The sequence below is a fragment of the Oryx dammah genome, unplaced genomic scaffold, assembly GCF_014754425.2.
Source record: "Oryx dammah isolate SB20612 unplaced genomic scaffold, SCBI_Odam_1.1 HiC_scaffold_29, whole genome shotgun sequence".
NCBI classification, from domain to species: Eukaryota; Metazoa; Chordata; class Mammalia; order Artiodactyla; family Bovidae; genus Oryx; species Oryx dammah.
Window position 1 is genome coordinate 6,367,666 of NW_024070213.1, and position 61,421 is coordinate 6,429,086.

Here is a 61,421-nt window from a genome sequence, read left to right on the forward strand (position 1 = left end):
CCCTTTCCGTGCCTCTGCTGCTGTTCCCTACACCTCTAGGTACTCCAGCGAGGCAGACACCTCTATGCTCTGCTGGATTGGTTAACAAATTAGGGGCTGCTGAGCAAACTCATAAGAGGAAGGCAGATAGATTTGGTACCATGTCTGGTACACGGTGCAATCTCAAAAACCATAGAATGATCTCTGTTCATTTCTAAGGCAAACCATTCAATATCACAGTAATCCAAGCCTATGCCCAAACTAGTAACGCTGAATAAGCTGAAGGTGAACAGTTCTATGAAGACCTACAAGACCTTTTAGAACTAACACCCAAAAAAGATGTCCTTTTCATTATAGGGGACTGGAATGCAAAAATAGGAAGTCAAGAAACACCTGGAGTAACAGGCAAATTTGCCCTTGGAATGCGGAAAGAAGCAGGGCAAAGACTAATAGAGTTTTGCCAAGAGAAGGCACTGGTCATAGGAAACACCCTCTTCCAACAACACAAGAGAAGACTCTAATATGAACATCACCAGATGGTCAACACTGAAATCAGATTGATTATATCCTTTGCAGCCAAAGATGGAGAAGCTCCATACAGTCAGCAAAAACAAGACTGGGAGCTGACTGTGGCTCAGATCATGAACTCCTTATTGCCAAATTCAGACTCAAATTGAAGAAAGTAGGGAAAACCACTAGACCATTCAGGTATGACCTAAATCAAATCCCTTATGATTATACAGTGGAAGTGAGAAATAGATTTAAGGGACTAGATCTGATAGATAGAGTGCCTGATGAACTATGGAGGGAGGTTGGTGACATTGTACAGGAGACAGGGATCAAGACCATCCCCATGGAAAAGAAATGCAAAAAAGCAAAATGGCTGTCTGGGGAGGGCTTACAAATAGCTGTGAAAAGAAGAGAAGTGAAAAGCAAAGGAGAAAAGGAAAGATATAAGCATCTGAATGCAGAGTTCCAAAGAATAGCAAGGAGAGATAAGAAAGCCTTCCTCAGTGATCAATGCAAAGAAATAGAGGAAAACAACAGAATAGGAAGGACTAGAGATCTCTTCAAGAAAATTAGAGATACCAAGGAAACATTTCATGCAAAGAAGGCTCGATAAAGGACAGAAATGGTATGGACCTAACAGAAGCAGAAGATATTAAGAAGAGGTGGCAAGAATACACAGAAGAGCTGTACAAAAAAGATCTTCATGACCCAGATAATCATGATCGTGTGATCACTCACCTAGAGCCAGACATCCTGGAATGTGAAGTCAAGTGGGCCTTAGAAGTCATCACTACGAACAAAGCTAGTGGAGGTGATGGAATTCCAGTTGAGCTATTTCAAATCCTGAAAGATGATGCTGTGAAAGTGCTGCACTCAATACGCCAGCAAATTTGGAAAACTGAGCAGTGGCCACAGGACTGGAAAAGGTCAGTTTTCATTGCAATCCCAAAGAAAAACAATGTCAAAGAATGCTCAAACTACCACACAATTGCACTCATCTCCCACACTAGTAAAGTAATGCTCAAAATTCTCCAAGCCAGGCTTCAGCAATACATGAACTGTGAACTTCCAGATGTTCAAGCTGGCTTTCGAAAAGGCAGAGGAACCAGAGATCAAATTGCCAACATCCGGTGGATCATGGAAAAAGCAAGAGAGTTCCAGAAAAACATCTATTTCTGCTTTATTGACTATGCCAAAGCCTTTGACTGTGTGGATCACAATAAACTGTGGAAAATTCTGAAAGAGATAGGAATACCAGACCACCTAACCTGCCTCTTGAGAAACCTGTATGCAAGTCAGGAAGCAACAGTGAGAACTGGACATGGAACAACAGACTGGTTCCAAATCGGAAAAGGACTACGTCAAAGCTATATATTGTCACCCTGCTTATTTAACTTCTATGCAGAGTACATCATGAGAAACGCTGGACTGGAAGAAACACAAGCTGGAATCAAGATTGCCGGGAGAAATATTAATAACCTCAGATATGCAGATGATACCACCCTTATGGCAGAAAGTGAAGAGGAGCTAAAAAGCCTCTTGATGAAAGTGAAAGAGAGTGAAAAAGTTGGCTTAAAGCTCAACATTCAGAAAACGAAGATCATGGCATCAGGTCCCATCACTTCATGGGAAATAGATGGCTGACTTTCTTTTTCTGAGCTCCAAAATCACTGCAGATGGTGACTGCAGCCATGAAATTAAAAGACGCTTACTCCTTGGAAGGAAAGTTATGACCAACCTAGATAGCATACTCAAAAGCAGAGACATTACTTTGCCAACAAAGGTCCATCTAGACAAGGCTATGGTTTTTCCAGTGGTCATGTATGGATATGAAGAAAGCTGAGCGCCAAAGAATTGATGCTTTTGAATTGTGGTGTTGGAGAAGACTCTTGAGAGTCCCTTGGACTGCAAGGAGGTCCAACCAGTCCATCCTAAAGGAGATCAGTTCTGGCTGTTCTTTGAAAGGACCTATGCTAAAGCTGAAACTCCAGTACTTTGGCCACCTCATGCGAAGAGTTGACTCATTGGAAAAGACCCTGATGCTGGGAGGGATTAGGGGCAGAGGAGAGGGAATGACAGAGGATGAGATTGCTGGATGGCATCACCGACTCGATGGACGTGAGTTTGAGTGAACTCCAGGAGATGGTGATGGACAGGGAGGCTTGGCATGCTGCAATTCATGGGGTTGCAAGCAGTTGGACACGACTGAGTGACTGAACTGAACTGAACTGAACTGGTACACTCACCTCAACACGTCCAGCAATTTCTTTGAGGTTCAATTTCTTTATCTGTAAAACAAGATGATAATCCTTCCTACATAGCCTGGCAGCAAGGTTGAGATCTTATGTTGAAGAACGACATCTACCTTCTTACAAATTTCAGCCAAAATGACAGAAAACAGATGTTTTTAGAGGCGTAAATTCTCAAGGACAGAAGGAAAAATAGTAAAGAGATGGTGATAACACTTTGGAAGCTGAATGGCAGATAGATGAGAGGAACTCATTGAACAGACCCAGAGAAGATGAACCCTAAGCGGATGTTGCCGGGTCCAGAAGCTGTAGAATCCAGAGAGGTTGACACCTCAGAAAAAACTTAGGGGGACGGTGGTTGGAGGTCCACTTGACAAGGAGTTGTGAGGATTTCTCTCTCTAGCTCTGATAGAGAAGTTTACAGAGCATCGATGATCCTACCAAGATCTGTGATCTGGAAAAGCTGGATGTAATGCCCAGTCAAACAAATGAAACCACAAAAGCAATGTGTTTGAAGGCATTAAAAGCTCTGGAAGAAATCGAGTTTAAGAGGGACTTCCCTGGCAGTCCAGGGGTTAAGACTTTGTCTTCCAGTGCAGGGGGCTCAGGTTCAGTCCCTGGCCAGGGAGCGAAGATCCTGCATGCTCTTAGGTGCAGGGGAACTGCCTTCGAGAGAAGCTTTGCCCTCTGACCGTCTGCTTATTTGGGAGTCTGGCAAGAAGCCCGGAACTGGGACAGCTGGAACAGACGGCCTCGGCAGAAGGCTACAGAGAAGACAGCAAAGCTTCTCATCATCTTGTGAGGCTGGTGAGAAAAACTTAGAGCCACAAGGGCTAGGATCTCAGAGAGAAGGGAAGGATAGAGAACTGAGCCCAACATCCCCTATCTCCCCCAGATATTTGCAGAATTCTGCATATAAAATACGAGGTGCAGAACCTCTGATAAGCAGAGTAGAGGTTGGGTAGGCAGGGGAAAGGAGACTGATACTGGGGGGAAGGAAGGAAGAGAGCTAAATCCTCAGCTTCCAAAAGTTATCTGTAACTTAAAAAATTAAGAAATGGCAGTATACATTTATAATTTTAAGTTATGAGGGATGTATCAGTTAGAAAGACCTTTGCCTTTAAAAAACAATATCAACAAAATCATAAACGCTAATTTCAAAGGCTTAAACTGTTTCTCTTCCTTTCTCTGCTTCATATAACAAGAATTATGGAAGTATGCAGCTGCTAGGATTAGTTTAGAGGCTCGATGCTGTGACAGCCAACGTTGAAATTCTCCTTGCCCTTTATGCTTGATACCTCAAGTTACAAAATGACAGGTGCAGCTCCAACCACCACATCCATATTCCAGCAGGAAGAAAAGAAAGAGGCAACATCTATATCAGGAAAGAAACCATCTTTTCAGGAATGGCATGGAAGAATTCTCCCTGTGTCTGCTGGCCACTTGCCCACCTTAGCTGGAGTACTGTGAAAGAAAAGAGAGTTAGAAATGGGAATTGGGTGAGCCGGCTGCAGTATTTACCACAGAGCCACAGAGATAAATATCAAAGGAAACAGTTGAAAATGTCTGCTTCTGGGGAGCAACTACAGAAGACTGGTGTTTCAAATTATAAGTCTTATAGGACTAATTTCCTTTAAGCTATGTATACATGTAACTTATGTATGTAACATGTAACATGTAACTTAAAAATGAAAATTAAATTTCACAAAAGAAAGGGCACACACGCACACACAAAAAAGAAAGAGTAAATTGTGTCCCAGGAAAAACTGATGCAGAATTCTCATCTTACTAAAGTTCAGTTCAGTTCAGTCACTCAGTCATGTCTGACTCTTTTCAACCCCATGAATCGCAGCACACCAGGCCTCCCTGTCCATCACCAACTCCTGGAGTCTACTCAAACTTATGTCCATCAAGTCAGTGATGCCATCCAGCCATATCATCCTCTGCGGTCCCCTTCTCCTCCTGCCCCCAATCCCTCCCAGCATCAGAGTCTTTTCCAATGAGTCAACTCTTCACATGAGGTGGCCAAAGTACTGGAGTTTCAGCTTTAGCATCAGTCCTTCCAATGAACATTCAGGGTTGATTTCCTTTAGGGTGGACTGGTTTGATCTCCTTGCAGTCCAAGGGACTCTTGAGAGTCTTCTCCAACACCACAGTTCAAAAGCATCAATTCTTTGGTGCTCAGCTTTCTTCACAGTCCAACTCTCACATCCATACATGACCGCTGGAAAAACCATAGCCTTGATTAGACGGACCTTTGTCGGTAAAGTAATGTCTCTGCTTTTCAATATGCTATCTAGGTTGGTTACTGAACTTTAATAAAAGAATTCTTTGAACGTCCTGGCAAAAGGCTACTGTCACCCATAAGGATGACCTCAGAATTCTCCATAGCAACATCTGGTGCTGGACTGAGCTGACACTGTCCTCCAGGAAAGAAAGCAGGATCCAAGAATATTCTAGCCAGCCCGAGTGATTCAAAGTGTAAAGGCCATGGACACATATTCTGAAGCATGCTAGAATGCAAGGAGTATGGTTTCCACGGTCTCTTCTTGTGTGTGTGTGTATGTGTTTATTGAAGTATGGTTGATTTACAATGTTGGGCCAGTCTCTGCCATACAGCAAATTGACTCAGTTATACACATATATAGATGCTTCTTAAATATTTTTTCCATTATGATATACCCCAGGAGATTGGATATAGTTCCCTGGACTGTATAGCAGGACCTTGTTGTTTATCCATTCTAAATGTAATAGTCTGCATCCACCAACCCCAAACTCCAGGTCCACCCCTCTCCCTCCCCACTTCCCCTTGGCAACCACACAGCTGATCTCTATGTTGTTGTTGTTATTCTGTCACTAAGTTGTGTCTGACTCTTTGCGACCCCATGGACTGCAGCATGCGAGGCTCCTCTGCCCTCCACTGCCTCCTGGAGTGTGCTTAAATTCAAGCCCGCGGAGTCGGTGATGCTATCTTACCTTCTGCCTGATCCCTATGAGTGTGGGTCTGTTTCTGTTCTGTGGGCACGTTCATTTGGGCCACGTTTTAGATTCTACCTACAGATGATGTCGTACGGTATTTGTCTTTCTCTTTCTGGCTTAGTTCACTCAGTGTGGTCATCTCTAGCGGCATCGCTGTTTGTCCAAATGGCATTATTTCATCCTGGTTTTGTTTTGATGACTAGCGTTCCACTGCATGTACGTGGCACGTCTTTATCCGCTCACCCATTGGTGGACATTTAGGCCGCTCACGTGTCTTGGCTGTTGTGGATCGTCCTGCTGTCAACCTAGCGGTGTGTGTATCTTTTGGGATTAGAGCTTTAATTCTGTATAAAGTATACGTGTCCCAGTATATGCCCAGGGGTGGGGTCGCTGGATCATATGACAATTCCATTTTTAGTTTTCTGCGGAACCTCCATAATATTTTCCATAGTGGCTGCAGCAACTCATATTCCCACCAAGAGTACAGGAGCGTTTCCTCTTTTCCACACCCTCTCCAGCATTTGTTATATGTAGACTTTTCAGTGATGGCCATTCGTTTTCATTTTTAACTTTTTATTCTGTATTGGGACATAGTTGATTAACAATGTTGTGATAGTTCTAGGTGAACAGCAAAGGGACTCAGCCATACAATGATGGCCGTTCTGACCAGTGTGAGCTGGTACCTCACTGTAGTTGTCATTTGCATTTCTCTAATAATTAGTGACATTGAGCATCTTTTCATGTGTGTCTTCTTTGGAGAAATGTCTATTAAAGTTTTCTACCCACTTTTCGATTGAGTTGGTTGGTTTCTTTTGTTGTTATTATTCAGTTGTATGAGTGGACTGTGTATTTTGAAGATTAAGCCCTTGTTAGTCACATCATTGGGAGAGGGCAACGGCACCCCACTCCAGTACGCTTGCCTGGAAAATCCCATGGACAGAGGAGCTTGGTGGGCTGCAGTCCGTGGGGTCGCTAGGAGTCGGACACAACTGAGCAACTTCACTTTCACTTTTCACTTTTCACTTTCATGCATTGGAGGAGGAAATGGCAACCCACTCCAGTGTTCTTGCCTGGAGAATCCCAGGGACGGGGGAGCCTGGTGGGCTGCCGTCTCTGGGGTCGCACAGAGTCGGACGCGACTGAAGCGACTTAGCAGCAGTCACATCATTGGAAAAGACCCTGATGCTGGGAGGGATTGGGGGCAGGAGGAGAAGGGGACGACAGATGATGAGATAGCTGGATGGCATCACCGACTCGATGGACGTGAGTCTGAGTGAACTCTGGGAGTTGGTGATGGACAGGGAGGCCTGGCGTGCTGCAATTCATGGAGTCACAAAGAGTCGGACACAACTGAGTGACTGAACGGAACTGAACTGAGTCACATCACTGGCAAATGTTTTCTCCTATTTCTTTCCTTTTCTTTTTTTTTTTTTATGGTTTTCTTTGCTGATCAAAAGCTTGTAAGTTTACTTAGATCCTATTTGTTTATTTTTTGTTTTATTTCCATTGCCTTGAGGGACAGTAAAACGCATCCCTCAAAGGTCCTTTCAGAAACGTTTAAACAATACTTGAGGGAAGCAAGGCCTTCTCTGATGACCCAGCAGTAGAGAATCCTCCTGCAATGCAGGAGATGCAGGTTCGATCCCTGGGTTGGGGAGGTCCCCTGGAGAGGGAAATGGCAACCCACTCTGCTATTCTTGCCTGGAGAATCCTATGGATAGAGGAGTCTGACGGGCTGCAGTCCCTGAGGTCGCTTAAGAGTTGGACATGACTAAGCAGATGATGGATGGATGGATGGATGAGGTAAAAAAGGAAATAAAAATTCAAGCTGCAGAACATTTAGGAAAAAAACAATAAAATCATATGTCAGAACCTCTCGGATATGGGATGAAGCAGTGCTCTACACATATCAAAGGACAGGACTTGTTTATGTTAACAAACTAGAAAGAGTGAAAGAAAAGAAATCAAAGCACAAAGAAGTTGTAGAACATGCCTAAGATCACAGCCAGTACAGAGCAGAGGTAGGATCTGAACTCAGTCTGGCTTAATATGCACAAATATTGTAATTACAGCTCAGTTTGTAAGAGCCACTCTCTCAGGGTTAAAAAAAAAAAAAGGAAAAAAATTAAAAGGGTGTCCAGCATAATTTAAATAACCGTAACACAACCATGCCAGGAGACAGGCACACAGGAGAGAGTGTGCCTCCTGTGTGCCTCACCAGTCTCTAGCACTGTGAACATGAATTAGCTTGTCTCCCGGGCACTTAGAAAATATTGGCTACTTCCCATCATGGGGACCATTGAGAAAGTAGCCCTCCACCTCACATTCACGTCCTCAGATCTCAAATCTCTCAGTGAACCTGGCTGGGAACCTGGTTGTTCATTGTGCCATAGAAAAGCCTCCAAGATATATTGTTAAAGGGAAAAGGCAAAATGCAGAACAGTGCATCTGTGTGTGTGTGTGTGTGTGTGCATGTGTGTGTGTGTGCGTGCGCGCGAGCTAAGAAGAGCTGCCACTGGAGAGGGAAATGGGGAATAGGGGCAGGAAGGAGACTCACTTTTTCTCTCCACTTCTTTTGCATTTTATACCATATGCAAGTATGACCCACCCCAATAAATCATCACATATATATTTTTGGCTTTTTAAAAAAAAATAGGATTTTTAAAGGAACAGACTTTATTTCTCAGAGCAGTTGTGAGTTTTCCAAGAATTTAGCTGTCGTTAGATGGTGTTTTTCAAGATGAATCAGTTCCTGGGAATTCCGCGGTGGCCCAGTGGTTAGAACTATATACTTTCATTGCTAAACGTCTGGTAGGAGAACTAAAAAAATCTCACAGAGCAGCCAAAAAAAGGAAAGAGGACATTCCTATGTATGCTGGTGGGTGTTGGATTTTGCCAAATGCTTCTCTAAAGCATTTAGATGTGATTGCATCTGATGTGATTGCATGATTCTTTTTAGCTTGTTGATATGATTATACTTCCCTGATGGCTTGAACAGCAAAGAATCTGCCTGCCAAGGCAGGAGACACGAGAGACACGGATTCAATCCCTGGGCCAGGAAGATCCCCTGGAGAAGGAAATGGCAACCCACTCCAGTAGTCTTGCTTGGGAAGTCCTAGGCACAAAGGAGCCTGGTGGGCCACAATGCACGGGGTCACAAAGAACCAGACGTGAGTTAGCACGTGATAGTTTATAATAATTGATTTTTGAATGCAACCAGTCTTGCTTACCTGAAATAAATCTCACTTGATCATGGTGAATATACATTTTTCAAATTCTTTTCCATTATAGGTTATTGTAAGATGTTGAATATAGTTCTCTGTGCTATCCAGTAAATCCTTGTTGTTTATTTATTATATATATAGTGATGTGTAGCTGTTTATCCCAAACTCCTAACTTATCTTTCCATAGTAGCTGTATCAATTTACATTCCTAGCAACAGAGTAGGAGGGTTCACTTTTCTCCACACCCGCTCTAGCATTTATTATTTGTAGACTTTTTGATGACGGCTATTCTGACTGGCATGAAGTGATACTGATAGGAATAGAATAGGATAGTTATACAGATAGTTGTAGCAGTCCCAGCAGAGGACTATAGATAGAGAAGGAAACCTAGGAAACTTTTGGGGAACCACTGTAAGTTAATGATGGCTCAAGAAAGCTATTGGAACACTGTTCAGTGAAGTAGGCTTGCTCAATGATAAAACCATAAGCAAAACCACAAGATATGCCTGAAGCCATTAGATGGAAGAAAACTGTCACCACCCTTCTACTAATACGATCATCCTAGTTTGACCTCACAGGGTCAGCCCTTCCCTGCCTAATATGAAGCGGAAGCGAGTGATGTGTGTCTACACCTGCGTTCACTTGAAAGTGAGACTGGAAAGAATTGGCGCCATTTCTTTTCCAAATGATTGGTAGAATCCACCAGCGATACACTCTGGGCCCAGTGCTTCCTGTTTGGGAAGGCTAGGAAGGAGAACCTTTCTATAAGCTTTTATTTAAATCTCTATGGTTGTTTTCATTTTTGGTAGGCCAGAGTCCCTGGGCTCTGAACTTCAGAAGAGTTTCATAGTCTGTTTTTCTTCCCTTTTGTAAGACCAGAAGGTTAGAGTGAGTGGAATTGACTAATTTCCCTCTCCTGGGTGGGATAAGGCTCTGGCTCCCCACCAAAGGCTGCCTTTGTTACTGAAGGGGCTCAGGACATCCCCCCCCCCACCTCACCACCGAACTTGCCACACGGACATGCTATTTTGACTTCAAAGCACTTGAGAAACAGCATTTGAATGAAGGGCACATTCTGACTTTTCTTTCTGAAAACAGGAGGCAAAATTTCCAAGTGAAAGATGTCCTCTCTGTTCCAGGAAGAGAACGTATTCCCATCACCAGAGGCAGAGAGTTAAGAGAAATCTGTGCAAACTGACCCTATTATCAGTACAATATCTCTCATCTCCCTATAGTAATTTTGCTGGGCTTTGTTGCTCAGTCGTGTCCGGCTCTTTGTGACCCCAAGGACCATAGCCCGCCAGGCTCCTCTGTCCATGGGGACTCTTCAGGCAAGAATTACTGGGTTACTTGTCCACAGTTGCTGCTCTTTCTTTAACTGAGTACGTAGAGCACTTGGATCTCATCACTTCTCTGGGCCTTTTTGCCGTGAGGGCTCCAACTCGTCTGCTTTGCCGCTGTTACTCTGTTTTATGCCAGTTCGGCTGGCAACCTTAAGAGGGTAGATGGGCCATTCTTACTTTCCCTACAGTACAGACGGAATGTATTTCAACATGGCTCATGTATTTCAGAATGTGTTTCAAAATGGTTGGTTTCCTCTCTCCCTGCCCAAAGCACCGTGTGAGTTCCTTTGAGTCTTTAACTCCTAGGCTCGGCTATGCCAAGCTGCCTGCAGCGTCCGGCTCCAGCTGCGGGATTCTGCTCAGGTACAGCTGGGATCCTCTGCACCCGCCTCTCCCTCCGATTTTCTGGCCACTGCTTTGCCCTGACGGATCTGAGAAAAGCTACTGATTTTCAGCTTGTTCAGATATTTTTTTCTTGTTGTGAGAATGGGAATGATGACTTCGAAGTTCTTTACATGCTTGACCCCAAAACTGGAAGTTCTCATTATTTCTAACAGGAAAAAAAAACACACACACACACGTTACCACTCTGATGGCAAACATTTGGCAACTCTCCTGACGGACCTTGAACCTAATGCCCCTCAGGGCTCTGCCAAAGTGTCCATCACTCTAAGCCAGTGACCTCCGACAGCCCAGACCCATGCTTGGGGCTCTAGCACCAAGATCCCTCTGCCTTCGCTCCCCACCTGGATGGCACCAGTGCCTCAAAGACACCTCACACACGCGTTAACTTGAATTCACCACCTTTCTCCCCCAGACTAATTCACAGCTCGGGTTTCCTGTCTCAAGTGGCCGGCACAAATCTCAGCTTCCTCTTGGATGCTCGTCTCTCCCCATCCCCACAGTACCTGCGAGCCACTGGGTTTCATGGAGTTTGCAGCGGCTGGCTCGCCCGCAGCCGCCCCCAGGCGGCTCTCTTAGAGTCCTCAGCACCCCTTCAGTGGGTCGTCTCGGACATCTCCTCATCGACCCCTCTCAGACATCCTCTACTGCCACTCACCGCTCCCTTCGGAGAGGGGAGATTTTCAGGGGAGATCTTCCCCCCAAAACGTTCACTGGGTGCCTCTCCTGCCTGCGCACAGCCAGTGGCCTCCAAGTATATGCGGGATAAACTCTGCTTCTCCCGGCTGGCAACACAAGGTCAGGTGACCCTTGCACCTGCTCGGTCCTCCCACCAGAATCCCTTCTGCACTCCCAGCATTCTTCTCCTCTGAAACCACTTACTTCCTTTCTAGGATAGACCAAGGGTTCTTGCTCACTTTTGAGTGAGCTGTAAGCAGCAGGCAGGTCGAATGTTCCAGGTGAATGTAAATTTGCCCACCCCTCCCCCCACTCATTCTGCCAGGGTCAGCCCAGAAGTCGTCTCCTCCAGGAGGCTGTCTCCATCTCCCAGACCTGGGTGAGCTGCAGCTGCGTGTTAACCACTTGCTCTGTAGGGAGTCCTGATTTGCAGCGTTTGCCAATTTCCCTGGTGTAAATATTCCCAGCTTAGCCGATTTCATGCTACCTATGTGATATCACTGAACTTGAGCTGGGAAGAGATGCTGACATCCGTCAGCTCAAGCTCGTACCAGGTGGATGAGCCTCTTGGGGGCTCACATCACTCCTTGTATAACCCTCCATCAAAGTAGGGCTCGCGGGCTTCCCCAGCGGCTCAGTGGTAAAGACTCCTGCCATGCAGGAGACACTGGTTCCATCCCTGGGTTGGGAAGGTCCCCTGGAGGAAGGTATGACATCCCACTCATTTTCTTGCCTGGAGAATCCCATGGATAGCGGACCCTCGCGGGTTACAGTTCACAGGGTCGCAAAGAGTCGGACACGACTGAGCAAATGAACATACATGCATGCTAAGTCGCTCAGTCGTGTCCGACTCTTTGCAACCCTGTGAACTGTAACCTGCGAGGGTCCTCTGTCCATGGGATTCTCCAGGCAGGAATACACACACACACACACACACACACACGTGAAGTATGGCTCACAAGAAAATGCTCAAAAACAGAAACTCTGGTGGTCCAACAGAAGGATAGGTCGAAAGGCTTAGCTCTAATCCCCACTCAATGCCTTCCTGCCTGTGTGACCAGAGGTAAGTAACCAAGCCTCTCTGAGCCTCAGATTTGTTGTCTATAAAATGGACAACATAACATGCTCTTCCTAAACTTGTATAGAAATTAAATGAATGTAAACACTGTAAAATCCTAAGAAGTTAGAGGGTCAGTCAAGGAGTAGGGAGGGACATTCATGGGGTGACGACCAGCAGGAGAGCAGAGAAGCAGGGTGTACTATCTTAGTTGGAGCCGACCTGGGAACCCTGGGTGGGAAGGCAGCGGGGAAGCCCAGGAGGGTGGTGTTTGGAGGGCAGTATAAAGGGGCTGGGATTCTTCTTCAGCCCTGGGAGCTTTGGGAAGCTCAGAAGAAAAATTAAATCAGCTGTCTTAGAAGCAGGAGATCATTTGGCAGCTGCTGGTGGGCGAGGGGCACAGGGCTGGTCAGGCCAAGGCCCTTTCAGAGGTTGGAGTGGATGCCATGAGAGGGAAAGGGGTTGAGGGCCGCAGTGTTTCTTCTTCTCCGGAAATGGGGTAAAAGCCTCGCGCATCTTAGTTATCAAGCTCAGGAGGCAAGAGGCTCACTAAGCATCATGGGAAATTCCCCTATCCAGCCAGGAATAGGAGAAGAACCCTGTCCTAGGGAAGATGATTTGATGAAAGAACCCAGATGACTGCATTTTCCCTGGAGACCTTAACTGGGTCAGAAGAACTCTTCCCCCTGGGCCTCCATGGCCCTCTGCCCAAACTCTTTGGCAAGACTCAAAACCCCTGTGTAACCCAGGACCTTGTTAGTCAAAGAATAGGTCTGGAATCACTAGCAGCAGCAGCAGTACCTGGGAGCCTCTTAGAAATGCACAGTCACAGGCCCCAACTCAGACCAGTAGCACCAAAATTTGCATTTTAACCAGTCCCCGGAAACTGGTGTGCTCCGTGAAGCTTGAGAAGGGCTGACATAGGCTCCAAAATGGCAGGACCTGGTCCACCTTGTGTTTCTAGGACGTTAAACACTGTGAGGGCTCAGAGAGTACCGAGGGATGGACTGACATCTGTCTGAGGGCTGTTGTAGGGGGACAGAAAGGAGAAGGCGTGTTTGAAAGAGTGAGAAGGTGAGTTCAGCAAGACTGGGTGGTTGATTGGTTAAGGGAGTGGGAGAGACGAGGGCCCAAGAGGGTTGATGCTGCCGTTTCACAAGGTTGACCAAGTGGTTGCTCTGAGTACCTACAACTCCTCTGTGGTCTGAACAAAGTTTCAGCTTTGGAAGGAGGCCAGGGTGAGATGGAGGTCAGGCCACAGCTGTAGGAGACACTTGGGCAATGTGCAAGGCAAAGGGAGAAGGGGCTAGAAAAGGGCCCAGGGGCTCCGGTGTGTGGCAGGGGTAGGTTGAGAAAGAAAAGTCCACCAGAAGATGACCAGTCCAAGAGGCAGGATGCCAAGGGCATGGATAATTCATGGTCAGCTGTCCAATGCCACCAGGAGAATCAGAGAGGCAGCCTATAAAGCACCCACTGCATTTACTGATGCAGTTGTTGCTATCAAGACGTCTCACTACCCGGATCTAGGCAGACCTGAAAGCTCTTCTATCTCACAAATAAAATTTAAAAATCCAACTTTTCTTGAGTGTCAAATGTGATTACAAACTTGAGTAAGTAACCCTCTGTCGATTTAAAGTGCAATTACACCTTTTTTTATGGCGGCATCCAAGAACACTGTTATAACAATTATACTTAAAACTCCTGTAAAATGTCACGACCACGAGCATCATTTCCATCCTGGCTTTTATTTCTTCTTAGGGATTTTGCCATACTTGTGGTTTCTCTCCAGGGCTTTGCTAATGAAATCTGGATACCCTCTCATGTTTGTGATAATCTTCCAAAACTAACTGAGGTCACTGTATCCAGATATTTGACCTTGGTCTTTGGCTAGGACACTAGGGCTTGACTGCCTTTCCTGGAGAGTGTGCGTATGTGTGTGTGTGTGTGTGTTCAGTCGCCAAGTCATGTCCGACTCTTTGCAACCCCACAGACTGCAATATGCCAGCCCTCCCTGTCCCTCACCATCTCCTGGAGTTTGCCCAAGTTCATGTCCATTGAGTTGGTGATGTCATCCAATCATCTCATCCTCTGTCGTCCTCTTCTCCTTCTGCCTTCAATCTTTCCCAGGATCAGGGTCTTCTCTAATGAGTTGGCTGTTTGCAATAGGTGGCCAAAGTATTGGAGCTTCAGCTTCAGCATCAGCCCTTCCAATGAGTACTGAGGGTTGATTTCCTTTAGGATTGGCTGGTTTGATCTCCTTACTGTCCAAGGGACTCTCGAGAGTCTTCTCTAGAATTCAAAAGCGTCAATTCTTCTCCTCGGAGTGACACTTGGCTAATTAATCATTGTGGATATTTTCTGTGAACCCTTCTCTCCCAGGACAACTGAGACTGACCCCATGTTGTGAACCTAAAGGACCTCACCTGCCTGAGGTTCTGTGCGGTCACCATGAGTTACCCCTGTTTCTGTGGTACAGTTCCTGCCTCCCCCACTCCTTCAAGATAATTATAATTACCTTGTAATTGCACAAACAAAGCAAACATGTCTCTCCAATTAGTTAACACTAATAAAAGAAAGAAGATACACAAAGTAACACATCCCAACTTAATAAGCTCCATAAAAATCCAAACAAGTCATACAGCAGTCATTTTTCTTATACTACAACCCCCTTTGAAGGTGTTACGGTCATGTTTCACTTTAAAGTGTCATTATAGCCATGGCTTTTCACGGAGTGAATTTATTCAAATTAACTATAATTGTTTCCATTAACAACTTTGATGCCTGTATTGCTACGGGTTGACTAGCGTTGGGGGAGACTTCTAATTGTTCCCTCATCTTAGCCTTGCTTCCCTAATATTTCTGAGAGTGGCCTTCCTTCCTGCCACAACAGGGCATTCTGGATCATTAATATATACATATATATATATGTATACATTTATTTATTTGGGCTTCACTTGTGGCTCAGCTGGTAAAGAATCCTCCTGCAATGCACAAGACCTAGGTTCAATCAATGGGTTGGGAAGATTCCCTGGAGAAGGAAAAGGCTACCCACTCCAGAATTATGGCCTAGAGAATTCCATGGATTGTATAGTCCATGGGGTCGCAAAGGGTCAAACATGACTGAGTGACTTTCACTTCCATATATTTATTTATGTTCCAAGGAATCCATTTTCCTTTGGTGGAGAAGGTCTTAGAAACCAAAGTCTCAGCACTAGGGTGCCCCCTGAGACTTGGGGGTGGCAGACCAGAGGCTACTGTGGCTTTTGGGTCACTCTTGTCAGAAACAAGGCTGGAAATATTTTTTAATTTTGAGATCTTATTTGACAGTCAATTCTTTCAGCTTGTTTTGTGAACGAAAGTTAAGGATACTGTTGTTGATCCTGTCTTGATGGGAATGGGCCACAAGCAGGAGCCTCCATCCTCAGTAGGAGTTCAGTTCAGTTCATTTCAGTCACTCAGTCGTGTCCGACTCTTTGCAACCCCATGAATCACAGCACGTCAGGCCTCCCTGTCCATCACCAACTCCTGGAGTCTACTCAAACTTATGTCCATCGAGTCGGTGATGCCATCCAGCCATATCATCCTCTGCGGTCCCCTTCTCCTCCTGCCCCCAATCCCTCCCAGCATCAGAGTCTTTTCCAATGAGTCAACTCTTCACATGAGGTGGCCAAAGTGCTGAGTTTCAGCTTCAGCATCAGTCCTTCCAAAGAACACCCAGGACTGATCTCCTTTAGAATGGACTGGTTGGATCTCCTTGCAGTCCAAGGGACTCTCAAGAGTCTTTTCCTACACCACAGTTCAAAAGCATCAATTCTTTGGCGCTCAGCTTTCTTCACAGTCCAACTCTCACATCCATACAAGACCACTGGAAAAACCATAGCTTTGACTAGACGGACCTTAGTCGGCAAAGTAATGTCTCTGCTTTTGAATATGCTATCTAGGTTGGTCATAACTTTCCTTCCAAGGAGTAAAGGTCTTTTAATTTCATGGCTGCAATCACCATCTGCAGTGGTTTTGGAGCCCAAAAAATAAAATCTGACACTGTTTCCCCATCTATTTGCCATGAAGTGATGGGACCAGATGCCATGATCTTTGTTTTCTGAATGTTGAGCTTCAAGTCAACTTTTTCACTCTCCTCTTTCACTTTCATCAAGAGGCTTTTTAGCTCCTCTTCACTTTCTGCCATAAGGGTGGTATCATCTGCATATCTGAGGTTATTGATATTTCTCCCAGCAATCTTGATTCCAGCTTGATCTTCTTCCAGCCCAGCGTTTCTCATGATGTACTCTACATAGAAGTTAAATAAGCAGGGTGACAATATACAGCCTTGATGTACTCGTTTTCCTATTTGGAACCAGTCTGTTGTTCCATGTCCAGTTCTAACTGTTGCTTCCTGACCTGCATACAGGTTTCTCAAGAGGCAGGTCAGGTGGTCTGGTATTCCTATCTCTTTCAGAATTTTCCACAGATTATTGTGATCCAGACAGTCAAAGGCTTTGGCATAGTCAATAAAGCAGAAATAGATGTTTTTCTGGAACTCTCTTGCTTTTTCCATGATTCAGCAGATGTTGGCAATTTGATCTCTGGTTCCTCTGCCTTTTCGAAAACCAGCTTGAACATCAGGGAGTTCACAGTTCACATATTGCTGAAGCCTGGCTTGGAGAATTTTGAGCATTACTTTACTAGCGTGGGAGATGAGTGCAATTGTGTGGTAGTTTGAGCATTCTTTGGCATTGCCTTTCTTTGGGATTGCAATGAAAACTGACCTTTTCCAGTCCTGTGGCCACTGCTCAGTTTTCCAAATTTGCTGGCGTATTGAGTGCAGCACTTTCACAGCATTATCTTTCAGGATTTGAAATAGCTCAACTGGAACTCCATCACCTCCACTAGCTTTGTTCGTAGTGATGCTTTCTAAGGCCCACTTGACTTCACATTCCAAGATGTCTGGCTCTAGGTGAGTGATCGCACGATCATGATTATCTGGGTCGTGAAGATCTTTTTTGTACAGTTCTTCTGTGTATTCTTGCCACCTCTTCTTAATATCTTCTGCTTCTGTTAGGTCCATACCATTTCTGTCCTTTATCGAGCTCATCTTTGCATGAAATGTTCCCTTGGTATATCTAATTTTCTTGAAGAGATTTCTAGTCTTTCCCATTCTGTTGTTTTCCTCTATTTCTTTGCATTGATGATAACTGAGGAAGGCTTTCTTATCTCTTCTTGCTCTTCTTTGGAATTCTGCATTCAGATGCTTATATCTTTCCTTTTCTCCTTTGCTTTTCGCTTCTCTTCTTTTCACAGCTATTTGTAAGGCCTCCTCAGAGAGCCATTTTGCTTTTTTGCATTTCTTTTCCATGGGGATGGTCTTGATCCCTGTCTCCTGCACAATGTCACGAACTTCATTCCATAGTTCATCAGGCAATCTGTCTATCAGATCTAGGCCCTTAAATCTATTTCTTACTTCCACTGTATAATCACAGTCCCTTAAATCTATTTCTCACTTCCACTGTACAATCATAAGGGATTTGATTTAGGTCATACCTGAATGGTCTAGTGGTTTTCCCTACTTTCTTCAATTTAAGTCTGAATTTGGCAATAAGGAGCTCATGATCTGAGCCACAGTCAGCTCCCGGTCTTGTTTTTGCTGACTGTATGGAGCTTCTCCATCTTTGGCTGCAAAGGATATAATCAATCTGATTTCGGTGTTGACCATCTGGCGATGTCCATATGTAGAGTCTTCTCTTGTGTTGTTGGAAGAGGGTGTTTCCTATGACCAGTGCGTTCTCTTGGCAAAACTCTATTAGCCTTTGCCCTGCTTCATTCCGTATTCCAAGGCCAAGTTTGCCTGTTACCCTAGGTGTTTCTTGACTTCCTACTTTTGCATTCCAGTCCCCTATAATGAAAAGGACATCTTTTTTGGGTGTTAGTTCTAAAAGGTCTTGTAGGTCTTCATAGAACCGTTCAACTTCAGCTTCTTCAGTGTTACTGGTTGGGGCATAGGCTTGGATTACCATGATATTGAATGGTTTGCCTTGGAAACAAACAGAGATCATTCTGTCGTTTTTTGAGATTGCATCCAAGTACTGCATTTTTTTTGGGGGGGGGGGAGGAGGGCTTCCCTGGTAAAGGGTAAAGCATCTGCCTGCAATGCAGGAGACCTGGATTCGATCCCTGGGTCAGGAAGATCCCCTGGAGAAGGAAATGGCAACCTACACCAGTACTCTTGCCTGGAAAATCCCATAGACAGAGAAGCGTGGTAGACTACAGTCCATGGGATCGCAAAGAGTTGGACCCAACTGAGCGACTTCACTTTCTTTCACTTTCACTGCATTTTGGACTCTTTTGTTGACCATGATGGCTACTCCATTTCTTCTAAGGGATTCCTGCCCACAGTAGTAGATATAATGGTCATCTGAGTTAAATTAACCCATTCCAGTCCATTTTAGTTCACTGATTCCTAAATGTCGATGTTCACTCTTGCCATCTCCTGTTTGACCACTTCCAAAAATTTGCCTTGATTCATGGACCTAACATTCCAGGTTCCTATGCAATATTGCTCTTTACAGCATCGGACCTTGCTTCTATCACCAGTCACATCCACAACTGGGTGTTGTTTTTGTTTTGGCTCCATCCCTTCATTCTTTCTGGAGTCATTTCTCTGCTGATCTCCAGTAGCATAGTGGGCACTTACTGACTTGGGGGGTTCATCTTTCAGTACCCTATCATTTTGCCTTCTCATACGGTTCATGGGACTCTCAAGGCAAGAATACTGAAGTGGTTTGCCATTCCCTTCTCCAGTGAACCACATTCTGTCAGGAGGAGAGGAAGCAGAAAACAGGCTAGGGAGACTGGGAAGAGCAGGATCAGAAACAGCACGTGGAGGTGACTCTTGGGACAAACCTGGTTGGAGGCGGGAGAGAACTGGAGGTAACGGGGTAAGGGGCGGGGGCAGGCTTGGCTTTTTGTTTTCTTGTCCTTTTTATTAGAATGGGAGAGGCTCCGGGTGGAGCGGAAAGTGCTGCAGTGAGCGCTGTATCAATTAGGATCCTTCTGTGTTCAAGTGGAAAATAATCCAGCCCATCTGGTTAAACCAATCTGTATAAAGGGGAAGCCGAGGGCCAATCAGATCAAGCCCTGAAGGACGCAGAGGCTCCAGGGATGTTCCCCAGCCTGTGTCTAGGCTCCCTGGGGGTGGGCTCTGTTCTGAGACGGGCCCTCCCTTCTTGTGGTGGCCAGGCAGCAACACAGCTCTGGTCTCCCCACTCCTCCTCCAGAAGAAAGAGAGTACACCACACACCCACCCTTCTCTCCCAGACTTCAACAAAAGTCCCGGGGGGCCAGGCTGTGCTTCTCAGGCAGCACTTTATAGATGGGTAAACTGTGGCCAGACCCCTCAAACTCCCGCAATAGCTGCCCCAGCAGCCAGGCCAGATCAAATGAGAGGAGGCTTGGCCTCAGAGGCCCCCGAGGACTTGGGATCTGGCAAACTCAAATCCCAGTCTCTGCCCACCTTAATATGCCCTGTGAGCTTGGGCTGGCTTCCACCTCAGCCTCAGCATTCTCCTCTATAAGATGGGGGGGTGATGATGGCATGATCTCAGAGGGTTGTTGTTCAATTAGCCAAGCTGTGAGGCAGTAGATTCCCTGGGGACATCTGAGCACAGCACTGGAGATGGCTTCCAGGAGAAAGCCATTGCCCTCTCGATTCTGGATTTTTTTTTCAGTTCTCTGCTAAGGTCCAGGTCCAGAGTTGGTCTCTGCTGGGTGCTGGCCTGCCTTCACTGCCTTTCTACACCTTGTGAATCTCACTCTTTCATAGGAAGAGGGCAGGAAGTGGTTCAGCCCTTAGACAGGCGATGGAACCCCCAGAGCCTTAGAACATTTTCACTTTCATGTTTAAGCTAGTGATAGTGGTGCTCCTGTTTTTTTTTTTTTTGCCAGAGTAACACAAAGTTTCCTTTTAAAATACGTTTATTAGAATCAAATAGCCAACATAAGGGGCTTTCCAGGTGGCGGCAGAGGTAAAGAACTCGCCTGCCAACGCAGGAGACATAAGAGACGCAGCAGGTTCTATCCTTGGTTCAGGAAGATCCCCTGGAGGAGGGCATGGCCACCCATTCCGGTATTCTTGCCTGGAGAAGCCCAAGGACAGAGGAGCCTGGCGGCTATAGTCCATGGGGTCGCAAAGAGTCGGACACAACTGAAGCGACTCAGCGCGCACACAGCCAACATAAAGGGAATGCATTGTAACATCAGCAGCAGTGAAGGAGTATGGGCTGATCCATTCCGCAGACGTTTGCTGAGTTGCCCACTTACTGTTCCAGACACCGGTTCAGGGGGAAATCACAGCAGGGAACAAGTATAATAAGTCAGCAGGAGCCCCGTGCCCTGGGAACTCACATTCTAGGGCAGGAGGTTGGCAATAAAGCGAGTGCCCGAGTGCCCGAGAGAAACAAGAAGCAAGTCACATGCGGTGATGCTGATAAGCGTGGGGGTGGGGGAGTCAAGGAAGGAAGGCGGTGGGGAGTGCAAGACAGGCGTGTCTGGAGGCCATGCAAGTCTCACAGAGGAGCTGAGCCTTGAACCTGGAGAGAAGTAGCTGCAAGGGAGGTGGCAATAGCAAAGGCCCTGGATGGGGAGAGAGCCAGCAGGGAGGCCAGGGTGACTAACCCGGCCCATGGAGAAGAAGGGGATGTGGCTAGAGGACAGGGGTGAGGTTTTCCTTCGGATTCAGCGAGGAGCCTGAGGTGGACTGAGTCCGCTGGAGTGGGTGGGGCAGAGGAGAGATGTGAGCTGGAACTCCTTCTGCCACCATCCCTCTGGCCGCTGTTTGACCAGGGGGCTGGGGGAGGCAGGGATAGGAGTGAGAAGAGGCCCCTGCACTCGGCTTGGGGAGGGGCAGGTGGCTTGGACAAGAGGGAGGGGTGAGAATGTCAGCTTCCGGGCGTGTTCTCAAGGCGGAGCCCATGGGATTCGCTGTTGGAGTGGATGTGGGGTGTGCGGCGGTGAGCAGAGCGAGGAAGCCAGGGGTTTTTGGCGGGTTTTGTTGTTCAGTTGCTCAGTCGTGTCCGATTCTTCGCCACCCCACGGACCCGTGCATCCCCATCCTTCACCATCTCCTGGAGCCAGAGAACCTAGAAAATGGGCTTCCCAGGCGGCTCAGGGGTAAAGAATCCTCCTGTCAGTGCTGGAGACGTGGGTTCAATCCCTGGGTTGGGAAGACACTCTGGAGAGGGAAATGGCAACCCACTCCAGTATTCCTGGCTGGAGAATCCCATAGACAGAGGAGCCTGGTGGGCTCCAGTCCACTGGGTCACCCAAGAGTTGGACAGAACTTAGCGATTAGACAACCACCACCTAGAAAATGGAGCTCTCATTAACTGAGAGGAAGATGCAGGATGGCAACTCTGGGGTAGGGAGACAGGGACGTTGGATGGAGCGAGATAAGGGAGGTCTCCAGCACACAGATCTGTGAGCTTTGGAAGAGGGCCAGGCTGCCGGGTGTCCTCAGCAGATAGAAGCCGCGGGTTGGGGTGACATTTAGAAGCTGGGGGCTGCTACAGAGGAGAATGGGGGTCACCGAGGAGGAGGAGGAAGAGAACCAGGCAAATATGGTATTAGGGCAGCCAAGAGAAGAGGGTGCATCGTGTCCTACTCTTTGCGACCCCACGGACTGTAGCATATCGGGCTCCTCTGTCCATGGGATTCTCCAGGCAAGAATACTGGAGTGGGTTGCCATTTCCTTCTCCAGGGGAACTTCCCCACCCAGGGATCGAACCTGGGTCTCCTGCATTGGAGGCAGACGCTTTAACCTCTGAGCCACCAGAAAGCCCGAGAGAGTTGGCAGCAGGGTCAAATCCTGCTGGAGGGACCAGGAGGACAAAACGGAGACTTAGCACTGTATCCAGTGACAGTACATCACCGGAGGCCCAGCATGACGCTTCTGGGGGATCCGTGGAAAGAGGGACAAGGGCCCGATTAGATGGGTTTCTAAGGAGAATGGACGGAGGGAGACTGAAGATAGCCTGGAGAAACAGCTCTTGGAGGACTTTCGCGTAAAGGGAAGGGGAAATGAGACAGCAGTAGCTGGAGCGGGCAGAGGGATCATAAGAGAGTTTGTGGTGGTTTTTATCTACCCTCCCTCTGGTTCGGGTCTTGGGACAGGAGAAGTAACCGTGTGCGAACAGATGGGGATGACTGGGGCGAGGCGAAAGAGGACAGAGTCACGTGATCAGCATCGGCTTGAAGGGTGGACCTTGCGGACAAGTGGACAGGGCTTCCCCCGGCCCTCCTGAGTGAGAGGACGGGTGAGGAGGAAGTGAGCACACCACGGCACGTGCGCAGTGGACCAGAGGCTGGGAGGGAAAAGGACAGAGCAGGAAAGTTGTGCAGCGCCGGGTGGGTGCAGGCAAAACGCTTAGCACCGGTCACACGGCGATGGAGGAAGGAGGTACGGAGGCAACAGTCAGGCCCGAGTTCAAATGCCGCTACTGCCCTTGCCCAGCTGCTTGACGTGGAAGTCACTTACGGCTCTGAGCCTCGTTTGGCTCATCTGTTAAATGGGGGGAAAGGGGTCGTAGAGCCACAGACTACGCGGCAGGGAGGCACGGGGAGCGAGGCGTACCTGTGGGCCCGCGGGCTGATGGGGCTCCAGCCCCGGGCGCTGGAAGCGGTGTGGACTCACAGGACCCCCTCGGGGCGGGGCGGGGCGGGGCGGCGCTGACCCCGCCCCGGGCCGAGGAGCGGCGCTCCGCCCGCCGGCCTCCGGGCCCTGCCTGCCCGCGCGCCCGCGGGGCCGCGTTGTCCGCCGGCCGGAGTCTCAGGAGCCAGAGGTACGAGTGGCCGGGCTCCGCGGCACAGACCGAGGGGCGCCCCGGGCCCGGGCGGGGAGGCGCGCTCCGAGAGGAGGAAGGGGTGGGGGCTGCGGAGGGCTCGGCCGCCGCCCGCCGGGACCACCTGTTCGGGAGGGTCGCTCGCGTGCGCACCGACTGTGCGCGCCGGTTCCCCGACCGCCGCCTCCGCCCCAGAGGCACCCAAAGTTGAGCGCGGCGGCTGGGCTGGGAGCCCAGCTCGAGAAAGGAGGGCGCGCCCCGCCCGGGAGCCCTCCGGGCAGCGCCGCCCGGGCGGGGGTCCCCGCGGCAGGAGCAGAGCGGCCGTGGGGGCGAGAAGCCCGGGTCCGAGGGCCGGCTCCCCCGGCCCGCGCTGCGCCCTTGGGCGAGCCGCGCCGCTCTGCCTGGGAGCGCGTAGAAGTCCCGGAGGCCTCGCCGCCCGCTGCGATCGCCCCTGGCCCCGAGGGGCGCCGCTGGGGAGAGGGGTCGGGGGGAGCGGCCGGCTGCGGGGGGAGACTGCTGGGGGATGGGAGGCGTCCCCCTGGGCCTTTGAGGATGCTGAGGCTTTGGACGGCGAAGGGGGGGAAAGGCTCTCTCCAGGTGGAGGGACCGCCCGGGTCGGAACTGGGAAGTGGGGAGAGCAGGGTCTAAGCGCTCCGTCCCGGGGATCCGGATCCGCAGACCACCCCCTCTTTCCGGCGTGCTTCTCTCCTCCAGATGGGAAACGTCGAGTCCCAGCGGGAGCTGCGGTGCGCTGGCAGAGGCTCTTTCCGGGGATGTCCAGTCTCAGTCCACGCCCCTTGGCGCTAGCCGAGTCCCCGGCCTCAGTTTCCGCTTCTGACACGTGCCGGAAGGAGGTTCCCACCTCCCGGCCAGACGCAGCCGAGCCCCCAGCTCTGAGAGGGTTAGGACCTCCCCTGACCTCGCGGCCCTCTCTCTGGAGGACACCCTTTTGGTCTCCGCCAAATATGGAGTGAGCGGCGGCTCCGTGGTGGCCCTTTGGGGGTCTCTGGACTCCTTCGTGCCCTCCTCCCTCAAATCACCCGGGGCACCTGGTGTGCTACCCGTCTGGCAGCCCCTCCAGCCCCACCCCAGCTGCCCAAGGACTCCTCCTTTGTTACCACCTCCCCAAGATGGGGGAATCACCCTGCCCAGAGGGACAAAGCAGGGCCCAGGCTGGCCGCAACGATCCCCTCCTGCTCGCATCCCTGTTCCCACAGCCAAAGAGCCTGGCAGCCAAATCAGGCCCAAATGAAAAATAAGAAAGGAGAGTCAAGATGGAACCTTCTCAGTTGCTCCTTTTCCTTCCAAGCCTGTTTCCAGTGCCCCTCGTGCCTGTCCCTGCTTGGCCGCTGTGGCTGCTCCATATTAGAGCGCAAACACCGAAGTGGAACTTCTTTACCATTTTGTTTTGCTTCCTTGTACCTGTTGAAGCCTTAGAGCTGCCTAGGCTGGTGGACTCGCTCTGCTGTGTGCGAGGGCTGGCAGCATCTTTCAGAGTGACTTGTGCTGAGTCGCTCAGCCGGGTCCCGACTCGTTGCGACCCCCATGGACTGTAGCCCTCCAGGCTTCTCTGTCCATGGGGATTCTCCAGACAAGAATACTGGAGTGGGTAGCCTGTCCCTTCTCCAGGGGAACTTCCTGACCCAGGAACTGAACCAGGGTCTCCTGCATTGCAGGCTGATTCTTTATCAGCTGAGCTGCCTTGGGAAGGTGACTTACTTGGAACTTAAGGAAGTTGTGACACACCGCAGCATCAAGTTGGCCCCCGTCAGCCCCTTCCACAGGGCCATGGAGGTCCAGCTCTTCAGGGACCCAGGGCAGCAGAGAATGCTGTTCCCCGTGGGTCTGAGTTGGTACCAGGGCAGGGTGAGACAAAGTGGCTGCCGGGGGCATTTGTAACCAGATGGGAAGAGGAGTGGATGAGAAAAGGGAAGCTTAATCTGTGAAAACAGCTCTTCCCTGCCCCACCCTCACCCCCACCGGCTGCTGCACCTCCTGGTGGGGACAGTTCCACCTTCAATCTGGCCACCCAAGCTGTGCTCATTACTACGCTCCTAGTGCGCTCTTACCTCCTGTTGACTGCCCTGCCCTGCATTCTGTTGCCTTCCTCCTTCTCTCCAGATTGGAAGCTCCTGGAGGGAGGAAACTTGCAAGCTTGACATAGTAGGTGTTTACTGCCTTTTGCTTGAATGAATGAACTGAAAGTGGGGGAAATTTCATATTCACATCACTTGAAGATGTTCTGTGCTTAGTCACTCAGTCATGTCTGACTCTGTGACCCCATGGACCGTATATACGCCAGACTCCTCTGTCCATGAGGATTCTCCAGACAAGAATACTGGAGTGGGTTGCCATGCCCTCCTCCAGGAGATCCTCCAACCCAGAGATGGAACGACCATCTGAGCCACCAGTTATCACTTGGAGATAACTATTGCTAAAATTTGCCAGACTTTTTAAAAAACACATTGGTACATATTTGAATGGGCTTCTCTGGTGGCTCAGTGATAAGGAATCCACCTGCAGGAGACTCAGGCTCCATCCCTGGGTTGGGAAGATCCCCTGGAGAAGGAAGTGGAAACCCACTCCAGTACTCTTGCCTGGGAAATCTCACAGACAGGGGAGCCTGGTGGGCTACAGTCTATGGGGTCCTAAAGAATCAGACATGACTGAGCAACTAAACAACAACAATATATTTGGATACCTTGTTTATACAAACGTTGCAAATTCCTTGTCTTTCTCTAATTCTTTTTTCATATTTTTCAATGCTTAGACATTGTGACCTCATATTTAGTTAATGAGTTTCATTTGACATTTAGGTTTTGTTGGGTGTTTTTTTTAATATTTGGCTCTTTTAGATTGTGTTACATTGAGTTCATAGATAAATTTATGCATTGCCGGATATTTTTTTCTGGAGAGGGAATTACCTGGTAGTCAGGGTAGCATCAACTGGCTCTCCAGAGGAACTGTGCCGTTGTGTACTTCCTTAGGCTGTGAACGTGCATTTCCTGTTATTTCCTGGAAACGTGTGAACATCTAGTATCTTTAAGTAAAAGTAAGTAAGTAATAAAGTCACTCAGTCGTGTCCGACTCTTTGTGACCCCGTGGACTGCAGCCCACCAGGCTCCTCAGTCCATGGGATTCTCTAGGCAAGAATACTGGAGTGGGTTGCCATTTCCTTCTCCAGGGGATCTTCCCGACCCAGGGATCGAACCCGGGTCTCCCGCATTGGAGGCAGACGCTTTAACCTCTGAGCCACCAGGGAAGATTCTTATTCACTAGTTTGAGTTCATCAGTGAGACGCTTGCCCCTTGTCTGGTCTCTTGGTGGCAAAGATATTCTCCCAGGTTATGACTAGGCTCTTACTATTTTTGCTGCTGATGGTGTGTGCATTTGAGCAACACATTTAAAATTTTTATTTTACTGTATCTGTGCTTTTGGATAAGGGAGACTTGGCTGCATTTATAAGCTGATGGGAAAGAGCCAGGCGAGGGAGTGGCTGAAGTCCCTGAAGAGGGAGGGGCAGGTCGGTAGATGAAGTCCCAGAGGATGCTGGAGGCGGGAGAGGGCTGGAACTGGTCCAGAGAGGGGCCTTCTGAGCTGGTGAGAACAGGAGGTGTGAGGGAGGGGATGGGAGGGCATCTTATGAATCAGCTTTGATCTCCCCAGAAAAGAAAGTAAAAAAAGCATCATCGGCAGGTTCTGGACCTGAGGCCCCCAGCACCCTATGCTGTTTGCCAACCTCATTTCCCTTGAGTCCTCCTTGTTTCCCTGGGAGGTGGGAGGTAGAAGGTGTTATCACGCCTATCGACAGACTCCAGAGGGAGGTGAAGTACCTTGAAGAGTTCCGCCTGCCCTTGAGCGTCCTCTCCGACCTCCATCTCTAGTAGCTAGCAAGAAACAGTACCCATCTTCTGTGTCTAGAGCTTGGTGAGTGAGCATCCCTTCCTCTCCTGCCTGTCTCTGTTTGTCTTCCCTCTGGACAGACCCCAGTGGGGCCAGGAGCTTCCAGTTCTGCAGAGCTGGCCACAGGGACTAGGAGGGCCCCTTCCATTCAGGGCAGTGCCCCAAACACTCCTCTCACCTAGCAGGAACCAAGTGCTGCGGGGGCAGCAGGGCCTTCTAGATGTCACACCTGTGCAAAGTCTGAGTTGCTGGGTAGACGTGAAAGTGAAAGTAAAACAGAAAAGTAGTCCTTACATTCCATGAACAGCTTGATTTGAAAGTGCAGACACCACTGTCCCAGATACAGATATGGAGCCCAGAGACACCCCCACCCTACCCTGGGTGTCTGTAGTCATCGATTGCTTTTTTCCAGAAGCTTCCAAGGCAATCTCCTGATTTGAGGACGGGCTTCTGGCTGAGACAGTAAAGAATCCGCCTTCAGTGCAGGAGACCTGGGTTCGATCCCTGTGTCCAGAAGATCCCCCGGAAAAGGGAACAGCAACCCACTCCAGTATCCTTGCCTGGAGAATTCCATGGCCAGAGGAGCCTGGTGGGCTACAGTCTATGAGGTCGCAAAGAGTCGGACATGACTAACACTTTCACTTTTCTTTCCATTGATCAAGCCCCTACCTGATTTCAGGGCTTTTGTTAACCTGATCTTTTTTGTTAAACCCCCTCAGCCCTCTTGAGCTGTCAGTCCCATCTTACAGATGAGGAACTGAGAGTCAGCCACCTGCTCTTGACCACAGCAAGATCTGAGCCCCTAGCCACAGTGTAGTCCCAGTTGAACGGGACTGGGCTACAGAGAGAGTTATTTCACCTGGCTGTTTGAATCCCAGGGTGTTTGAATCCCAGCTGGGCCTCGGTTTCCAATCTTAAACTGTAATTGATAATAAGAGGACCTGCCTCACACAGCTACTGGGAAGATTACATGAGTTACTGAAGGAAAAACCACTCTAACCAGTGGCTGTGCATGGTAAGCCCTCAGGAAATATGCACCGTTGTTGTTATTAAACCACATAGCTCCATTCCTGACAGGGAGCTTTTAATAAATGCTAACTCGGCCACACCCGTCTCTCTTCCGATGAGAGGATGGGAAGGAGGACCAGCGCTGATGCTGGAGAGAACTTGGACTTTTTAAGTTCTTGAGACCAGTGATGACCTGTATCGAGAACAGATTGGCATTTCCTTTGACCTAAGCAGTTCATTTCTAGGAAGGGTCCTGCAGAAGTAATTAAGGATGTGTTGAGAGATCTAAGTGCTAAGATACCACAGTGTTGTCTATAAAAGCAAAAAGCCACATTTCCAGCACTCAAAGTGCGAAGTGAAAGTTGCTCAGTTGAGTCTGACTTTGTGCGACCCCATGGACTATACAGTCCATGGAATTCTCCAGGCCAGATTACTGGAGTGGGTAGTGTTTCTCTTCTCCAGGGGATCTTCCCAACCCAGAGAGCGAACCTGGGTCTGTGCATTGCAGGTGGATGCTTTACCAGCAGAGCTACAGGGGGCTCAGCCACAGAGGGGCTCACAGGGGGAAGCCCCTCCAGCAGTCAAGGTGGGCAACCCTGGAGAGGTGGGGCGTGGAGCTGTGTCTACTGACATAACAGAGGCACAGCGTGTGTTACCAAAGAGTTTAATTCAGGTAGAATTTACAGCCTGTTGTGCACGTCCAGTTTGATGAGTTTTAGGAAATGGGTCTGGTTATGTAACCACCACCACCTGGTTTCAGGAGACAGGGGCCCCGCATATTTTTAAGTGAAAAATAAAACAAGGTGTAGAGCAGTGTGGGTGAGGATCACTTTCTGTGCGTCTCCTGGACACAGCCTGTGTAAACACTGCTCCGTGTGAGTGGAGGCCGCCGAAAAGGACTGGAAAGCATATGCCAAAATGCTGACGTGTCACATACCCTCACCTCAAACCTTCAAGATAAAGAGCAAAGCAAGAGCTGTTCACTGAGAGTGGTGACTGGACGTCCCCTGCCCTGCCCCCCAGGCGTGCACGCACATACACACACATCCCTCTAGAAAAGCTGGGAACCCCACCAACCATGATCCCACTGTTGGCTGAGTGCCTGTGTGTACGCACTGTGGAAACACAGAGGCAATACTCAAAGGTATGAAGAAAACCATGACAGTATTTTGATGGATTCTTGGCAAATGGCAGCTTGTCTGCTCCACGATGATTGAGAGGTTGCTGGGTCGGGAAGGTGAAGGGACATTTTGGGAAGAAGGAAGAGCTTGTTTCAGAAACTTGGTTTTCCCAGAGCCTAGTGCCTTGAGCAATAGAGAAGAGCTGGGTTTTCTTGAAGCTTTTAACCATCATTTTCAAAGGCATTGAGGATATATCGGGATGGCTGTCCTGTCATCACGCACTTATCGTGCACCTGCTGTATGCCAGGCCCTCCCTGATTTAATATCAGGCTAAGTGGGCAGCGTCTGGCTTGGTGCCCACTTTCCTGCAATCCCAGTTCACTCCAAGACCAAATTCACCCCGGTGGTTCCCCCATAGGACTTGCTCAGGGGCTCTGAAGGTCCGCCAGGGGTCTGGGCTAAGGGGGAGCACAGGGTTTGGGGTGAGTGCTGTTCACATGCCTTTGGAAGGTAGCCACAAGCTCCTCCTGGTGTGAATGTGTGCAGAAATGGGGGCCCAGCCACAGTAAGCGTCAATATCTGGGTGGCTTCCTAGGTGAGGAGAGACTTGGGGGCACACATACCTGGGTGGTGCCCATCCCGCCTCTGCCCTTCACTAGCCCAGCAGCCCCTCTGCTCTGCACCTGAGTTTTTCATTTGTAAGAGAGGCCACCGCGGTGGACATGGAGACCCAGGGCGTGTGGTGTTCACTGGGGTGCCTGGTAGGTGGTGTGTTCCAGACAGATGGCAAAACTTCCTTCGTACCTTTTCTGCTCAGGAAATTCCTGGGCAGGGGAGTGTGGAGGGATGTTTTGGGAAGAGGAAAGAGTGGCCTGCAGAGGCTTGGAATTTCCAGAGCCTGGTGGCTTGAGCAATAGAGCAGATGTCAGCTCGGCTAGTCTGGAGGTCATGCGCCGGGAGTGGGCAGGGCTGGGGAGGCAGAGCTTGCAGGACCCCAGCACTGTGGGGTCTGCGGGCTTGTGTGGGGCTGCAGCAGGAGGGGTAGAGCGGAAATCTGCTTAGCGGAGCTGTGCCCCAAATTCCCTCTCTCCACTTCCCTCTCCCTGGATCATCACAATAGCCTTGTAACACATTCCTGTTGCTTGCTACACATCCCCTGTGATTTAGACCATAAAGCAGCCAGATCTTAAAGGTTTCTTTAAGACATAAGTCACCCTAGGGAGTTCCCTGTCAGTCCAGTGGTTAGGGTTTGGGGCTCTCACTGCCAAGGTGGGGAGCTAGGATTCCACAAGCCACACAGGGTGACCCCCCAAAAAAAGTCACGCTATAACCCTTTCCTCCTCAAAATTGCCCACTGGCACTGCCCGCCAATCAGCTGTCAAGCCCTCCCCGTGGCCCTCAAGCCCGTTCCCCAGCCCAGCCCAGTGTCCCCTCTATCTCTCTAGCCTCCCTGGGTACTCTGGTGACTTCACGGTCAGTCCCTCAGGCACACATGCCTCAGGGCCTTTGCACTCACTGACTCTCTTCCCTGGGCACCCTTTCCCCAGAAATCCATCCAGCTGGTGCCTTACCTCCTTCTGGCGTCTACACACATGTCAGCTTTTCTAGAGAAGCCATCCATAACCATTCCGTACCCTCCCCCCCGGGTCCCCCCAGTCCAGGGTCGCTAAGAGCAGATGTCTGGGTGTCCAGATCCGTGGTGAGTTATCACTCCCTGCCTGAGCAGAAGGTGACTTCACCCTGATCCTGAGAGCCGGAGCCCAGGCTGTACTGCAGAGTGACCTTGGGGGGCCGGAATGGCCTCAGGGAAGATAAAAGCCTCTGAGACTTTCAGATGCAGACATACCTGAGAGGAGATCCTGGCGCCACCCCCCTCGACCCCTCCCCCCCACCAGGTACTAGCCATGTAGTGTTGGGAAGGTCACCTTTCTCTCCCGGGACAGGTGCATACTCGGGTACTTGAATATGAAGGGACACGGCATGCGACCGTATTTCGTGCCCTTGGATGGTGAGGCGGGGGGAACATGTCAGTTACACCTTCTGACTGTTGTCGTCTGCGCGGGCTCAGCGTTTGCCAGTTTGCAGATGGCACTCCCCTAGATTGGCTGCTCGTTTCATCCTGGCTTTCTGGGTAGTTTAGGGATCATTCATGCATTCTTTCAGAAAATATGTATTAAGCACCTTCGATGTGCTAGGGTCTGTGCTGGCCGTGTGATGAGTCAGAGTGACCGTGTTCCTGGCCCCCTGGGAGCGGGCATTGTTTTCCAAGATAATAGTGTCACTGTGTGTTTAACCAGTCCCTTCAAGGAAGACCTTGGGTTGTTTCTAATCATTTGCGGTTGCAAACAAACCTGTGAGCGGTACAAATATCACTTATCTGTAGGATAAATTCACAGAGTGGGACTACGAGGCAAAAGGGTACGTGAATGTGTAATTTTGATAGATGTTGGTCAGTTACCCTCCACCCCTACCAGCGCTGTACGGATGCCCGTTTCCTCACAGTCTTGCCTGAAGGATGTGTCGAAGTTTTAGATTCTTGCAAATCTGATGGGTGAGAGATGCTATCTGACTGTTTTGACCTGCATTTTTCTTTCTTACAAAAAGCTCCCCCATCTTGCTTATCTGTTTAAGCATCAGTGTGTGTGTGTGTGTGTGTGTGATGTGACCTTGGCTCATTTTCTTTTGGATTGTTCATTTTTTCTCCTTGATTTGTGGGATTGCTTTCTAAGTTAGAAAAATGAGATGTCTGGGATCTGAGAGAAACAAAAGCCATCCCAAGATGTCACTTGTATTTTTTACTTTCTCGGTACTTGGCGAAAGGTTGCAGGGAAATTTTTTCTTTTCATGACTTCTGGATTCCATGCATAATTAAGAAAACCTTCCCAACTCCGTTTACTAAGGAATTCACTCATGTTTTGTCTGAAACATTTATTATTCCATTTGGGGTTTATCCTGGGCATATTCTGAGCTATCCGCTCATCTGGTTCTTTTTCCCTACTGGCTTCCCTGCTTGCCCAACAGCTGTATTAAAAGATCTATTTTTATTCGCGTGTTTGTAGATGCTGCCCGTGTTGGATATGCAAATACCATACTCTTTCTGTGATTTGTTTCATTGCTCTGTTTATATGCAAAAACTAGGTTCTTCTAATTATTGGTGCTTCGTGTGTCAGTCTCTGAAAGACCAGTCCTTCATGTCTGCCTTTCCTCAGAGTTTTCCTGTAGGTTTTTGCTTACTTTTTTAAATTTTATTTCTCCATTTGGCTGTGCTGAGTCTTCGTCTCTCTAGTTGCAGCGAGTGGGGGCTGCTCTCTAGCTGGGCTTCTCCTGTTGCAGAGCACAAGCTCTGGATGCATGGGCTTCAGGAGTTGTGGCCCACGGGCTTAGCTGCCCTGTGGTGTGTAATCTTCCCAGACCAGGGACTGAATCTACGTCCCCTGCATGAGCAGCAGATTCTTTACCACTGTACTGCCAGGGAAGTCCCTTGCTTATTTTTCTGGATAAACTTCAGAATCAGTTTGTTGAATTGCACACCCGAGTGCAGTTTATCCATTGGCTAAGAGAACATCGACATCTTTAAAAAGCTGAATCTTCCATCCAGAAACACAGTGCAAGTTCCCACTTGTTCAAGCATACTTTGCATTGTCAGCGGCTTTAAATTGTTGTTCACATGAATGTTGAACATCTTTTGTTAAGTTTAACCCTAAGTATTGTGATGGTGGTTGTGAGTAGGAGTCTTTTCATTATATCTTCTGCTTCTAGCTGCTTTTTTTTATATTTGTGTATGTGTCTGTTTCCTATCACCTTATGGTATTTCTTTATTAGTAGGAGTTTTTCAACAGTTTCTCTTGACTTTTCTAGGTATATAGTAGTATTGTATAAAAATAGCAGTAATTTTAGCTTTTTCTATTTGACTTTGGGCGGGGGGTTGCCCCCTGTTTGTATCATAGCTTCACTGGTAGCTCAGACAGTAAAGAATCTGCCTGCAATGTCAGAGACCCAGGTTCAATCCCTGGGTCAGGAAGACCTCCTGGAAAAGGGAATGGCAACCCACTCTAGTGTTCTTGCCTGGAGTACTCTATGGACAGAGGAGCCTGGCGGGCTATACAGTCCATGGGGTGGCAAAGAGTCGGACATGACTGAGCAACTTTCACTTTCATTCAGTTTTTATAGCTCTAATTTCTCTTGTCGAGTTGCTTTGATGAACACCTCCAGTGCCCATGAGGGTGCTGGACACTTTGTCCTTTTCCTGTCTTCAGCTAGAGTTCCCTCATGTATGAAGCTGAGTGTTCACACTCCTGTATGAAGCTGGCTCTTGGCTTTGATGTTGATATACATAATTTTCTTAAGGAAGTATCCATTGATTCCTAATTTATCCAGAAAGTGTTGGAAACCTTTGTCAAATTACTGTAACGTTTCTGGGGATAATAGTGTGGTTTTTTTCCTTAGATGTATGAATATGGTAAATTGTATTAAAGACATCCTAATATTGAACCATCCTTGCATTCCAAGAATAAAACCCACTTGGTTTTATTTTGTTTTGTTATGACCAGGGACTGACCCAGGGCCCCCTGCGTTGGGAGTGTGGAGTCTTAGCCACTGGACCACCTAGGAAGTCCAAACCCACATGGTTTTGATTGTTCATTCTTTTGATGTGCTGTTGAGTTCCATTTGCTTTTTTTGTTTAGGATTTTTAATTCATAAGTGATATTGGTCAGTAGAGTGTCTTGTGCCATCTTTGTCAGGTTTTGATGTCTATATTATACCAATTTAAATTCTTTATACTTAACTTAGACTTATCTGGTGGCTCAGTCAGTAAAGAATCCATCCGCCTGCGATGCAGGAGACCTGGATTCGATCTCTGGGTCAGGAAGGTACCCTGGAGAAGGAAGTGACAATAGACTCCAGGATTCTTGCCTGGAAAATCCCGTGGATGGAGGAGCCTGGTGGGCTACAGTCCACGGGATTGCAAGAGTGCGATATGACTTAGTGAATAAACCACCATACTTAAATTTTTTTTTAAGTGCTCCCTCTTATATTTTGCTATTTAACACCTTTAAAAGCATGGAGATCTTCTGTTATGTAAATTTGTAAAATTCCTCTCTAAAAATGTCTTGTTGCTTTTGTTTCTTAATGATCTTGTATAATTCTATTTCTTATGTAAAAGTTGGCCTGTCTAGACTGACTGTTCTGGCAACAGTCTTGATTTATTACATTTGTCTAGAAATTATTTTTTTCAGGCTTCAAATGTTATTTGCAAAGCACTATCTTACGATTAAAAGAGTTTCCCTCTGCTTCTTTGGTTCCTTTCCCACTTGGCATGACTCAGTTCTCATCTCCTCAATTCTCCTGTTTTCTTAATTAGGTTAATTGTGATTTACATATTTCATTGAATTTTTTCCAAAGAGCCCGTTTTTTGGCCTTATGTCTTAGTTCTACTGCTTATCTGCTTCCTGACTTTTTTCTACTGTAATTTTTCTTTCCTTGGTCTTCTTGTTTATTTTCTAACATTTTAAGAAAATGTTTAGGTTCTTTTTTTTTTTTTTTTTTTTACCATTTTTCACCTGCTGGTTTGTTTCTTCTTATCGGTCCTGTTTTACTTGTCACATGTATTGGAGACTATAAACATTCTTCTGATAAATCTGCAGCTGTGTCTTGTAGATTCAGATTCTTGGTATTTTGATATGGTTGTTTTCTAGAAATGCCATAGATCCCATTTGTACTTCACTTTTGACTCAAGATTTGTCCAAGAGAGAGGTTTTGTTTTTAAAAAAATTTTCCTAACTTTTACGTTAATTTCTAGTCATACTGCTTTGTATTTATAAAATGTATGTTTTATGCTTATGGGTTTTGTTGAGGTTTTCAATTTTCATAAATGTTCTATCTGCTCTTGAAAGTGAATTATTTATTATTATGATCAAGAATTTGATGTAGAGTAGTACTTTTTGATTATTTTGTAGATCTTCTGAATTATTTTGTGTTTGAGCTACTTGTTTCTTGGACTCAGAAAGGTGAATTACAGTCTGTTATTAGTGTGTTACCATCTGTTTATCCTGACATCGCTGTAATTTCTTCTTCCTGAAAATTGCTGCAGTGTGTTTGACGCCTTGTGAATTATACCACTTAGCGTTATAAGTGGCCTTTCTTTGGCTGATTTAGAGATGCCTGGCTTTAATTCCCATTGTCAGATACTAAGATTATGGCTTCAGCTTTGTTTTTGTTTGTATGTGTCTTTAAACGTTTGCTCATTCTTTTACTTTTAACCTTCTAAATCACTTTTTTGATGTTTGTGTCTCAAGTACAAGATAGAGTTGGAATTTGCTTGGATCTAAACTAAAAAACTCTGATGCTGGGAGGGATTGGGGGCAGGAGGAGAAGGGGACGACTGAGGATGAGATGGCTGGATGGCATCACGGACTCGATGAATGTGAGTCTGAGTGAACTCCGGGAGATGGTGATGGACAGGGAGGCCTGGCGTGCTGCGAGACACGACTGAGCAACTGAACTGAACTGAACTGAACTGAAACTAAAAAAACCTTTTCCTTTGTATAGGTAAGTTAAATCTGTTATATGTATTGATATGGCTGATGTCTATGATCTTTCCAGTCTTGCTGTGTTCATATGTATGCATGCCTTTGTGCTTGTGGGAGGGCTACATTCCTCTTTATATATAATATACACACATATGTATTTACTTGTTTGGCTGTACTGAGTCTTAGTTGCAAGCATGAGAGATCCTTAGTTGCAGCATGTGGGATCTTTCGTTGTGACATGTGGAATCTAGTTCTCTAACCAGGGACTGAACCCAGGCCCCCTGCCTTGGGAGCACAGAGTCTTAGCCACTGGACCACCCAGGAAGCCCCTGGGAGGGCTATATTCTGATGGAAACAAACAAACAAACAACCCAAAACAAAAAATAGGAATCTTTCCGATATTTGGGAAAGCTTGTAATTTGTTGAGTGGCTCCATTTTTAAATATTTCTCCTTCAGATAATACTCTTAGTCCCTTCTTTAGGTAGTGTCCATTGTTTCTCTTCTATGAACAACAATACATTTAACTTGCTTCTTCTCCATCCTCCCCTTTCTCTAGTCACTACTCATCTCAGCTGATACTGTGCTGAGTGAGGCGTATATTGTTTCCATCCAGTGCTTCTGGAAGCGCTCCGTCCTTCCTGCTCATTCAGTGACATGACAACCTGAAGAGATGTCCGCAGCTCGGAAAAAACCTCTTGAGGCAAGAGTGAAGCACTCTGAAGAAGTGCTGCGCCACCCACAGTCGATGGAAAGTGTGAGCCAAAGATTAATATACGGTTGTCCCTTAGTATCCACGCAGGGCACCCTCACAGCTACCAAAATCCTCCCCCCGTCAAGTTCAATAATGTAAACTGGACTTGATGCTGCCGTGTAGGAAAGCACAGACAGTGACATTGAGGAGAAATCATTCAGAAGAATCGGGTTTTACATGTGATGAACCTTCAGGAACACCTTACTCAATTTATTTCACTTAGATTCCTTCCTATGGAATTCCTTCCTTCCTTCCATCCTATGTATACACGGATGTGATAGGTGATTTAAAAATCTAACTTAAAAAAAAATTCTTGCGAAAGAAAAGTCCTACATAATAAGAAAGCAGAGTGGCTTTGCTTAATTGGCAGCATTTTTATTTTTTAGTGGTTCATGATGGTGCATCTTATTAGATGCAATAACATTGGGTGGTGTTATCCTTCTTCGTATCCCTTTGCACTCTAAATATGCTCAAGCTTTTACCGCTTTAGTTTTTACCCCCAGCAGTTAGAGATGAGGCCACCAGAGCTTTCTCTACTTTCCGCCTTCTTTTTGCCTGTCCTACCAGTTTTTTGTTTACATTTTTACGTTGTCTGACTAGACACCACTGTCGTTCCATCCTGTCATCTTTATTCCTACCTTTTTGGTGGGTGGAGAGGAGCAGAAGTTAAATATATTCAGTCCTGTTAATAAAGTTAGCCCAATCACCATTTCGATTTTCTGTACTTATTACTCATAATCCATTATTGCCCGAGTCCTTATATTTTGAAACTTGGTGTGTAACCTTTATATTTAAAGAACAGCTTGGCTATACACTCAACCCTCCACATCTCTGGGTTCCATATCCACAGATTCAACCAACTGTGGGTCTAAATTATTAAAAGGAAAAAAATTCCAGAACATTCCAAAAAGGAAAACCTGACTGTGCTGCACACTGGCAACTATTAATGTAGCATTTACATTACTGAGCAACTAACACTTTCACTTTTCACCTTATATTGGGTATTATAGATAATCTAGAGATGATTTAGAGAATTTGGGAAATGTGTCTAGCTTATATGCAAATACTACACCATTTTATGTCCTGGACTTGAGCATCTGTGGATTTTGGTGGCTGTGGGAGTCCTGGAACCACTTCCCTTCGTGGACATGAAGGGATGACATATATGAATTTTTGGCTCACAATTTCTTGCCTTGACGATCCTGTAGGTGTGGCTCCACTATCTGCCATTGAGTGTCTGCTGAGAAATCTAACCAGCCTGACTCTGTTTCCTTCATAGGTCTTTCTGTGTGCGTGCTCAATCGCTCAATCGTGTCTGACTCTTTGTGACCCTACGATACTGTAGCCCACTAGGCTCCTCTGTCCCTGGGATTCTCCAGGCAAGAATACTGGAGTGGGTAGCCATTCCCTCCTCCAGGGGGTCTTCCCAACCCAGAGATCGAACCTGGGTCTCCTATACTGCAGGCAGATTCTTTACCATTTGAGCCACAGGTAGCTGCCCAAAGATTTATTTTTGTGTCTTTATAAAGTTCATTCATAAAAAAAAATAATAATAAGGTTCATTCATTTTGCTAGAAAATGTCTTGGGACTTACCATTCTGGGTCACTGATCTCCAGTACTACATGGAGTACTGTTTCGATTCATGAAATGAAATCTTCCCTTATTTCAGAAAAGTTTTCCTGCATTATAATTTTAAATATTTATTCTGGCCCATTGTTTTCACCTTCTTCTTTAGAAACCCTAGTTATGCATTTGTCGTATCTCCTTTACATCTTTTCTCCATGTTCTTGAATTCTTTCATCTCTTTATTTCTATTTGGTTTTGTTCCCTTTTCTCATTTTAATCCCTGTACCGCTCACTGTACTTCATGTCTGCTCTCCCTGGGTTTCGTATAGTTTGGTCTTCACTTCTGAAATGGTTTTGCCTTTTTCTTCTAGTTCTTTCCTGAGGTCTATCAGTTCTCACCTGTTGTCTTCATATCTTTTTCAAGAACTTCTCCAGTTCTTGTGTTCTGCTTTCTGGTCTTCCTTCAAGCAGGAATTACTTTTTTCTCAGGGTTTTTTATTTTACTTGTTTTCAGTTCATGCTGTCATTCTGGATTAGAATTTTTGTTTGTTTTGTGGCAATATTTTTATAGGGACTCATCTTTTTACATAAGGGAACACCAGTGTTCCTTTCCCTCTTCATTCATGTAGCATCTTTGGATGGATGTTATGTTTATGCCTTTAACAATTTTTTTTCCCCTCTATTTGAATTAGCAGAATTTTCCTGGACCAGCAACTAATAGGAGGTTTTGATGGAAATTGGGAGACAGGCCAGGATCGTTCTCTAGATTTCTCTCCTGAAAGACTCCCTCTGTTTTGACAAGAATGGATTGTTCCTTTAATATTCGGTCTTCCCCTGCAGCTTCCCTTCTGTTGCCTCTCAGAACCCAGCCTGATTGAAGAAGCCACCGCCTCCAACCTTGAACCCTCCTGGTTCATTAAGCCCTTGGCTCCTGTCTTATGCGTCTTCCTTTTTTTAATTTGTTTATTTTTTTGGCCACACCCCATGGCATGTGGGATCTTATTTCCCCAACCAGAGATCACACCCATGCCCCCTGCATTGGAAGCAGAGTCTTACCTACTGGACCAACAGGGCAGTCCCTCGTCTTCCTTTTAGAAGTGGTGATTGCTGTGGTCCTGCACTACTGGGCACCCCCGGTACCATGCTCTTCCCCACCCCCACTGCCATATCTGCTGGTCTCAGGTGCCTTGTGCAACACTCACATGTGACTTGGAGCTTATGAGTTTGTCCTGCCCCTGGTTTCTTTCCCTAATGCTGTAGCTTGTGGTTTATTTTTTTCCTTTCCCTCATGGCTCAGTCTGACATCAGTAGAAGAGGGGAGACTCAGAACTAAGAATGTGCCTCGTTCCTCTTGGAGACAGAGGGCTTCTCCTCCTATTTTTCCGTCTGTCGTAACCCCTCCAAGAGTAAGCCGCTGCCTGCTAGATTCTGGCTTCAGGAATTTCTGTCCTCGGAACAACTTACAGGCTTTGGAGGGGGAACATTTTGTAACCTCGGCTCTGAAAACAGCCACTTGTACCAGGATCGCTGCCTTTTAATATCCGTCAGTCTTACTTCTCGAGTAGAAATCATGTATGCCCTGAAAGAGTGGGGAGGGTGTCCGTGGGAGGACCCTATAGCAGCTCCTCCAAGTAGGGTTTGGAAGCTGGAGAGACTGATTTTTCACACCAAGGAGGGTCTGAATTCTAAGACCAAAAGCCCACCCCCCTCAATTTTATTAATGTACAGGGCATGGGGGCAGGCCCAGGCCCAAGGTCACAGAGCCAATCAGTGGCGGAACAGAAGCTGTCAGCAGGTACCTGGGATTGAATTCTATACTCCATTTCCTGGCTGGGTGACCTGCCCCGGGATCCGTCGGTGTATAGCCTCCATATCTGCTCAGCCATTAACTTATCAGGGAGGTAGATCAGCACAGGCCCTGTGTTCCCACAGTTAGAACTTTCGGTTAGTCCGGCTCTCCCTTCCCCATGGTGCGGAAGGAATCTGAGGCCCAACAAAGGAAAGGGAGTTGCCTAAAGTCACAGAGCAATTCGAGCGGGGCTGGGCAGACCTGCAAGCACCCTCCAGCCCCAGTGCCACTAGCATGGACCCTTGGACAAGTCACTTATGTTTTCTGAAGGTTAAACAGGGGAGCGGGTGCAGGAATGAGCTGGAATAATCCTACAGCCCTCACTGGGGATCAGGCTGAACTGAGAAACACGCTGACCCCAGCCGGGGCCGGTCGGGGCCTCCTGACCCCCATGAGATGTGTCATCCTCAAGTGGGAGGATGCAGTCGACTCTCTGATCTCTCTCTCTCTCTCTTTTTTTAATTAACCATTTTAATTTATTTACTTGTATTTTGGCTGTGCCTTTTTGTCATGTGGGATCTTGTTCCCCGACCAGAGATGGAACCCCAACCCCCTGTGATGGAGGGGCCGTCTTAAGCCCTGGACCGCAAAGGAAGTCCTCCCCTATCTCTCTCTCACCCATGGCACCCCCACCTCCGCCAGGTCCCCAGCCCTAAGTCTCCTGGTACTTAATGAATCCCTGTGTCTTTGACTTGATATGGGGCACAGGTGCCAATTGGGGCCTTTGGGTTCCTAGCTTGGGGAAGAGCTTCCTTGGGGTGAGGGGAGGCAGCTGCTTATCCAGTCCTTTGAGTGCTGTCAACCTGGCCTTTGGCCCCTGTCTGTCTCTGTGTCCTCCCACTGCACCCCTGCCCCTATGCAGAATCACGGGGTCAAGGGCCAGAACGGGCACCCCGGGGTTGTTTGAGAGGGAAGGAGATGGAGAGAGACACAGACCTGGTGGGGCAGCAGGGGAGAGGAAGGGGTAGGAGGGGCCGGGGACAGAAAGGAGAAGAGAGGAAGAGGCAGGTGGGGTTGCAGCGTCAACGGATTGCCGATTGGTTGATTGGAGAAATCTTTGGAAGGTGCCATCCTTTGCTTCGAGGCTCTTCTCTCCTCTCCGGTCAGGTCTGCCCTCCATGTCTGAGAACAAGGTTCCACCAGCTGCTACCTCTGCAGTCCTAGGGGTCTCCAGGAAGGAGAAGGACCCTCTGGCAGTGTCTCCTCCACCCTTCCTATGCATATCTGCTCACAGGCATTGGTTTCCAAACCCTACACTGCCCCCAGCCAATAGCAGAGCCAGCAAGGGCCACGTGCAGGTCGAGATGCACGTGGTACCCAGGGCAGCCTCTGCACTCCCCTCCCACAGGTGAGGAAACTGAGGCCCCCGGTCTTACGTGACCTGTCGGGGACTTCCCTGGTGGTCCAGTGGCTAAGACTCCACACTCCCGATGCAGGGGGCCCAGGTTTGATCCCTGGTCATAGAACTAGATCTCACAGGCCACAGTGAAGATCAAAGACCCCACGTGCTGTAACCGAGACCCAGCACAGCCAAATGAATAAATTAATAAAATAAATTAATAAAAAGAAGAGAGGACTTCCCTGGCAGTCCGGTGGTTAAGACTCCTCACTTCCACTGCAGGTGACTTCCCTGGTCAGGGAACGAAGATCCTGCAGGTCATGGGGTGAGGCCAAGAACAATTATTTAAAAATTTTTTAAATCATTTTTTAAAACTTAAGTGATTGTCACAGAAGTGGAGCACAGGTAGTTGCTTGCATCTGCTGAGTCCAGAGCTGGGTCCTGGCTCCCAGGGCCCGTCGGAGGGAAACACTGGAGAAATTGCAACCCCGACGTCTGGTTGCATGTGGGCTGGTGTGAGAGCTGAGCTCTAGTCCCACCTCAACTGTGATTCTCTGTGTGGGACTGGGCATCACTAAGCCTCCATTTCTCCCCCTCTTGTGTGAGGGGCTGGGCAAGTCGCCTCTAGTTTGGGACAGTCAGTGGCTCCTAAGCCCAGTAAGTGCCAGAGAGCTCCCGTCCCATGTTTACAGGGTCTTGTCCTCGTCCTCGCCTGATGAGCAGGCTGCCAGCATCCATGGTGCCTTCTGCACTCTGGGAGCAGAGCGTGGGGCCATCACTGTGGCTGGCGAGCACTGTGCCCAGACCTGAATCCCGTGCCCTCCCCCAGAGTTGGGAGTAGAGTCTGCGGAAAGGAAATCGGGGTGCAGTTATCAGAAGTGGGAATGGATGATGGGCCACCCAGACCAGCAGACGGCCACCCTGTCTCCCCTGGGGACCCCAGTTACATGTTATTATAACCCTTTTCTCTGCCATGGGCTGGACCCAGGAGCCCAGCGAGGGTCAGAGGTGGAGGCTCCCTACTGGGGGGCAGGGATGGGTGTAGGCCATGGTCGGGGGTGAGGTCCCAGAGCCAGGTCCCAGCCTTTTCTAGACCTATGAGCTTGATGCCCTTGATGCCATGCTCCTGAGGTGGGAGCCACAGAGCCAGTGCCAAGGGCCAGCTCAGAAGGGGACTGGTCAGACCTTCAGCTGTCAGTCTCCGCCAGCCCTGCACTTCGTACCCTTCCTTCCTCCCTGAGCTGGACACGGCGGGTCTTGATGATGGGGAGCCACAGAAGGACTTAGAGCGGGACGTGACTGCAGTTAGGTGCTAACAGGGAGTACCTCCCCAGGGCAGGGCTGGAGATGGCGGCCGGGAGACAGGAGAAGGTGGCAGGAACGTGCCAGGCTGGACTGACGAAGGCCAGGACTTGGGCTCTGAGGCTCTCCCGGGGACTGGAGAGTGCTTTGGGCCTGAGGTCACACGGCTACTGGGCTGCGGGCAGCTTCGCGTCATAAACGGTTTCCATTCCCGGGTCTTGGGCTCCGGCACCAAATACGGTGCTGCTGCTTGCGTCTGGCTCTCTCAGCCACGGCCAAAACATCCTGCCTCCTCGACAGGCTCCTATCCCCACCCCGAAAACACAGCCCATGGGAGAGCCAGGACCCTCCGGGCCCCCCCACAGCCCCGGCCTCGCTCCATCCACTGCCTGTCTGTGTGCACTCAGCAGAGTGGTTCACAGAGGATTAAAAATACTCAGGACCAAAATAGCCTCTCTCCCTGTAGGGGAAAACCAGGGCCCGGGAGCACAAGGTTATGGGTTGACATCAGCGGCTCTACCGCTCACAGCCCGGCTGGGGCATCCCAGGCAGCTCTCTCTGACCCCCCAGTTTCCTCCCCTCATGTGCTCACTGACTATTTCCTCACTCGTTGACTTGCTAACTCATTCATCTGCTGATTCATTCATTCACTGATCGCTCACTGATTGGCCCCTTCATTCACTCGCTTGCTCCTTTACGTAAGTACAGACCCACACGCTGAGTCACTCACTTAGTATTTATTTATTACATACCAAGACCCAGGGAGTATTCTAGACACTGAAAAAATAAATAAACCTACACCAGACATACCTGTCCTCATAGGGGTTCTGTTCTAAATAAATAACCAAAACAGACAAGTGCACAAACATACAGTATATTAGAATAAGTACTAGGGGGAACAGACCAGAGGAGGAGGCTGTGGGGTGTGGGGGAAGCTGGGATCTTAGAGGGGCTGGGGCGGGGAGGACGTGGGAAGATGAAGGAGCCAGCCCTGTGAACATCTGCAGGAAGAGCATTCCAAGCAGAGGGAACAGCAGGTGCGGAGGCCCGGAGTCGGCATTGTGGGGGGATGGGTTTAAGAAGGAACCAGGAAGCCAGGTGGTGATGGGGAGAGAAGCGGGTGTGAGGTCAGGGTTGGGGGACATGCCACCCCCTCATGAACTAGGCCACCCGCCTCACTCATCATCTGAGCAGAGGAGCAGCCTGGCCAGATTTGCGTTTTTAAATCGTCACCTTGGCTGTTGCCTGAAAAATCCCATGGACAGAGGAGCATAGTAGCTTACAATCCATGGGGTCGTAAGAGTCAGACGCGGCTGAGCGACTTCACTTTCTTTGTCTTCTTTTCTGGCTGTTGAGTGAGTGAATCAGGCCGTGAGTCCATTTCCTGTGTGACTGCTGTGTACCCAGCGCTGAGCCGGGCCCTGGGGAGAGAGAGGTGTGCAGGTCTCCTCCGCGCCCATGGCTGACTCCCTTCTCATCAAGTGTCACCTCCTCCAGGAAGCCGCCTGCTCCCACTTTGCTGGCCCCTTGGCTCCAGTTCCGCCATCATCGGGTTGATTGCCTCTCTCCACGTGGTCTCCCCTTGAGGCCGAGCACTCCTCCAGGGCAGAGCTGCGCCTAACTCTTCTCTTCTCCCCACCATGTTCCCCCAGGGGCCGAGAGAGTGGAGGACCGAATGAACAAGTGAGCCGCAAGCCCAGCCTGCCTGGCCCGTGTGGCTAGGAACCAGCCTCACCCTGTCTCTCGCCATCTTTTGCAGATGGATTTGCGGGCATGGAGAGTGTGGGGAAGGACCCAGTTCCTGCTGGCAGAGAAGGCTGGCTGCTGACCCAGGGCGTGTCTCCAAGAGGCCGGCCAGGCTGCCCGGTTCCCCACCTCATCGCCATGGGCCGCCCAGGCTGGTCAGTTTCCAGCCCATGCCGTGGCTGCGGTTCCTGGCCTCAGCCTTGGGGAGGGAGGGGCCCCACTGTGCAAGTCACAGCCTCCTGGGACCCCGCTGTGACCACAAGACCCTTCTCTGTCCTGGGGAAGGGTTGACTGTGGCTCCCCCAGGCTGCACCCAGTGCCCCGCCACTTGCACCCAAGCTTCCTGGCCTCTAAAGTGGAAACTATGCAACTGTGCCCTGGCGTTACTGAGGCCTAGATGGATGTGGATTCAGGACAGTAAACGCTGGCCAGGATTCTGTTCATAGGACTATCCGGGTCGACGTGTACCGAGTCCCCAGGCAGCATGTCTCAGTGGTGAGAGGACAGACCTGGAGCCAGGTGGCCTGGGTTCAAACCCCCTGCCCTGCTCCTGGCCAAGCAGAGGACTCTGCATGAGTTACCGGACCTCTCTGTGCCTCAGTGTTCTCACCATGTGAAAGGAGGATGATTCCCGCCCCACAGGTGGCTGTGTTTAATGACTTAATATGTTTGAAGTGCTGAGAAGGCCCCCTGACATGTGCATGGTGGGCAGTCAGTATTCGCTGAGTGAATGAATATAATCCTTGCTCCAGTATGACCATCCTGCAGCTGGTTCAGGCAGACACAGGTCCCATGTGTCCCAGGATTCACACGGTCCCACCACAAGCCTCTCTTGTTCCTCCCAGCCTCCTGCAAGGCACCCGGGAATGTTCCTGCTGCCGGCCAGCCACAGCCTGGGCATCAAGAGAGAGTGTGGGTCCGAGGGCAGCCGTGCTAGTCAGGTGACAGAATGACAGCTTATTTAGCACAACCTCCCTGTCCCCCTCCCTCCAGGCAAGGGCTGGGAAAGCCAGGGGCCCGGGAGACTCTGTCATGTCCACCCCAAGGGCTTGGGGACCCAGCAAGCATGCTCACGTGCCTGGAGTCTGCCCGTCCTGCCTCTGAGTGAGCTTGCATGCCGGCACCCAGCTCCCCAGGCCTCCTGCTGAAAGTCCCTGTGGCTGCAGGCAGCCCTTCCTCTTATTCCAGCTCCAGGACCGGCTGGTGGAACCGAATGGGGCTGAGAGATGCCTGCATTGGGTCTCACATCACAGGCTGGCAGTTCAAAGGGGACAGACCTTGCAGAGAGGCCAGAGCCTGCGCTGGGCCCATGCTGGCCTCACATTGTGGCTGGCACTGGCCCAGCCCTTGGGGAGCTCGCCAGTATGTCACAGAGTGGAAGGGCCTTTGCCCACATCTCAGCCCATGGCCTGCTGCTCCCACTGTAGAGCTGAGGTCAGAGAGGGGGCCCTGAGTACCTGGCCGGCCCATGGGGTCTGGAAGCTGGGCTCAGCCATGGCTGGTGTCTGTGGGCAGTGCTCTTGGGCCGGGGAAGCCAGCAGGCTGCCTGAGTGTGGTGCTCGTCTCTTACAGACCAGCCGATTCCTGCTGGAGGCTCCTGACATCTGGGGAGATGACGTCGGCGCCCCCCGACTGCCTGCTGCGGCTGCTCCGGGGCACCCCGAGGCAGCGGGTCTGCACCCTGTTCATCATCGGCTTCAAGTTCACCTTCTTCGTCTCCGTCATGGTCTACTGGCGTGTTGTGGGACAGCCCGGGGGCCAAGGACAACTCTCTAACCTGCCTGTGGACGTCCCCCGGCCCCCCGGGGGTCCCCCCAACCCCCCCGCCCCCCGGCACCGCACCTCCAGGCAACATCTTCTTCCTGGAGACCTCTGACCGGACGAACCCCAACTTCCTGTTCATGTGCTCCGTGGAGTCAGCCGCCAGGGCGCACCCCGAGTCCCCGGTGGTGGTCCTGATGAAGGGACTGCCTGGCGGGAACGCCTCCCGCCCGCGGCACCTGGGCCTCTCGCTCCTGGGCTGCTTCCCCAACGTCCAGATGCGCCCCCTGGACCTGGGGGAGCTCTTCCGGGACACGCCCCTGGCCGCCTGGTACGCGGCCGTGCAGCGGCGCTGGGAGCCCTACCTGCTGCCGGTGCTCTCAGACGCCTCCAGGATCGCGCTGCTGTGGAAGTTCGGCGGCATCTACCTGGACACGGACTTCATCGTCCTCAAGGACCTGAGGAACCTGACCAACGCGCTGGGCACCCAGTCCCGCTACGTCCTCAACGGCGCCTTCCTGGCCTTCGAGCGGCACCACGAGTTCATGGCGCAGTGCATGCGCGACTTTGTGGCCCACTACAACGGCTGGATCTGGGGCCACCAGGGTCCGCAGCTGCTCACGCGAGTCTTCAAGAAATGGTGCTCCATCCGCAGCCTGAGCGAGAGCCGCGCCTGCCGCGGCGTCACCACCCTGCCCCCCGAGGCCTTCTACCCCATCCCCTGGCAGAACTGGAAGAAGTACTTTGAAGACATCAGCCCCCAGGAGCTGACCCGGCTACTCAATGCCACCTTCGCGGTCCACGTGTGGAACAAGAAAAGCCAGGGCACGCACTTTGAGGCCACGTCCAGGGCCCTACTGGCCCAGCTCCACGCCCGCTACTGCCCCACCACGCACAAGGCCATGAAGATGTACTTGTGAGGGGGCCTGGCTGCTCACCTCCCTGCACGTGGCAGAGAGGAGCTCTGGAGCCCGCCTTCCCAGGGGAGGCAAGATGGGAGGGCTAGAGACAGGGAGGCTGGGCCGCTGCAGCCCCAGGGTCTGGGGCAGGTGGTGCGGAGGATGGGGAACTGTTGGCCAGAGAGCTGTTACTGGATAGTGCACTGCGGCCCCTGGGGCCTGCTCTGGTGGGCCACTCCCTGGGCCCACCTACTGTCATAGGGTTGAGACGACCAGTGGTAGGGGGAGCGTCTCCAGACAGAATGAGCTGGAGTGAGCCAGCTGAGCACACCTGGGTCTTGTTCACAATGGGCAAGCCTGGCGAATATGAAAGCACCTCGCAGGGTGGCAGGCTGGGCTGAAGTGCCCACAAGGTTGGGGGTGCAGGGCGGGGGGCACAGAGAAGCGGGTAGGAAGGAGGGGGAGGAGGCAGCTGGTGGGGGTCCGGGCGGCAGACCCAGTTTCAAGAGCCCAAGGGATGGGGCGCTTTCGGGGTTTGGTTTCTTTTTTCCAGGGTGGGCAGCCAGCAGAGTTGGCCTGGGAAGCTCTTTGGGGAAGGCCCTGCCTGCCCACCCCATCCTTTCTCCCAGAGACGTTGCAGGAGGGACACGGGCCCGCTGCCCACTCAGGGGCAAGGGGCCTGGAGTCCTTTTGGCTCAGGAAAAGCATTTTAAAGAAAACACCCCCTACCCTGCCCGCAGTAAACAAATAAAGTGAGTCACCCACATCCAGCGCTTTCTGGTGACTGAAATGCATTCATTCGCACCGCTCTTGTGAGCTCCACCCTGCAGCTGCAGGCAGGCATCTGGGCGGGCAGTAGTGGTGACTCGCCTGAGAGCACACAGCTTGCCTTAGTCAGAGGGGTCCGGGGCTGCTGGGTGGGCTCCGGGCCTGGGTGCCGGAGAATGACTGTGGTGGGCAAGGGGAGGAGCCTGTCTTCCCACCTCATTTTTCAAGGCTCAGACAGCCTCGGTTGGGTCCCCCAGTACCCCCACCTCCACCCCATAATCAGCCTGATTCTGTTCTGGCCTGAACTGAGCCAGATGAGGAACCCACCACCCGGGCATGTGCCTCCTAGGTTAGAGGAGCCCCAGGGAGAGAGGTGTGAGGCCTATGAGGTCCTTCCTAGCTCACGCTGGCTGGCTGGCTGAGAACCTTGGAGAGACTGCAGTGCCATGCTGGCAGCCCAGGGATGGGCCAGAGGAAAATCTCGCAGACTGAGGCCCCAACTGGTCTGTATTGAGGAAGAAGGCTTTCTGTGAGAGCTGGGCCTTCCAGCAGGCTGGAGAAGCCCTCCCTGTAGGACAGAGGACTGGGGATACTGTCAGGAACTCGGGCTCAGCAGGCTGCTCTTTGGCAGCCAAGGCAGAGGTGTTTAGAGACCTCTGGATCCTGCCAGTAGAAGATCGTGGGCAGCCTGGTAAGGAGGTGAGGTCCCTGGCTCTAGGGGTAATCAAGAGCAGGTGATGTTTTTGATTAAAACAATGAATGTATGAGGTAGTTCTCCAGCCACAGCATCATCTCACCTTTTTCTTAAATCTTTTGAAAATGAGTAGATTTTACATTAATAGTACAGCCTGGGGTGATAGCTTGCCCTCCTCATCACCTGTGGGTGCAACACCCACAGTCCAGAGCCCTTCCTGGGCCCCTGGGCCTGGAGTGGATTCCAGAAAGATCCTCTGCTTCCTTCTGCCCCATCCCAAGTTCACCATCGCCTGATGCCTGGCAGCGTCAGTCTGCTGACCCTGTCAGAACCTTTGTTGGGCATTCACTGTTAAATTCTCGGAAAGGAGAAGGAAGGGAGGGTGGCCTCCCGTGGAAGGCCGCCCTGGCGACAGTAATCAGATCCTAGGAATCCTGTTGTTTGTTTCTGGCCGATGTTTTTACAGATATTTTTGTCTGGGGGAGATGAGGTCCCATCCCTCCGCTGCGGGGCAGTGTGTGGTCCAGCAGGGGGCCCGTGGCAGGTTTCCTGTCAATTATTTAATGAACCCTCCAAGCCAACCATTCACAAGTCAAGCAAGGAGGTTGCATTTCCAGCAGCTCTTTGGTAGGGGAATAATTCCCCCTTGCTGTTGTATCAATATTCGACTAGTTTAAACATTAAACTGGAATGTCCTCTATCCGAGAAAAAAGATGGAGGATAATTTAGGACGCTGTTCCTGGAAGTCTGGTTTCATGGTTCACTTGTTCCTAAATCTCTTTGTCCTAAAGTGGACCAGCCTGCGCAAGGCATGCTGGGAAGTCTGCTGTGGACCAGCTAGTGCAAGGCATGCTGGGAAGTCTGCTGTGAGGTGGACAGGGCCGGACAGGCCTTCAGGACCTGACAAAGGACAGAAGACTCAAGTGCGATCTAGGCTCCACAGTGGGGGTCGGGGAGGTCATCCCCTTCCCTGGGCTGGGAGCAGGAGCAGGAGGGAAAGGTGGTAGGTGAGACTAGACTCGGTGGGATGTCGGGAGGAGGCACCCTCAAACAGGAAGATATTCCTTGCAGATGTATAGTCCACCACCAACAAAAACTGGAATTCAGCACCAGCACCCACCAACTTCCAAGGAAGAAAGATCAGAGAGGAGGTCCTGGCTGCTAGAAACAACTCAGGTCGCTGAAATCAGGAGGGCACTCATTTTTTTTTTTTTTTTTTTTGTACAGAGTGTTTATTTATTTGTTTGTTTGGCTGCATCAGGTCTTAGTTGCAACGCTAGACATCTTCGTGGTGGCATGTGGGATCTTTCTCTGCAGCACACGGACTCTCTAGTTGCGGCACATGGGCTTAGTTGCTCCAAGGCAACTAAGGCAACTATGGAATCTTAGTTCCCTGACCAGGGATCAAACCCAAATGCCCTGCATTGCCAGGTGGATTCTTAACCACTGGACCACCAGGTAAGTCCCAAGAGGGCATTTATTATCCCACATGATATATTGGCTAAGGTACTTGAGAAGCTACTGTAACAAAAAGACCCCAAAATAAAGTCACTTAAATAAAGTAAAAGATTGTTTCTCTCTCAAATCATTGCTCCAAGGTGAGAGTGCCAAGGCTGACGGGGCTTCCAAAAGACTACGTGTGTGCTAAGTTGCTTCAGTCAGTGTCTGACTCTGCAACCCCACGGACTGTAGCCCACCAGGCTCTTCTGTCCATGGGGTTATTCAGGCAAGAATAGTGGAGTGGGTTGCCATTTCCTCCTCCAGGAGATCTTCCCGACCCAGGGATCAAACCTGTGATTCCTGCATTGCAGGTGGATTCTTTACCACTGAGGCTCCAAAGGACTCTAGCTGTTGCACTCTGCCAGCTAGTGGGAACAGGGGAAGAGAGTGCCCAAGGCGAATGTCTTTTTTTCTTTTTTTTAAGTATAGTTGGTTTACAATGCTGTTAGTTTCTGCCTGCTAAGTCTATTCAGTGGTGTCTGATTCTTTGCAACCCTATGGACTGTAGTCCTCCAGGTTCCTCCGTCCATGGGATTCTCCAGGCAAGAACACTGGAGTGGGTTGCCATGCTCTCCTCCAGGGGATCTTTCTGACCCAGGGATCAAACCTGCCATCTCTTATGACTCCGCACTGGCAGGCAGATTCTTCACCAGTAGAGCCACCTAGGAAGGGTTGGTTTTACTGCGCAGCAAAGTGAATGAGTCGTATACATGAACAGGAAAAGTGAAAGTGATTCTTTACTGTCTGAACCACGAGGGAAACCCACATATACATATATCCACTCTTTTTTAGATTCTTTTCCCATGTAGGTCATTACAGAATATTGAGTAGAGCACAATTGGTCCTTATCAGTTATCTATTTTATATATAGTCATCTGAAGGCAAACATCCTTAAGGAAATAATACAGAAATTGTAGGTATCACTTCTGTTTATGTCCCATTGGCCTGGACTTAGTCACACGGCCACACCCAACTGCCTAGGATGCTAGAAAGAGTAGTCTGCAACTGGGGCTCCCAAATGTCCAACTAAAACTCAATTAAGTTTTATTACTAGAAGGATGACAAGAAGAATAGAGGATGGTTAACAATGCCAACCACAAGCAGCAAGGAGTCTGGTGATAGGGTTTCTCCAAGGTTGATTAATTCAGTAGCTCACCAGTGTCTTCAAGGGTCCAGTATAGCCTCGTGCTTGTTCCCTCATGGCCTCAAGATGGCTGCCACTGCTCCAGCATCACACCCTTAGGCACTAAAGCAAAAAGGCAGAAAAGAGAATGTTCCTTCCTTGCATCTATGAAAACTCAGAAATTCCCTTCTCCAACTGACTTCCTCTAACTCTCCTTGGCCAGAATAGCATTACGTGTCCATTCCTGCTCCAATCACTAGCAAAGGGAGTGGAATGACCAAAACTGGCCTAGGACCTGTTGAGAAACCCTCAGGGCATGTGATATTTCTACTTCATAATCATTTCTAAGAACGTAGAGGACAACTTAACTAAAGGAGAAGCTGACTGTGATGCGGTCCCTTTACAAGGCTCAGGCAACTCCCTGAGGCTGAGATGGACTCACACAGCTGTCCTGGGCTGGGGCAAGTTCCTAGGTCCTTATGGTCCACATTGATCTGTCACTGGAGACAGGCTGTCCCTGAAGAAATGACCTGGGATGAGCCAGTTTCTTCAGCCCAGGCAAATGAGCTCTTCTGGGGTTTCTGCCTCAGGAGCTTGGAGGAACGATCTCGTTGTCTCAGCCCCAGGCCTCTGAAGATGGGCGGCCAGTCAGCTGAGGCCAGAGTCTCTGAGGAGGTGGGATGCAGAGTATGGAGAAAAATCTACAACTGGGACAAAGTGTCACTGCTGCCTGAAGAGCCCAGAAATAAACCCTTATACTTATGATCAATTATTTTTACATGTGTATCAAGACAATTCAACGGGGGAAAATAGTTTTCTCAACATGTGGTGCTGGAAAACTGGATATCCACATGCAAACAAATGAAGCTGGACCTCCCCACACACATCATAGTTGAAAACCAATTCAAAATGTATTGTCATGTAAGGGTTAAAACTATAAGACTCAGAAGGAAACATAGGATTTACTCCTTACCAGTTTGGATTAAGCAGTGTTTTAAATATGACACTAAAAGCATAAGTGACTAAAGAAAAAATAGTTAAATTGGACTTCATTAAAATTAAATTTGTTTTTATGTTTTAAAAGGACAGCATCAATGAAGAGAGAAGACCAAATTCCCTGGCGGTCCAGTGGTTAGTCAGGACTCTGCACTTTCACTGCTGAGGTCCCTGGTCAAGGAACTAAGATCCCACAAGCTGCCTGGTGCAGCACACACACAAAAAAGAGAACCCACAGAATGGAATAGTTTATTTTTTCAGTGGAGGTGGGGGCAGTGCTTGTAGGATCCTACTGCATGTTTGTAGGATCTTAGTTCCTCGACCAGGGAGGGAACTCTGTGCCCTGTGCAGTGGAAGTACAACCACTGGACCACCATGGAATTCCCTGGAATCAATTATTAATTTTTATCGATCATATATCTGATAAGGGACTTGTATCTGGAAGATATAAAGAATTCTTACAACTAAAAAGCAACAACAAAAAGCAATTAAAAATGGACAATGGAATTAAAACATTTCTCTAAGGAAGATATACAATGACCAAAAAGTACATAAAAAGATGTTCAACATCATTAATCATTTGGGGAATGGAACCAAAGCCACAGTGAGATACCAACTTCACACCCACTTCAGTTCAGTTCAGTCGCTCAGTCGTGTCCGACTCTTTGCGACCCCATGAACCGCAGCACGCCAGGCCTCCCTGTCCATCAGCAACTCCCGGAGTCCACCCAAACCCATGTCCATTGAGTCGGTGATGCCATCCAACCATCTCATCCTCTGTCATTCCCTTCTCCTCCTGCCCTCAATCTCTCCCAGCATCAGGGTCTTTTCAAATGAATCAGTTCTTCACATCAGGTGACCAAAGTATTGGAGTTTCAGTTTCAACATCAGTCCTTCCAATGAACACCCAGGACTGATCTCCTTTAGGATGGATTGGTTGGATCTCCTTGCCGTCCAAGGGACTCTCAAGAATCTTTCCCAACACCACAGTTCAAAAGCATCAATTCTTTGGTGCTCAGCTTTCTTCACAGTCCAACTCTCACATCCATACATGACCACTGGAAAAACCATAGACTTGACTAGACAGACCTTTGTTGACAAAGTAATGTCTCTGCTTTTTAATATGCTTCCTAGGTTGGTCGTAACCTTCCTTCCAAGGAGTAAGCATCTTTTAATTTCATGGCTGCAATCACCATCTGCAGTGATTTTGGAGCCCCCAAAAATAAAGTCTGACAGTTTCCACTGTTTCCCCGTCTATTTACCATGAAGTGATGGGACCGGATGCCATGATCTTTGTTTTCTGAATGTTGAGCTTTAAGCCAACTTTTTCACTCTCCTCTTTCACGTTCATCAAGAGGCTTTTTAGTTCCTCTTCACTTTCTGCCATAAGGGTGGTGTCATCTGCATATCTGAGGTTATTGATATTTCTCCCGGCAATCTTGATTCCAGCTTGTGCTTCCTCCAGTCCAGCATTTCTCATGATGTACTCTGCATAGAAGTTAAATAAGCAGGGTGACAATATACAGCCTTGACGAACTCCTTTTCCTATTTGGAACCAGTCTGTTGTTCCATGTCCAGTTCCAACCGCTCCTTCCTGACCTGCATACAGGTTTCTCAAGAGGCAGGTCAGGTGGTCTGGTATTCCCATCTCTTTCAGAATTGTCCACAATTGATTGTGATCCACACAGTCAAAGGCTTTGGCATAGTCAATAAAGCAGAAATAGATGTTTTTCTGGAAACCCACTAGGATGGCTATAATCAGAAAGCTGAGACAATGACAAGTATCAGAGAGATGTCATACATGGCTGGGGGACATAAAATGGTGTAGCCACTTTGGAAAACAGTTGGGCAATTCCTCCAAAAGCTAAGCATGGAGTTACCTTGTGACCCAGAAATTCCCTTTACCTGTATATACCTGAGAACTCAAAACATATATCCACACAAAAACATGTATATGAATGTTCTTTTTTTTTGGCTGTGCCAGATCTTAGTTGCAGCACGTGGGATCTAGTTTCCCAACCAGACATATAACCCAGACCCCAGGCACTGGGAGCACAGAGTCTTAGCCACTGGACCCCCAGGGAAGTCCCACATACATGAGTGTTTATAGCAGTATTATTATAGCCAAAGGCGATAACAACCCAAATATCCACCGACTGATGAATGGGTGTGTCCATACAATGGAATATTATTCCTCAATAAAATGGAAGGGAGTACTACCACATGATATAACACAGATGAACTCTGAAAACATGAGGAGTGAAAAGAGCCAGACAGAAACGGCTTTAGAATCGTTATGAATAGATTCATACGATTCTAATAGAATCACATGATACTATTTATATAGACTGTACCAAACAGGCAAATCCATAGAGACAGAAAGCAGATTAGTGGTTGCCAGGGGCTGGAGGGAGTGAGGAAGGGAAGTGACTGCTAATAGGAACAGCGGTTCTTTTGGAAATGATGAAAATGTTCTAAAATTAGTAATGATGGCTGCCTAGTTCTGCGAATAAACTTAAAAAAAAAAACAATGGGGCAAATGCTATGGTAATAATATTTTTAAATATATAATTTATATTTTATATGTTATATATATTTACTTTATCTGTTTACCTTGGTCCCAGGGATAAGCAGACTAGCATGGCCTTGTGGCAGTCCCAGCTTCCAATTCAGTGAAACCATTGATCTGTCCACAGTTGGAAACATTCCCCCTGCAAGTTTCAGGAAAAGCAAACAAAAATTCTGTGAGCAATCGCCGGTACAGTCCTGATTCCTGACTGTGTTTTGTTACAGGCTATGTTGGTCTCTAATTCACAGACACTGTCGCCTCTAAAGTCAGGACACCAATTTTTCAGGTGTTGCTTCCCAACTAGTCATCCCTTGAGTCTTCATGGTATGGGTCATGCCCCCACTCTCTTTGACCAGCTGTTTCTTTTATTTTTTTTTTTAATTATTTATTTATTTTTGGCCATGCTGGGTCTTTGCTGCCGTGCTCGGGCTTTGTCTGGTTGCAGCGAGTGGGGTCTTCTTGCTGCAGCGGCTTCTCTTGCTGCAGAGCACAGGCTCTGGAGCATGTAGGCATCAGAACATGGCACACGGGTTTAGCTGCCCCCGGGATGTGGGATATTCCTGAACCAGGGAGCGAACCTGTGTTCCCTGCATTGGCAGCTGTATTCTTAGCCACTGGACCACCAGCTAAGTCCCGAACCAGCTGTTTCTGAGTGGCAAAGCATCTTAGAGACAATAGGTTACTAAGGGCCCACTCTGCCCTGGCTTGTAGATGAACTGTGCCCAGTCGTGCTCGCCCAGCTGTCAAGCTGGACAGGGGCAGGGGAGTGGCAGCTCTGACCCCAGCTTGCTTTAAAGTCATGAGTGAGACGGGAACCCCATCCCCACGTCACCCCCACCCCCGCCCCAGCTGAAATGTTTAGGAAGAGTTCATTTTACTGGAAAGGAAACAAGGATTGAATAGTGATGGCTGAGAGAGAGAGAATTTTACCATCAAGATCCTGCAAGATAATATTCAAAATGGAAATGATGATGAACCAAAACAATGTGAATGGACTGAAAAGTTATTGTTGCTGTTGTTTGGTTGCTGAGTTGTATCTGAGTCTTTTGCAACCCCATGGACTGACGCCCACCAGGCAAGCTCCTCTGTCCACGGGATTTTCCAGGCAAGAATATTGGAGGGGGTTTCCATTTCCTTCTCCAAGGGATCTTCCTGCCCCAGGGATTGAACCCAAATCTCCTGCATTGGCAGGTGGGTTCTTTACCACTGAGCCACCTGGGAAGCCTATACCAAAGACCACTGAACTTTATCCTTAAAAATGCCTGAGAGGGGACTTCCCTGGTGGGCCAGTTGTCAAGACTCCACGATTCCAATGCAGAGGTAGCGGGTTCAATCCTTGGTCCAGGAACTAAGACCCCCATATGCCTTGCGCCAAAAAAAAATTATTTTTAAATGAGAGGATACTTTATATGTTATACATATTTTACCACAATTAAGTTTTTAAAAATGATAACAAAAAGGAGATGAGAAGTGTGAGGCCAGGTCAGGAAGCACTATGACAAAGTCAGTGGCTCGAATTTGAAAGCCATCCAACAGATATGTGTCAAGGCTGACTTGTGCTTAAAAGCCAGAAGTCCCAAACCAGAAGGTCCTCAAACTTCAGGGAAATTGAAACAGCTCACTATTTGCCTTTAGCAATTCACTGTTTTTAAAGCAGCATGGAACTCTCTCATGACAAAACTTTCTTGGTCTGAAAGACCACAGCTGAGTGCAATAAATAACTGTCTGTTTAAACGGGGGCAGGGGGAAGGAAGGATGATGACAATGAAAGTGGTATGACTGATGATGGTAGCAGCAGTGGCTGCTAACATTTTCCAGCCCTTATTCTCAGCCAAGCACTATCATGGCATGCTAAGTCCCTTCAGTTGTGTTCTGACCCTGTGCGATCCTACGGACTGTAGCCCTCTAGGCTCCTCTGTCCGTGGGATTCTCCACACGAGAATACCGGAGCAGGTTGCCATGCCCTCCTCCAGTGATCTTCCCAAGCCAGGGATCAAACCCTCGTCTCTTACGTTTCCTGCACTGGCAGCAGCTTCTTTACCACCAGCGCCACCTAAGCACTTTTTATACGCTAACTCATTTACTCCACATTCAGCCTTTGAGGAAGGGTGTATACTGACCCCACTTCACAAGATCTGGAAACACCTAAGTCAGGATGATTCGTTTGTAGTCTATGTCATTTTGACATTGGTCTCTCCACTTCCGTGTTTGGCCAGTCTGACTCCTGATGAAGCATGCGAGGTGAGTCCCCCTGGATAAGATCAGAGAGAGGCCAGCATGGGGAATGTGCCCCAGGAACCAGCCACCTGGCTTCCCTGCCCTCAGATCTCTGTTCTCAGCCAATGCTTCCTGGTCACCCTCTCTTCCGTTTCTGCCTCTGCCTCAGCCTCACCATGCTGGGGCTCCAGGCTCCATCTCCTGGCAACCCCGCCTCCCCTTTCACGTCCGCATTTGTCTCCCCCAACCCCTGAGCCTCCCCATTCTGTTCCCTGTCCCAGGAAAGCCCCCACATAACCAGAAGCCTAAGAGAAGCCAAATAAACCTGAATATTTCTTCACCAGGAAACTCCACATCCTAGCCATACTGGAAAAACAAGCATTTTTTTTTTTTAATCAGTGTTCATGAAACTTCCAATTACTTTGCAATGTTTTGGCAGAGACCAAAACAAACAAAAACCAGCATTTCACAAAATGGATTTCTGGCTATTGCAAAAATGATCATCAACTGTCCCTACTTCCCTGAGAGACTGAAAGGAAAATTCATTTGCAAACAGCTTCTTACTTTCCGTTTGGGTTTTATATATATTCTGACCCCTAGTTCAATTACAGAAGGTCAGAACTGAGGTTGGAAAACATTCACACAAAGAAAAGGAAGACAAGATCAGCATCCAGTCCAGAGCCAAGAAACTGCTGGAAGCCCTCAGCCCAGCCCAACCCTTTTCCATCAAAAAGCCACAGAATTTCAGGACTGAAAGTTACTGTAGACCTACTGGCCCAGCTGTCACATCCCTGGACAATCATTTTCCCTTCCATTTGGATTGTCTATAAATTACCATGATTTGATATGTGAAAACAAACACTGGTGTTAACAATGGCTTAAAGAAGGTAGACTCTTGACAAACACATGGACAGCAAGGAGATCAAACCAGTCCATCCTAAAGGAAATCAACCCTGAATATTCATTGGAAGAATTGATGCTGAAGCAGAAGCTCCAATACTTGGGCCACCTGAAATGAAGAGCTGACTCATTGGAAAAGACCCTGATGCTGGGAAAGATTGAGGGCAGGAGGAGAAGGGGATGACAGAGGATGAGATGATTGGGTGGCATCACTGACTCAATGGACATGAGATTGAGCAAACTCTGGAAGATGGTGGAGGACAAGGAAGCCTGGCATGGTGCAGTCCACAGGGTCACAAAGAGCTGGACACAACTGAGTGACTGAACAGCAAATGAAGGCAGAATTATTTCTCTTTTCTCTTAGGTAAGAGGCCAGAGGTGGGAAGTTAGGGCTCAAGGATTTATCCACTCCCCAGACTCATTCAAACACCCCAGGCTTTGGCTACTCTGTCTGTCCATTCACACTCAGTTTTCATCTCATGGTCCAAAGCAGTTGCTCCAGCTCCTGCCATTGCACCCATACTCAGCCAGCAGACCTGACCCAGAGATCACTCTCATCACGTCTGCTCTCAAGGGGAACTGGGGGAAAAAAAATACACAAAAACAGTTGTTAGTTGGGAAGCCAGGTGCCCAACCAAAAAATCTGTTGCTATATGAGACAGAGAAATGGGTATTAGGGAGGAACTGGCCATGTCTGCCACAGAGGGCTCCTATGGAAAAATGCAAGTCATTTTATGACACAAATTTCCAGAATTCATTGTGCTGAAGCATGAAGAATGTCACATTTTGTTTTATTTGGAACTTGCTAGCATCTTGGGCACAGTTCCACTTTGTTGTTAATGCCAAAATCACATCTCAAGAAAAAAATGTAATGGCTTTTGGACTTGGCTGCTGGTGGACTCTGGACTGCTCAGCCTTGATTCTGGGCTCTCTTCTCACAAGGCAAAAGGTTTTGGGCAAGTTACCTACCTGCTTGTGACTCAGTTTCCTCCTCTGCAAAATCAGGGATGTGGTAGTCTCCAAAGATGACCCCAAACAGTCCCAGCCCCCTATACACACAGGTCCCTCCTCCATCAAGACCTGAAGCTTATATCTAACCCTTGAGTCTGGGATGGGACTAGGACCCAGCAGAAGTGCTGGGCGTGCCACTCTGGGCCTGACATTTAAGAAAACAGGCAGTTTCTACTTCTTCCCTCTTGTACCTGAATGCCATGCTGTGAGGAAGCCTAAGCAGCTGCCTGGACAGGCCCACGTGGAAGATAACTAGGCTCCTAGTTCATCCAACAGTTTCCGCTGAGCTCCCAACCTTGTGAGGGAGCCCTGTGGGAAGGGAATTTTCCGGGCAGTCAGCTATCCCTGTTGATGCCATGTAGAGCTGAGGGATGATCCTGCTGAGTCTATGAAATTGCAAACTGTGAGCAAGAAATGATTGTTGTTTTAAGCTGCTAAATTTGGGGATGGTTTTTAATGCAGCAACAGACGTTGTTTAAGCACTAAGTTGTGTCTGCCTCTTTTGTGACCCCATGGACTGCCAGGCTCCTCTGTCCATGGGATTTTCCAGGCAAAGTTGCCATTTCCTTCTCCAGGGCATCTTCCTGACCTAGGGATCGAATCACCATCTCCTGCATTGTAGGCAGATTCTTTACCACGGAGCCACCAGTGAAACGCACAGCAGTAGATGACCAGAAGGCAAATTGATAGGTACAACTAGGATGCTGTTGAAATAAAAACTTTAAACATGTGGCACTGGTTTGGGAACCAGATGGTAGGAAGGGCCTCGAGGAAACTGTTAGTGAAGCTTAAAGAACCGTGAGGAGATTGCTATTGGATGCTGAAGAAAATAGGACCCCAAGAAAAATAAACATCATATATTAACACATACATGTGGAATCTAGAAAAATGATGTAGACGAACTTATTTGCAAAGCAGAAATAGAGACACAGACATAGAGAACAAGCATATGGACACCAAGAGGAAAAGGAGCGGGGGGAAAGAATTGGGAGATTGGGGTTAATATATATACAATACTATGTAAAAAACAATTAGTAAGAACGGACTGTACAGCATGGGGAACTCTACCCAGGCTCTGTGGTGACCTAAATGGGAAGGAAATCCAAAGAAGGGGATATATGTATACGCAGAGCTGTACAGCAGAAACTAACACACTGTAAAGCAACTATAATCCAATAAAAATACAAATTAATTAACTGAAAATAAAATTTGAAGAAAAAACTGGGACCCCAGTAGGTAGCCAAGGTTGGATAAAAGCAGGCACTTGTGAGTAGACACTGAGTGAGTAGGTGGCCTGTTTCCTCATCTGCGGAATGGTGGTAATATAGACATCTCCCTCCCAGAGTGGTCGAAGGAATGGATGAGTTAAGGTGTGTGCACAGTGTCAGGCAAATAGCAAACATTCTCCTTTCATCATCAGCTGAATCATCTAATGAACAGATGAATGGAATTCATTGTAAAACCATAAGGTAGACAGAAAAGGCTATAATTAACCTCATTTTACAGATGAGAAAATTGAAGCTCAGAGGCATTGAAAAGGTTGCCAGAGACAGTTCAGTTCAGTTCAGTCGCTCAGTCGTGTCCAACTCTTTGGCCAGAAACAGAATGGGTACAATTATTCTCATTTTACAGGTGAGGAAACTGAGGCTCAGGAAGTTAAGTAACAAACTCAAGGTCAAAGGCAGTGTCAAAGGCAGGCCCAGGCTTCCTCTCTGTACTCAGTCACATCCCCCTCTTTAGGATTCTGCCCTAACCCAGCAGGATTTCACAGAAGGCACAAGTGGCCGCCGTCACCAATGGCCAGGAGGACAAGCGGCCTGAGATAATGGGAGGTTCTGCAGTAGCTTGAACCTTCCGGCTCAGGTCTCACCTGCTCAAGCGCTGCAGGGAGTCCCCTGGGAAATGTTGGCTCAGGAACGCCCCACCCCGCTCCCAGTGGGCTCAGCACCTGCGCCTGCCTAGGAGGATGGAGGTGGGGGCAAGGGGGAGGGCTGGACTTGGAGACCGGAGACCCTCAGGACCTCATCCCCAACTGGCTGGTGCACCATTATTGGGTCCTTTGGGTTTAAGGTGCTATGTGGCTGGAACTTCGTCAAGAAACAGAAATTGCCGGGAAGGGAGTGTTAAGAGTTCCTAATGGGTAGCAGACAGCAAGGGCTGGGTGTCTTTCTGGATTTTAGTCAAAGGATGTAGTCTGTTTGGAAGGAAGGGAAGTGGAAAAGCACGGAAGAAAAAGTCCAGAGTGTGGAAGTCAGAGGCGGGGTGCAGGTTTTGGGGCGGGAGTGTAGACTGCAGTTCGGAAAGGCTCACGCGGATGAAGAACGTTCTTTGTGCCCGGCTCTGAGCTCCATGAACCCGCCAGGTGGGGACGCCCAACGGCGAGTCGTCCACAGGTCCCGCCCCGCGGACCCCAGAGCGACCTCCGTGCAAGCTCTCCATCCCACCGACCTCTGGAGAACCAGGAGCGCAGGAGAACTAGGAGGACCCGGCTAGACGAGCTGAGTGCAGCGGGGCAATAAACCGGAGAAAGGCCGACGCGGAAAGGAGCTGGAGGGGGACAGGAGGAGGATTTTTGTCTTAAGCGCTGGGGGGCTCGGTGCTGCTTCCTTGGAGGCA

The 61,421-nt window shown here is 48.9% G+C and overlaps 1 protein-coding gene and 1 non-coding gene across 2 annotated transcripts; one reads left to right on the forward strand and one right to left on the reverse strand.

The window, feature by feature from the left end:
- Positions 1-22,175: 22,175 nt before the first annotated feature.
- On the reverse strand, positions 22,176-22,247 carry TRNAW-CCA. Its single transcript has one exon. It is a non-coding gene; the product is annotated as a tRNA-Trp (tRNA).
- A 934-nt stretch (positions 22,248-23,181) lies between these two features.
- A4GALT (alpha 1,4-galactosyltransferase (P blood group)) lies at positions 23,182-50,056 on the forward strand. The gene is given in 4 exon segments (XM_040233159.1): positions 23,182-23,250; positions 44,381-44,522; positions 45,940-46,159; positions 46,161-50,056. Coding segments are annotated over 2 exon segments (1,068 nt in total). The 5' UTR covers positions 23,182-23,250; positions 44,381-44,522; positions 45,940-45,979; the 3' UTR covers positions 47,049-50,056.
- The last annotated feature ends 11,365 nt before the right edge of the window (positions 50,057-61,421 follow it).